Here is a 72,089-nt window from a genome sequence, read left to right on the forward strand (position 1 = left end):
GCAAAGGAAGAACACGTTTGCAAAAATCTTCAGCTCATTACCACCGGCACTTCCATCAAGTCAGGTAACTCTCAGATGTGGCGTGACAAAGCTGTTCAAGTATCAGTACATATCAACGGGTTTGCTTTTTAATCCTATTACTTTGTGGCAATAGGCCTGGACGTAAGTGCAGCACCCCTCGCCCTCGCGAGCCCGCCATTCCATCGCCTTGCCAGCGAGGGAAGCCGTCCACCGCCGGTCGCCGCACCGTGGGGCCCCTCGGGCACAGGGCTGCCCTGCTGCAAGCCGCAGTTAATCAGCAAGAGCCCCTCTCTGAACCCATCATTTCAAACCCTGGCTCCAGCAACCCACAGGGGCCTCTGTGCTGCCCAAAGAGTTTGGCTATAACAATGATATTGCCTCTGCACAAGCGCTCACGCTGTCGCACCTCTTGAGCTGGCAGTCCTGCAGTCTTTTTCTCAGAGGCTAAGTGATAAAAACAACCTCCTCAAGTTTACACGGCTAGCTGGTGACAGAGAAACAAATCAGTTTTTCGCAATTGCCAGCCCTGTTGCCTCCTGGCCTTTTTGCTGCTCTCCAGCTTACTCTCAAATTTCAGTGAGTCTCCCCACAGTGAACCTGCATGTTTGTGACTACTGGAAAGGGCAAGCAAGAGCAAGCCAGAGATAAGAGCAAGGCAAAACAGAGGGGTGTCTGTAGCACGTCCCCTGCCCACCTATATAACTGTTAGCACAGCAATGCGAACAATACCATGGCCTCAAGTTCTCCTGACCTGCAGAGTGGCTATGGAAGTCCAGAGGGCAGGACAGGGAACGGCCAGAAAGAGTTCAGCTGATAGTGCAGCAGAGGGACTGCAAATGCACCAGGCAAGATTGCCCTGATCACTTGCAACCCCCCCGGGACTCTGTTAGATCTCAAAGCGTGAATGGGTTCAATGAATGAGAGACCCATCTTCTTGTAAAAAGGATGGATAAAAGCGATTCCATCCACTTCTCAAAGAAATATGGAAAGCAGGCTTTACCTAAATACAAAAGTTTTGCCAGTGATTTAAGTCATAGCTCTACTCATAAACTCTTCATATGTGCACTTTTATAATGAACCAAGATTAGACTCTTTTCCCATTTAATCTTTTATACTTTATTTTGCAACATAAATTAAGCAAATTTTAATAACTAATACATATCAGCTATTCTTACACCACCATGAAAATGTGAATACATCCAGGCATATGGCTGCTGTTAATACAATACTTGCATATACCCTGCTATGATAGTATCTTCCTAGATTCACATCTTCTCTTCTTCTCCTATAGCTGTGCAGAGAAGATTGAGGTGATCTGTAAGCCAAATAAATGTGTTCCATTACAAAAGGTCATTAACACCCAGAGGATCGTTTTCCAAAATGTTTTTGGTTTTGGGTTTTCTTTTTTGTCTGACACCAAACTAGCACAATGGCATTACACTAAAATACTATTTTATATATATCACATATATTCATCGCCATAGTTTCTGTCTATCTTTCTGTCTATCTGTCTATAATATACATGCAGACTGTATTCCTGTATTATATATACAATAGCTCAACAGTATTTTTTGTATATAGCTACTTTTCATCCTAACTAAACACTGAGAAATGTGTCATAGTAACATACACCACCCTGCCTGTAATTTCAAAGCCAAGGGTCATGCCCCTGTCTCACTCTGGCCTTTGGCAACTCAGGTCCAATTAGCTTACTAGCACTAATAAAAGGTTCTCAGCCAAGTGCAGCATGCTTCAAAAACCACTCTATGTACCATGGGCACACTAATCAATTTCAATAACACAGGTTTAAAAGTTATTCCCTTCCAGGTGTGAATTTATCATCTTAGTGGGGTTCCATTTCTTAGTGGGGTTCCATTACAGACTTTGTCTTGGCCACTACATAAACAATATAAATAAAACTAGACTGAATCTCATAGGCTAAAAAGAATTTCTCGGGTCAATATTGTGCCTAAGAAATTTAGCACTTTTGTAACTTAGCATCTTTTCTACAGATGGTTATAATTACATATAGAGGGATGGTTTATTACATATGAGAGTTTAATATTAAAAAAAAATTAATAACAACTAGTCTCTGAATCTTTCATCTGTAAGAAATCTATTCCTTAGTGCCTTGCATGTATGCCTGTATTTAGATTTGCTGTGCTGTGAGGAATAAATTAGGTCTTTTCACTTTGGTTTATAGTTCCTTTTGACTTTACTATGCACTGCTTAATATTCAAGGGATTCTTCAATCATATATGCTACATGTCATATTGCTGCTGTGATATATGGTGTATCTTCAACCCAGCTGACACTAGTTGAACTGGCAACCTCTATCATTCAGACAGTCCCTTCATATGTCTCTACAGCTTGAACTAAGGAAACAAGCTTGTCAATGAACAGACTTATATTCAAAATACATCATACACACTGTCCAATAAATTAGGTAAGTGGATTTTGGATTTTTAGGGAATCTAAACTAGTAAGAGTGTGTGTTATATCACTTTCAAATTCGTTCACTTATTGCCATGCAACTACCAATACCAATGAGAACTGATGAAAGGCAATCCATTGCATCCTATGCAGTTTAGCCTCCAGTTCCTTGAGCTCCTGTCAAATTGTTTTCCCTTCTGATCCTCAAAAGAATCCTTTGGCAGTATGGTAGGTCTTGGGGAGCAGCCAGAAAATGGTAAAATTCTTCTATAAACACTCAGTGCTTCCTTGTCAATAATTCTAACCAAATTCAGAAACAGTAATACGTCTACAAAGAGTGCTATTATCCAGGCAGAAATGCACCCAAACTTTGGGAGGTAGGAGCATAGGGGTATTGGAAATAGATGACATAACCCTTCCTTAGCATGGCCTAATAAGGCATGCAACACATTGTGGCAGGTAGCCTCAATACAAACTTGAGAAGCATGCTTTTGTAGTGAGATAGGTAAAGAATAGGGCCTTGGGAATATCATTACCAGCAAAACTTTTCTGGCATAATGGAGGCCAACTGAACCTCAGGGAGCCTGGCAGATTCCCTTTTGCTCCAAAATAATAAAAGCTGAAAATGGGGAAGAAGAAGAGGAAAAATTAAGAGACATGTGAAATACACTGCTTTTAAGAACAACATATAAAGCTTGCTGGAGGTTAGAGGAATTCTCTGGTTGTGTGGTGGTGCTCACAGTTACCTGATTATAGGCAGTAAAATGTAAATCTTGGTGCCTGAAGCAATAGTTTACTGCCATTATCCTTGCACCCTATCCCAGGGCCTTTTATTTTTTTATCTTTATGCATCAGCTGACAAATATAGCACCCTTCTGCGGCTGAATACAGCCACACTGATCAGAATAACCCCATTTTCATAACCACTGTCCGACTTAGAAGGTAAGGAGAAATTCCACTGCAGAGTGACTGCTACAGGGCCTCCAGCTTCAACTTTATGCCAAAGAAAGTTTTAATTTAAAAGGTCTAAAACAGCCTGATTTTATACTTTATGTGCTTACATTTCCAGAAGTTTAGTACTCCCAGCATGATTTTGACCTAAAGGGGTGCAAGTCACCTAATCAGCAACATCATCTTCTAAAACCTTTTCTAAGGTGTTTTCTACATGTTGCCTGTAACCACCTGTGCCTAATCCCAGTGTTTCAGACCACAGCTCAAATAAGCGCGATCATCAGTTGTTTAACAGGAGGCAACTTCCATCCCCAAGGCACAGCATGCATTTTCTTCCCCAATTCTCTCTCTTGTCATTCCCTTGCCCAGTTCACCACCTCTGGTGGTTTTACAACTTTTCTGTGGTTTTGTTCAGTTAGACAAGAAAGAAAAGTGCTAAAAATGCTTTTTCATTGGCTTAACTCTTTAAGGGGTCAGAGTAGTGGGATGGATTCTTCTTGATACCAGCTTGAATGAATAAATGGACTGAAGTGCCCTCTTGTGTTTCTCTACCTAAAGCAAAGAGAGGTTTAAGAAAATATTCTTAAGAAAATATTTACTAGCATACCAGCTGTTAAAACATGAAAAAGCACAGAGACATTCAGAAAATATTTTCAGGACTCAGATTTCCATGCTATCACTATCACATTTCGCAGTGCAAAAAATATGCTAAAATATTTCCAGGCTTTGTTGATCATTTGTCCTCTATTGTACTGCCTCAGCACTGGTACATTTATATCTAAGTTACAGCATAAATCAAGAAAGCATCAGCAGAACAGAGTTACAAAAATAAACACTTATAAAACAGTCCAAAACATGACATTTTTGCTTTGGTCCATTTCCTGAAGTATTATTTTTGAAAACAGCAATAAAACAAGATTTTAAGTCCAAAAAAACCCCCTAACATTTAAGAAGTAGCAAATATTTAGTATTAAACTGTCATTCTTTTTTGTCAGCTAAATGGGATTACTCATGTGAGAAGGGATAGCCCCTGTGAATCAAGGCTGAGAGGTCAGGCCCTGAAATGTTTCTGTGGTTGGCTATGCTTTCACAGTAAAATATTTTAGCATATTATATGCTAATGCTAATGTTTAGAACCTGCTTTAGGACCCCTTGTTTGGGAGAAACAATGTGAATGATATCAACAAATTTATTTTTTATTTTTAAGGGAGGAAAATACTTTAAAAACAAAATTACTTTGGAAAAGTCAGTCATAGCTTGCATGTAAGAGTTTGCAAAGTAAACACTCAAAACTTCACATGCCTTTCACTAGGGATATTCCTGACAGATCCAGTTTGTCAAGAAGATAAAAATCAAAAGGTGTGTACAAAGCCATACAGTAAATTCGGACGACTGCAAAATGATCGGGCCCTTCTCACAGCACCCACCAACTGTCCTTGTCTGGCAGAGACATCAGGCAGTGTTCATTGCCTGGGCTGTTCCGCTCACAGCGCAGCGTCCCCGTTCAATTACTCCTGATTTGCTCTGTCCCCACATTTTTAACAGGCAGCTCCCTGCAGATCTCTGTTTTAATATTTAACAGCTGAACTGGAGCAGTTGTTTGGGGAAAGAAGTAGAGGTTTCAGTATCTGGGAAATTTTTGCCTGGAGACAAATGAGACTTTCCCATTGAAGTGGCTGGCTTATAGCTGCAGATTTAAATGTTCATTTTTAGCTTGCAGCTCTGGTCTATTGAGATGGATGTAGCACCTGACACCTTTCACTATAATTTTTTCAGTTCTCTAGAGGGTCAGAAAGATTGGTTTCAGCTCATGGCTTTTCTTTAGACTTCTATTTTCTTCACAGCTATAAAGGCTCACTCTTTGAAACGAAAGATAGAATTCTGTTCCAAGGGACCTATTTGATGGCCATCAAATTATAAGTTAAATGGGCCTCTAAGCATAAATATGAGCCTTGTCTACCTACACCACACAAGGGGACAGACTGGGCTGTTTTTGGATCTACCAAAATTCAGAGCTTGATATGTATGCAGAACTGAGCTGTCTGTGGAGTGTTGCTGTTTTATTTCCCATGGTTCTGGTATCATTTATCACAATTATGTTTTAGGCACAGCCTAAGGTAGACTCCTGTTTACCTGACCTGCTCTCCACAGATGCACACTGACTCAGGAACTATTTGGCCTGTCTTGAAGTGAGGCAATTTGTTTGGCCATTGTACCTCCCACAGGACTCTGAGCTCTGCAGCAATCTACATAGATGGTCTTCAAAATCCATAGACCCATCACTCTGCTGTGATGAGGTGTTTTTTGAAAGCTTAGATTGTCATAGTCTGTTCTTTTTCCCTTTCCTCCCCTAATACCACATCTATAAGCAAAGTTCTGGTAAACAAATACATGTTTCACAACCACCAGGTAGAAACTCAGGAACCTTGAAGCAGGGTTCATTGGTTATTGTCTCGTTGATTCCACTCTACAATCTCAGACAGGAGCTGCCAGTCACATCTGATTAAGCTGGCAAAACAGAGGAAAGGCTGAAACGTAGACTGAGATAGGTCCCCAGACCAGCCAAGGAGTTACAGCTGAAAATTGATTCTGTCTTGATGACAGAAATCCCTTTCTAAAAGGTAGAGTCTGAATTAACAGATGCAGCTATTTGCGTTTATTAATATTCAACACTACAGCCACAATTAATAGCAGAGAATGGTTGCCTCTGCTATTATATTATTATGCTATTATTTTTCAATTATTACTGTGTTATATATTTTATATTTCAATGTCTTCTCTGTTTTTGTTTTGTTAAATTTTGTTTGTTAAATTTTGTCTTCATTTGTTTCAGCTGCTGATGAATTGTGCATGCCCCCTAGATAAAAAGCTATATGGAGCTCCAGAAAGCATGAAAGAGCAATCCTCATCAGATAGCCAACTGGCATGACCTGATAACCTGCTTTCTTCACTCAAAATTAGAACTAAGATGTTATTTCTCTTTTCTTGCTATCCCTCACTGAAGACTCCATCCAAAGCATTCTGACTTCAGCAGGGCTCTTCCCAGCGGCTTGTTCTGGGCTGTCCACTGGGAACCCAACCCAAACACAGATGCAGATCACTGACTACTGCAAGTCCTTATAATAACTTTGAGGAAAGAAAATGTACCTCTGAACTAAGCATTGAAGTAACTGGCCAAAAGACCAGAACCGCCAGCCATGACAAACAGACAAGTATATTTACAAGGGAAGAGAGCACAGAAGTCATGTACAATCACTCCTTCAGGTGCAGAATGATAAATCTTTTATATCTCTGGTGTCCTCTTCTCTCCATAGACACAGCCACTGAAGTGAATCAGTAGGTATTACAACGATTCACAAAAAAATGCTCAGGTACAAAATATGGTTTGAGTTATAAAATTACCATCATTAAGTTGGGCACTCTCCTGAGTACAGCGAACGCAGACATATCTTGCAAGATTAAGCAGTAATTACATATGGTAATCTTAAAAGTATATAATTTTATCTTTTTTATAGTAAACTATTAGCGAATTTTATGATAGTGTAATTACACAGAATTTGCTAAATCTGAGTTCTTTTTATTTGAAGAAATTACTAGATATCTTGCATATCTACTTATTATAGATAGGAAAGTCAGACTATGATTTATTAAATGGACTTGCCTATCTGTTATTTTGTTGCTGCAATATCAGATGACAGGAGGTAAAAATAAGTCAGGATTTAGAGATCCTGAACAGAAAGAAGGATAGTAGGTTTATTTATTTTTCATAGAATACATTTTGCTATGGATGCAATACCAGCAGAAATCTTACAGGCCCCTGATTTAGTTGGCTATCTCTACTCAGGTACATTTTCAAACACATTTGCAGTCAGCAAAACTTTTAAGCACATGCTTAATTCTCACTGCCTTAAAAACCACAGTGAATCTTTATTTCAGCTCAGTGTCTCTGTGGGAATCTCACTGGAATACAGCACTTTTCGTGCCCTAGATAGATGTTAGAAGTTGCACTTCCAAAAGGATTATCCTTTCAACTGGATAAATTTTGTGTATGTTTGTACTACTCTGGCTATGTCAAATATTAGCCTTGTAAAGCTGACAGAACATCTGACTGTGTTCATGTATCTTTGTTTTTATTCTATACTAAAGCAGTAGCTATAGTCAAAGTTGTGGTTAAAAACAGTCTTGAACATTGTTCAATATCTTTATTGATGATCTGGATGAGGGAATCGAGTGCTCCCTCAGTAAGTTTGCAGATGACACCAAGTTGGGCGGGAGTGCGGATCTGCTGGAGGGTAGGAGGGCTCTGCAGAGGGATCTGGACAGACTGGATCGATGGGCAGAGGTCAGCTATGGTTGACGTTTAATAATGGTGCAGGGTCCTGCACTTTGGCCACAACAACCCCATGCAACGCTACAGGCTTGGGGAGGAGTGGCTGGAGAGCTGCCCAGCGGAAAGGGACCTGGGGGTGCTGGTTGGCAGCCGGCTGAACATGAGCCAGCAGTGTGCCCAGGTGGCCAAGAAGGCCAACAGCGTCCTGGCCTGTATCAGGAATAGTGTGGCCAGCAGGAGGAGGGAAGTGATCGTGCCCCTGTACTCACCACTGGTGAGGCAGCACCTCAAATCCTGTGTTCAGTTTTGGGCCCGTCACTACAAGAAGGATGTTGAGGTGCTGGAGCGTGTCCAGAGAAGGGCAATGAAGATGGTGAGGGGTCTGGAGCACAAGTCTTATGAGGAGTGGCTGAGGGAACTGGGGTTGTTTAGTCTGAAGAAGAGGAAGCTGAGAGGAGACCTTATCACTCTCTACAACTACCTGAAAGGGGGTTGTGGTGACGAGGGTGTTGGTCTCTTCTCCCAAGTAACTAGTGATAGGACGAGAGGAAATGGCCTCAAGTTGCGCCAGGGGAGGTTTAGATTGGGTATTAGGAAAAATTTCTTCACTGAGAGAGTGGTCAGACATTGGAACAGGCTGCCCAGGGAGGTGGTGGAGTCGCCATCTCTGGAAGTGTTCAAAAAACGTGTGGATGTGGCGCTTCAGGACATGGTTTAGGGGACATGGTGGCGCTGGATTAATGGTTGGACTTGATGATCTTGAAGGTCCTTTCCAACCTAGTGATTCTGTGATTCTGTGATTCTGTGATTTAGGGCATAAGAAAGGGTACAGTATTTATTTCCCTTTTGTCATGTTTGGATTTGAACATTGAGTTACAGGAGCACTATGTCAAATTAATCTAGTCAGCCATGTTATGAAACAGTAAGTGCAAAGTTTACTGAAGTTAGAGGGAAGTCAAGAATTCTGTTTGTTCCCAAGAGATGACATGTCTGCTTTGATAAAAATTTTCCATTTGATGATTCTCAATATAAATACCAGAGATAAGTGAATTTCAAGTGTTTGCCTTTCTTTTCCTGGCATTCTCATAAGCAAAATTAAACTGGTGTTAATGACTGTAGCCCCAAAGAAGTTGATGGTGCTAAATGGTGCTAAACAAATTGTTAACAGCTAAGGATCTAGCCATAGTGTATATCTTAGCATGAGCTCAGGCATTTCAGTCAAGAATCAGACCTGAGAAGACAAGTACTTCAGTAATTAATGGTAGGTGCTTCCTGTTGTATGTTTGGTTGGTTCATAAGTGTATTGGAGCCAAAACAGCAGAAGCTACAGAATGACGCTAAGTAACTTCGGCCAGAAGCCTAAAAATTGGGGCCAATCTACATATACCCTGGAGAAAGACATCAATCAACTGGCATAAGCCTCCCAAATTACTTACCATTTATCTTAGCCCTTGATAGGATTGCTCAAGGCATGTATTTTCTCATTTTGACTTTTATGCTTTCTCATTATGATTTTGTTTAATAGATTATAAGAATACAAAGAGTCAGATACAATATCCCAGGCAAGCACTTTTGTACCAAAGGAGTAAGCTAAATCTCCCTTTGTAGTGCCATTGATGAGACCAAAACATTCTTGTGGTCCTTTCCTAACCCCACACATTTCAATGTAAGAGCATCTAAACTCAGTCTAACCTAAGTCACCAGAACAACATACATAAGTAACTGCATCCACACTAGATGAAAAGAATGTGTCAATTTCATGAAGAATAGTTTCTAACGAAAAAAAAAAAAACATGTCTATGCTGCAGACACAGTGGGAAATGCTGTATGTCAAAAGGCTACTCAGGTAGCTGGGGTTCTCAGAGAAAGTATCTGTGACTTACAGACAAGGCTGCCTGGTCAGCTGCATGCCAAGCATCAGGCAGCTGCAAATAAAGGCCACCAAACTAGGGACAACACCTGGAATCTCCTCAAAATCCTAAAGCAGACAATGGCCAAGGCTATGGAAGCAATACAGCAGACTGGCACGTGTCCAAAAAAGTGAAACCCCAGAAAACCCTCATATTTTTATCAACCAAACCTTGTGATCTCAAGCAATTAAATTTGAGAAGACCTATTTTTTTTTAAGCCCTATTGACTGACATTAATTCTACTTCAATCTCTTAACCATTCCATCTTTTGACCACAAACCAATGCAAGATCGACCTAAAATTACTCAGGTCACTTCACTTACCTTTCTAAAAATATTGTCATGACTTTCATACTGTCCCTAGTCTCTTGGAACATACGCAGTTTTAAATGTATAAAAAATTGCAGGCATGGCCCAGACATGTCTACTACAAACACAAGAATTTTTCAGTCATGTTGGTACTCTCGTTGGAGTCAAACATGGCCGGACCTCCAACCTGTGCATCTCCTTACCTGAGGGTGTTTGTCCGCTCCAGCTTGAGGGCTGGAGATGGTCGATTTCATTAATCCCTACTGCTCTCATACAGCCCTTTTGGCCATTCTCTCCTGAAACTCTTGATACATATTAGGGTGCAGTTGGTCCTATGCTGAGAAATTTGCAATGGCTGCTTCTGCAAAATTCCTCAGGCTTGTCATTTGTCCCTGCGAAAAAGAGCCTGGATTTTGGGAAAGCAGCATGAGTCAATATACCCAGGGAAAGGAAGAGGATTTTCCCCTTAGGATGTGCTTGCAGATTAGGGGGAATGCAAGACCATTGAGTAAACTAAGCAAGTGTCTCTAAAATATAATTTGTCCTCACTCTGAATTAGACACTGCTTACATTATATTTCTCTTCTGAACGAATAGCTGAATCTTAACATTTTATAGCATTACTAGGCTGTTTGTTCATGGATTTACCCCTCTCCATACATTTTCCTTCTGACTGAAATAGTCCTAAATTTCTGACTTCTTATAAGTTAATTTTCCTTTCAGGACCTCTTCATTCTGAACACCATCTCATTGCTTTCAAAAGAGCCCTCTTCGTTATGAATACCTCACTGACCACACCTGTCAAAACCCTTCTTTCTCCAGAGCTGATAGTGATGATGGTAATAATAATAAAAAAAATGTCATGTATCAGAAAAGTGTATTGCGGAGGGGAGAATAGATTGGAATAGTAATTGGTCTCTGTAAAATAATTAGTACTTATAAAAAAATTCATGTCAGACTGGTAGAAGGCTTGAAAATCCCAATCACTAAATGAAAGTGACCGAAAGTAAGAGACATAGATATCCTCAGACGAGCAGAGCTGCTACGTTTCCTTATGCAGTGATTCCTCATGTAACAGACTTACCTCTAACTTTCAGGACAATCCAGCAAACTGAGCATGTTACTGACGTCTTCAGAGGGAGTTTTCACAAGTCAGACTCACTTTGTTATGTAACATGAAAGCAAAAATACACAAAGTCATGCTAGCATTCCCAGTGAAGACGTGCTAAAGAAATAAATTAATCCCAGCACCAAGGTCATAAGGCCCCGGTGTGATATGGCCCATTGCACCCTGTAAGGCCAGAGGAAGAATAGTGAGGAGCATCTCAGACACATTAAAGTCAGAGGTGAAACTCTCTGCTGAGGCCTGTAAGGCCCAGACTTCATGTTTATATTACAAATATCTTCTAACTACAAATAAAATGTAATTTTCATGGTAAATCACTGCTTGCTGCTTGCTCAGCATTTTCTCCTCCATGCTCCAGCATCTTAGTTAATGGCACCCCCATTGCAGAAAACAGCTGGTTTAATGGGCTTATTGTTATTTAGTTACCAATCTCTACTTAAAGACATTAACAGTATTGACTATTCTGCACTAAACATCTATTTAAAAATCATGACACAGGCAGCCTTTCAGACTGGGGACATTCTCTCTTAAGTGACCTGTACTGTGTTTTTTAACTTCTTTTTAGCTTATCTACTAGGCCACTATCTCCTTCACCCAGGTTGGAGATTCAAAAGCAAAAGCAGTGGAAGACAGTGGCCAGGTGTGCAGCAGGGATGGGTGCTGGAAGGGCAGAGGTTTTTTTGCGCTTGAATAAAATCTATTTTCACCTTCTATCCAGCTATGAGTGTAATCCTATACAGAGAGAGCTGCAAGGGAAGACGGTAGTGACTGGTTCTGTCTGCTTGTTTGATGGCTGTGATCCTGGCTGCGGGAGGTCTTATCCTTCTTTTATTAATACTCATTCCTGTGTTTTCAATCAGCAGGGGAATGTATGGACTACCAGGAGAATGAATTTCACATATCCAGGCTGTGCCAGGAAACAAGCTAAGGAGCAAAACTATTGAAGTTGATCAGGTTGGGTATTCAGATACACATTCCTATCTTGGCCAGTGAATTGCAGCAAGATTATTTGAGGGAAATTACATTTGCTGATAATGAATTGAGACAGTCCCTGAATTAGGAAATAGGAGACACCAGCATAGAATTTCACTTTAGGCAGAACTGTGAGTAAGAACAGAACCTCATTGTTTTCTGTACCTAAAAAGGAGCCCCAGAGTACTGCCAAATTTAGAGAGGACATCAGCATCCAAACTGAAGATCTGCCATGCAGAAGTGCATAGTCAGAGCCACGTTCACTGTTGATGTAAGTGGACACAGCTCTGTGCCTCAGGGAATTACTTCTCGTTTCATCAGCAAAGTAAAGCATTCTTCTCAGCATCATGGACAAATACTCAGCTCACAAGACCACCATTCCCTCCAGCACCCTTTGTGTGTGTGTCAATTGTCAGAGAATAATCAAAGATAAGAAATCAGGTATCTTTCCTCAAATTGGGAAGGTGTCACAGCTCAGTACACTGCAGGGCTCTGCCTCTTCTAATGGGTGTGTTGACCCAAATCCTTTGGCATCATCTCTTGGCTAACCCCCTCTGGTTGACAGGTCTAGCACTGGAACAGGCAAGCCCTGAGCTCCCTGGGTCTCATGGACTAGGTCAAGAGCAACTGAAAGCACTGCTCACCCTCACCACAGTACTCTCCACTTCTACACGAGAACTTCCCCCACACTAGCAGAAAAAAAACAGGTGAATTGGTGACTCCATCACCAGCTGAATTTGTGTTGGCCATTATGACTGAATTCTAGGCATATTGTGAACCTCATAGAAAGCTTCATAGATCAGCCTTAAGTCTGAGAGAGTCCTCAGTGTAGCTGCACAAAGACCCAAGTACATAGAGCATTATAGCATATGATAGATACTAGCAACAAGGGAGAGTTTCTATCACCTTCACTGCCCGGGGAAACCTACTGTGGAATGATTTCACAGCACTCTCCAAGGTGGGGAAACTGAGGCACAAGCCTGAACATGAAAGTATAACAAAATTTTCTGTCAATCCTCATGCAGAAGGCATTAGTTAAGGCAAGGATGACTAACAGGGAAGCTTACATATTCATTATCCAAGCTGAATGTATAGCATGATGAGGAAGCACTTCAGCCTCCAGAGCAGCTTTTTAGAAGAATGAAAAAATAATTGCAGGATACTTAAAAGGCATCTCAGCAAAGCAAGTGTCACGATCCCATGCATATTGCTCTATCAAAAAAACATTTTGCCTTGCTAAAAAGGCCCCAAACCTTGCTGAGTTCACCAACGAAGCAGTAAGTGGTTGAGAACCAGTGACTGAGAAGCACTGCAGCAACCCATTTCTGAGCATGAGAAGACAGGTGCTTGGTACACAAGGTATTTGATCATGGGACTACAGTCTTCATGTAGTCTGAAATACAGTCTCTTGTATTTGAGCTGTGAATATACTCATTAAGAAACTGATTGGAAACAGTTCTGTATTTGTCCTTCGAAAAAGCAATGTCTTAATGAAATCTTCCTTTGTGGAAGCAGTGCAACACTGACTGAGGTTGAGACACCTCATTGCAATTCAAAACAAAGACCAAAATATCCTCTTACCAGCTACCTTCACAGAGCAGTAACTGTGATAAGATCAAGTCCTGAAGCAGAGAAATAATGTAATGTTTATAAAGTGTCCTTTGCCTGTCAGTCTGGAATTAAAAAGACTTTTCCAATGTCAACTGAATGATAGCAAATAACACCAATTGTTAAGGGAAGCAATTTATAAACTAAGGATCTTTATGAAGGTATCTTTATAAACATCCAGGAAGAAATAGATCTCACAGAACACTTTTCTTAAGTGATACCCACTTGTTTTCACACAAAAGCATACACCACATTAAACATCTACATTTACATACAATCTCTGCAACTGTGTAGTCAAAGTCAGAAACTGGCAAATAATTTCTTGTTTCATGCTACTATCTGGCTGTAAGGTCCCACTCGTGACTCATGCATGTGGGAGCTTGGCTCTCAGAATTGTCCTGAAAAACAAACCCCACATTTCTGTGCAAAGTCCCAGACGGAGATGTTACAGGTCACACTTACTAAAGTTTCCTATTGTTTACCCCTCCATCACATACACACACGCTAGATGAACCTTCGCCTCTATGGAGAATGAAAAATCTCTGCTGTATGACATTTTACTGCTATAGTTGCCAGGTTCCCCAGAGCCCTTTCCCATGGCTGTCACTCCCTTGTGCTGCAGGCAGTGCTCCCAGACAGGGTGGCCTCCTGCAGCCACCCTTGGCCAGCCAGCACCCATGCAGCCACCCTGCCACCGCTGCTCCCACCCTGACACAGATGGGCAGGCAGGACTCCTTGGGAAGGAGCCTGCATGGGGCTGCATGGCTCTCTTGCCACTCCATCAGGATCACTTTAGTTAAACTTCCCAACCTAAAAGAACTACTCATCCATCTGTGGAGGAAATCCACTGCTGCACCCTGATTCAGAAGCAGGCATAGACTGTAACTGAGCTCTTCACTATTTAATGAGTTGGCATCAGCAGATCAAAAGCATAAGCAACACAGTGCTAAAAATCACTACCAGAAGAGACTCTTAAAACACCTATAGAAACAGCTTGGGGAGTAAAATCAATTCCTATTCTATTACACAATATATAAATATCTGGTTTTAATAAGATGTTGGGCTTTCAGACTGCTACAGGGGACTCCGCTCTCAAGGTCAGTGCAGATCACTAGTTCTCGGGCTCCCAGTAGGCTGCTTAGCGCATCTATCACTTATCTCGTTAAATTACAGCACAATAATGGACAGAATCCCACAAACCTGGCAACGTTACTTATAGTCAATGCCAGCCAGAAGAGATAAGGATTGAAATAAATCATACAAGAAAAAAGAAATGAGAAAGAAGAGATCACTGTATGCCTCTAGCAGTAGCTGGTTATAGAGTATCTAGCACATAATTGCATGTTACATTTTCATAATGTGGTTTCGTTGCCAAAGAGGTTACCCCCTTCCCATTGCATGCTGCTCATTCTCATCCATGCAGTATCAGTCACCATCCCTTTAAAAGCAATTGGCTCGGGGTGTGAGGAAAGGGCAGGTTGTGGCAGTGTGGCCAGAAACATCTTAAACCAGCTCTGCTGCTGAAAATTATAATAGAGAATTACCTCATTATTCTTTACAGAAAATGTGACTTAGCAGCCTTGACCTGAAGCAGATCCCTTCTGCACTTAATCATGTCATGGTGCTGATGGCATAGTCCTTAAATAAGACCCAGATGCTTCAGAGAAATGAGTGTGCATGTGTCAGAGAGGAAGAGACGACTACAACAACTTCTGTGCTAATTGTAGGGTAGACTTGTGATGCTCCTAAGTGAGACTAAGGAAATAAGCCACAAAAAAAGCACAGAGACAGGAAAAGCAGATAAAACACATGGGGAAATACAGAGTCAGCATGCTGGATCCCATGGAAATGTGAGCCACGAAAGATTGCAATAGGGACATTGCAATAGTTGAACTTGTCAAAAACTCCTGCACCCCTCTTCAAGCACACAGTTGATAAAACCAGGGGTATCGAGTCCTAGATGTTGAGAGACTGGCTTGGTAATGCTAGATGAAATAACAGCCTTCTGGTCAACTCCTTCAAAAACACTAGTTTTATAACTTCTATGTGTCTAGCCAGCTACAAGGTTTCTGGTCTGCGCCCAGAAAAGCAGTTTCCTCTTAAAGTCATTTTTTTTCCTGTTTAAGAAAATATACATACATCTGCTGAAATTTACAGACAGTAAGTCATAGTGTGGGAAAAGAGACATTGGTGATTCAGACTCTGCCTCACAGCCTTGCATGTATGACACATGTGAAGCGGTTGTCTGATCTCCCCAGCTCTGGATTCAGTTTTGGGCTTGTCTTTCCATAAAAACAGGAGCCGCTTGAGAGGGTCTAGAAAGAGGGTGAAGGTGGGGGAAGCATCCAGCAAGCTAGAAAGTATGACTTTTGGAGACAGATTAAAGAAGTTGGGGGGTGGTCATACTTAAAAAAGAAATTACAAAGGAGGAAGGGATGTCATAAAGGTCTTTAAAAACTCAGGAGACTTCTGCATAGAAAACTGAGTGCTTTGTTCAAGCCACAGAATCACAGAATCATGGAATCATTAGGGTTTGAAAAGACCTTTAAGATTATCAAGTCCAGCCACTAATGCAACACCACCATGCCCACTAAACCAAGTCCATCATACATAAAACTTAATCAGGCAAGCCATGCTGCTGCAGGAAAGGGACACACTACCAGGACTAACTAGAGAGTCCGGGGAAACTTCCATGCTGGGGAAGGTTAAGGAAACATTAAGTAAACCTTTGTCAGGACATAGTTATCAGTGGTCCCACCTCACAGCATGGCTGGGACCCTTCTGGGTCAATTATTCTGATATTTGACTATTATGAAGCAATTATTTAGTGACCTGATCACAGAACATTTTTTATCTTCTATGTGTTTCAAAAAAGAAAGTAAAAAATTCAGATATTCTTGCTCATATAGTTGCTGGCCAGCAGCACCCTGCAGGTCTCCTCTCCAAACATGAACAGTTGTATTGCTTAGTAGGAGATTCAAAGAAATTCAGATATCTGAGGAACTGCTTTAGATGGCTACAGGCCCATCTAGACAATAAAATTTAGAAATTGTCCTCTCGACTGCAGAGCCTGAACTCTAAACAGGTGTCGTGTCCCTTTTCCACCTATGTTTTCATTAGCAGTTTAAGAAACGGTAGCGTGGTCTTCTACAAGTTCTTTGGTTTTACAATTATTCATTGTCTCAGACACACAGTGGCTGCAAATTGAGTGTTCAGTATTAGAACAAGCTGCATGTCCTTCTGGAGATGTAATGAACATATGCCAAGAGCGGCCTCCGGCTGAGACAAGCAGAGCACAGTCCCTGCTTCCTCAGCAAGAGCAAGGCTCCGCTTCGTCTCACCTGGGGCAGCTGCTGCCCACAGACCATATTGTCCCCTCCACGTTCAGAGCACGTGGGGCTGGGGGAGCGTAGGCACTGCCGGAAGATTTGGCACTGCAAACAGGACTCTGCCTCTGTACTATGAATGTGGGAGGGATGCAGAAGGGAAGGAAGTTGGTATTTGTTCAAATTTTCTCTACTCTCAAGTGGAAAAAAAAAAAGGGGGGGGATTTCAAAAGCATGCTCAGCACTCAGCAGTCTTTCAGCAAGTGACAAGGTATGTATCCTTTTCAGATGGCTCATGCACTCACACAAGCAACCCCCGGATCACCTGCTGATCCCGCAGTCGAGAAAGCAGACCTATTGCACAGTGCAGCACTCCATTTTTGTTGCTCCTGCATATGGTGGAACAAAGCTGAGTGCTTCTGGCATTTCTAAAGAGCGCTGAGCTGTAGGCCTGAGTGTTCTTGGTAGATGCATTAACCAAATTTCAGTAGAAATCTGTTTTGCTGTCAACAGGCCTGCTTTTCAGCACTGCCAAGTGAACACATGCTTTTCCTCCATTGTACCTGTCTTAAGTGTCTGCCTGCTGGGTAGCCTTTGAAATCCCTCTTAGTTAAACGAACTGGGGTACAGGAGCGTTGTTCCTCACGTAAAAATGTATACCTTATGTGTATATCCTGCCTAATACATAACATATACCTAGTGTATACATCCTGCAATTTGTTCTTGCACTTCCAACCAATTTGCTTAGTACCCGTGCAGCAAAAGCAGACAGGGTGCAGGATTTGTAATCCTGCATCTCCTGTCACTATCTAGATGGCTCGCAGATGCCCGCACCAGTTCAGGGCCCAGTTCTGCCAGCGATGTGCGCCACAGATTCACCTGCCGCCCTTCTGCACGGGAGACACGAGTAGAGCAAAGATTTGGCAGCTCTTGGCCAACCCAGGGCGACTTCACCTTTGCTGTCTTCCGCTCCAGACGGGAACGGCCGGCAAAGCAATTTTACCTGCTGCTTGTCTGCCCTTGGAGGGGCCGCAGCACTCCCGGGACCTCCCCGGCACCCGGCAAAGGCAACCAGCGAGCGCGCAAGGGAGGCTCTGCAAACCACGGCATCCGTTGCCGTTCGTTAGCCCTGCCGCTGCTCTTCGGGCTCAGCCCCTGGGGTTGCCCCGGTTTTACTCCCGGGAGATGGAGGCACCAATTTAAACGCTGACAAAACACCTTGGCGAGACCCCTCCGGGTCCCCGCAACGAGACACGGCGGGTTGCTTTAGCAGCAGCGGCGCTGCCTCCGCGTCGGCGGCCCGGGAAGGCGGCGGCTGACCCAAAGGCCGCAGGAGCCGCCGCCGCCCCCGGCGCGGCCCCGCGGCGCGGCCCCGCCGCCGGCGGCTCGGTGCAGGGCTGCCCCCTGCCGGCAGCAGCGCGGCAGAGCGCGCCAGCGGCCAGGCGGGAAGGTCGGCCGGGCTGACGCTTTTGGGCAAGCCGGGCGGGAGAACGAGGCAAAGAAGTGTGGGATTTGGGGGGAGGGTTGTGGTGTGGGTTTTTTTGTTTGTTTGGTTTGTTTTTTTAAGAGTCGATAGATGGGGCTGCCTACGCTTGCTGCCACTCGGCTTTCCTGGTCTTTGGCTGGGTCTCCTCAATCACAATTGGGAAAAGCTGCCTCTGGATACGGCAGGATTTCATTCTGGGTATTCCTCTCCGAAAGCCTTTTTGGGCCACATTTATATATGCTTTGTTCACATGACTCCCTTCAAAGTCATTGGGAGGGTCACATTCCTAAAAAAAACTACCTACCATCTCAAATGGGTGTCCAGGCACAGTGAAGTTGAGGTTAAAGAAAATACCCTATGCTTTAAAGCAACAGAGTTTTTAGATGATTGGCACTGTGGGTGCTTGTGACTGGATACCCTTTGGAACAGACTATTCAGATATTGCTAGCCTTCAGTCTTCTAAGCATCTGTTTATTTTTTTCTCACTGACATTTAGAAGTGCTTTGAACTTACAGTAGCTAATTTACACTTGCTTGCATTGAAATAGACCCTAACAAAGGTCTTCCTCCATCCATACATCACAGATTAATACATCTATACCTCTACCACCTGCAGCAATTCAATAACTGACTTCAAACAGTGCTGTATATTGATTGCAGCTGCAGGTTTTAAATTTAAGCAGGCATCCTACTTTCAACTTTCCCTTTTCTTATCCCAGCCCCCTTGCCTACCATGGCACCCCAAGCAGAAATGCATGTTCCTTAGCCATTTACATGATCTAATCAGATTTTTCTTTATGACATTAAGATCTGTCATCAGATCAAATGAAAAGGAGATGAATCTAAGCCTCGGTTGCTTGTCAGCATACATCCACAGCCTTCTCCTGGATCTCCAGCTGGCCCCTGGCAGGCAGGGACATTGGGTGAGCTGCAATGGGGCAGCAGCCCCAGCCCAGCGGTGCCCCTCAGTTGCCAGCCAGCCATGCCAGGGCCAGGATGCTGGCATGGCCCCACCAGTACTCTTGCTGAAGTGATCTCTATGTGGTTTCACCTAATCTTCTCCTAAAAATTCACCCCAGGCATCTGCCTTGTAGACACTCTGCGAGGGCACCCAGTATAATCCGCATTGTGCAACATGTCTGGACAGCACTGCCCTCTACTAACCTTCAGACCGGTAGTAAAAATGGTAGTAAAAAACAAAGCAGGCGAAGGGTTGCAACTCTTAAAAACAGATAAATACAAGGCATTAACATACAGCTTCTACTTCTTGCTTTCCAGTATTTAATGAAAATGTAATGGCTTTGAAGAATAAGGGACTGAATACTTTGCTTCACTAGGAATTCTGTTTAAGAATGTACTGCCCTGTACCCACAGCAGTTCACAAGAGGTGTTGTCATTGCCAGCTGCATGGTTTAATGACAGCAACTTAACGGAACTAATCTCATTACTTAATTATATTGTCAGACCTGAAAGGCTGCAGACTGCACAGTGCCACAGAAACTTGGCTTTTCAGCTGAAGAAATACCTACTTCAAACTGAATCTGAGTGTTTAAGTAGAAGCAGAGATGATCATGCTAGTGGCCAAAGCTATGATCTCAGAGCTTGATTTTTGCTTGACTTTTGTCAAGTCCAGCCACCTGACATCACACTGTGTAAAAATGGTCATGCAATGAGAAGTAAACATGCAGGTGAGCGAGGAGGGAAACAGCAGAGATTTTTGTAACACACGGGATTCTAAGACTATTTTTTTGCAGGAAACCAGGTTTTCTTTTTAATGTGCTATAGGTCATGGGTTTTGTTAAGTAAAGATCTTCATCATTCCGTGACATCCATGTGGGCTGACACTCGCATCCCTCCAGCAGAAAGCTCATTTGGAGTTGAAGGAAACATGTTGTTTTTGGCTTCTGACAGGGTCTGTTCTGGAATTTATGAAGTTACTGAAATGCTGCGATGAGGTCTTGAAGCTAATGCAAGCAAGGTGTGTTAAATTACCTTCTCAAAGCTGGTTTTGTTGCATTTGCTTGGCTTTGTCTTTGACAATCTTGTTGCATGGAAGATGTTTTGCAAAAGCAAATGATCAGTTGATGTTTTGTGAGTAGAGTGCACTTTCTTAAATACAGGAGAGCTGAGCTTTCCTGGAGGGGATTAGCTATGTTTCAAAGTGAGAAAGATTATTTGACATTTTCCGATTGAGGGCCAACTCATATTTCCTCTTTCTTCTGTTGAATCCAACAACAGGTTTAATACTTAAATGTGGAAAACTTAGCACAAAATGTAAAGAATCTGAAGCTTGTTAACATTAACTGTGTCAAACGGTAACTACCCAAGGATCAAATCAGAGCTTGTTAATGAAGGTGCAGAATAGGATTTTCCGTCCTCTTCAACAAATTGTTTGATAACTTGCAATATTGTGGACTTACGACTTTGATAAGATAGAAATCCCCAGCTGTTAAACAAAACAACCTATCATTAATTATCTGTTAAATATTTCCACCACTATTTATGTCAACATATACAATATTTTGCAAGCATGTAGACTAAACCTACTATAAGAAGGGCAGAGAGATAAAAATGTTCTGGTCACTAACTCAATTATGGAAGAGAGAAGTAAAAATTCACAGGCTCTTATATGACAAGGTTATAACACTTCTTAAATTTTCTGTAAAATTTATGATCATATCCTTTTTTCTTTTCCAGTATCTTGACTTAAAGCTGTGTTCTTCTGATTTCTTACTTGTTTCAGCAAGCCTTGGAACAAAGCTCACTTCCTAACTTCAACCAATTTGGGGCTGAACATATTTTGGCTTATTCACACATGATGTAAACAGGTGTGAATGAAACCTAAGCTTGCTTTGTAAACTGGATAAATCCAGACCATAAAAATAGCTATACTGGGTTAAAGAACAGGGTTAAAAAAACCTGTCTGCACTGAAAAGGAGAAATAATTACATCTGTATCAGACACCTACCTTCTTAGCGATGTCTCAGTTCAGGAGGATGCAGCCCATAGGATACTGTGGTCACCTCTTAGACTTTTGTCTTTTTTTTAGTAAAATTTAATACTGTTCTGAAGTGAGAAAAAGTTGTGCTTTTTTTTTTTTCCACAGTAGAACTTACTTTTCCTTTTGGTTTCATCAGCAAATGATGGAACCATATGGGAAAAAGAAAGTTTAGTATCATTTAAAAAAAGTGTAAGAAATTCAAATTTTGCTAAATTGTCAACAGGAACAAAAGTCAACTAGTGACTAAGAAATCTTTTTCATATCAGTAAAGAACATTCTTCTTAAATCAGAGTTCACCCTAATGACAGCTTAAGAACTTCCAGCAGATTTCTCAACAATCTGTGTAAAAGTTGTCAAAGCCAAACCTAAATTTCTCATTACAAACACATTGCAAATGACAGCAATATTGGTCTCAACAATGAAACACAGTATCATCGTAAGTTAAAAAGTTAAAGTTAAAATCACAGCTTTTCACTTAATTTCCAACAAGTTGGTCTCTGCAGACCTCCTTGTTGAATTCTGTTTCAAAAGGCTGAGTATTGCTTGGCATTACAGCTGTGGAAAATAATAAGAGTATGTTTCCTCTGGTCCTTTGCTTCTCAAAGCCTTTTGATTGTCACTCTCTAGCATTCATTTGCATTGTATGTGCCATATCAAAGGGAACGGCAGCCACTGGAGCAGTGACTTCCCGTCAGGTTTGCATTTCAAAGGAGAAGCTCCATTTCCCAGATTCACTTCAAAGCAGCCAGACCTTGTGCCTTTGCATTTCGTACATGTTCTGTGGAGGACAGCCCAATGCCACCAGCATCACTGGAAAATACATTAAAGCCTGGGTTGGTCCCATGTCAAAGAGCGCTTCACTCAGTCTTAAATCTTGTGCCTCTCCCTTGAGAAGTAAATGGGTATTTGTGAGACTGCAGATTGTATAAAGCAAAGCACAGACTGACTATACATGAGCTGAAGAAAGCAGGCTCAGCCTGTCTCCCCGGAAAATACTGCCAATGGCTGCTGTGAAACCACATAGCCCATCTCTCCTAACTATCTTAGTTTCTACTTATCTGCCCATATGCTTTGATTATGTGTTCTTAAAAAGATTTCAACATTTCTTCCTTGCTCCCCTGCCATGTGTTGTTCCAGTCTCACCAACACATGCAGCTGGCCTTATAGGGATGAACCTGGAGCTTAAAGGTCCTGTGAGGAAAGATCTCCCCAAAGGTGACTGGGGTGTGAATCAAGAGGAGGCACAATGCTGCAGGAGGATCTTGAGCTGAGAGTTGGTGCTAATGCTGGTTGCTGATGCTCTCTCTTTGAAAAGAAAATGAGCATGATTAATGGTTGGACCAGAACTACAAAATCACAATTAAGAGACTAGTATTTTTTAAGTAATATGGACTACACTTTTAAAATAGTAGTGATAGAACTTCTTTAAAGTTAAACCAAAATCAAGCTCATAAACAAGGTTTGAATCTTCCCTTTTTTTAATCACTGTAAACAATAAAACACTAAAACAGGCAGAATGTCAGTACTGTAAACAAGTGAATATCAGTATTTTCTCCTTACCAAACATAATAAATTTACAAGTGATTATATGGTCTCCAAGTGTTGTCCCAAATACGGGTTCCTCACACACCTTCAATACAAGGGCACGTTCTTTGCACTGCTTCTCTAAAAAAAACCCTTTCTGCTTACATTAACACTAGAAATACAGCAACTAGCTAGATAGGAGAACCTGAAGGGAAGGAAAAACTAGATAAAGGAGGAGACACTAGAAAGTCAATGCAAGCGAAGCCTACACACACGCTCAGGTCTGCTCACTCAGCTCCAAAACCAGCACCTGGAACCCAACAAAAAACAATGGCAGGGTGTTGAGAAAAGACCCCCCCAAGCCCATGTGTCCTGTTGTACTGGCTGCTGTCACGGCGAAGATAAACTAATGTTTAGGTACTCTTGAATGCATTTACACCGCAAATCTGCATACTGTATGTTACTGCCCTTTGATTACAGCAGTAACGCACCACTCTGGGCGCTGTGACTAGCAGGTGCTGGATGGTGCATGGGGAACCGCATGGGGCTCAGAGTGATGACAGCCTGCCTCCGTGGAGCCTGACAAAATAGAAGCTGCGTAAAGTTGAAAAAAAAAATTAAAAAAAAAAATCTGTGAACTACCAAGTGAATTATGGTATTTAGAGAAGAAATAGGATTTGCAGACATCCTTTCCTCGCTAGTGTCTAGAAAATGCTTTTTTCATAATTTTTTATGTCTGGAAGAAACAAAGTGCTCTGAAATAGAATTAAAATAGTACAAACGTGGTACTATACATGATTTTTTCTCATAACAAGTCCCAATCTTATCCTTCTTCATCTATATTTTTCTGTCTCAATAGTTCTCTAAAATGGACTCTATTGTCATTTAAAAAAAAAAACAACACACCATTTTGTGGTAGGTTTACTTCATGTAAGAGTTTTCCCCTTTTTTTAATGTTAATAAAACCAGCATGAATGAATTCACACCTGCATAAATACCCCAAAGTATCAGGTGGTGCCTGATACATAGCATCTTCTAAATAACGGAAGAAGTGACAAATCCAGGTGAAGTCCGGAACGACTGTGCAAAACCAGCTGCCTTTGCCAGTTAGGTCCCAGTCGGTCAGCAGAGAAGGCTACTACCCCACAGGCAGATGCTGTGGGAGTCCAAACCCTGCGTGGGTGTCCTGTGAATATGGCCACGGAGTATTTCTGCTAGGGCAGAGATGCAGGAATCAGGCTTGAAAGGTGCCCCCCAACATCATGCCCAACTCCAGAGTCTTCTTATAAGTCCCAAGAAAGAGCAAGGAGGGAGGTGACAAGTGTCTGTGGTATCTCCAGGTTCAGTGAGGAAAAGCTGAGGAAAAAGCAGCCCATCAGCTCTGCTGGGGTGCAATGCCACACCTTCACGTCTTCTTCTGGCTGAGTGTTCATGTGTAAAAGAGATGCACCACCAGCACCGCCCCAGGTCCTTCTGCCTCACAGTAAAGAGGCAGTACCTTCATCCCGTACATCCCCAGGGGCGTCGTTTCACACCCACCTTGTATAGTCTAAATACCTGGATGCAGTGAGCACCCTTGGCTCAGCAATATGCAAAATCCTGAGGAAGATGGTCCTAAGAACAATTATCGGTGTTATCTGAATGAGTCTCAGTGTTTTCTGACTCTCCTAACAATTTCACGAGTAGTCAAGTAACTTTCCAGAAAAAAAAGAGATATGGACGTACGCATATACCCACATCTATAGATAGGTAGGTTCAGTGATGAATGAAATGGAAGTGCTGCTTGTTTTCCATAGCCAGATCCCTGCAATTTTCTTATGAACTGACTTCTCAAGTGAATTCTTAATTTTTAATCTTCATTCATTGCTTAACTTGGTTTTGAAGGAGTATTCATGAGATTATTTCTTAAAGGAAATTTTTCACTCTACTGGTTTAGTTATGGTGTTTTTAAGTATGATGAGTCATTTAAACAGTATTAATATAAATTCTACTCTTAGAAGTTATACCACAGCTCTCTCTTTAAGAAAGCACGGATAGATATTCAGACAATTTTTTTGTCAGAAACGGACACCTTTTAAATCAACTGACACAGACAGAGGTCAAATATAATCTTTCTACTTAAGCTCAGGCAGAAACAATGTCATTTGCACATTATGCCATATAGGAAGAAACTGGGAGGAAAGCACTGAGCTTCCCCCTGTTTTATCCCACCAGGTCGCAGTGGGCTACGAACTCCAGAAACAGACAAAATTTCTGGACACCGTGCCAAGTTGTGCTGTGGGTTGTACACGTTTAGCAGCACTGGCGGGAAGCTCCTCTGCCTTCCTGGCTCCCTGCCCTGCTCAACCGCCCATGCTGAATGGTCACTCATGGACCTCAAGGAAGAAAATCATAATTTTTCCTTTCCTCTGAAGCTATTTCTTTTTTCTTTTTTTTTTCCCAATAAATTTTTCTTTCTACCCGGGGCACTTTCTCTCCATCTCCTTCTGATAGGTTTAAGGATAGCTCTGGTTGTCTTTTTCCCCTTTCCTACATCAGCTATGGTGCATGGAGGAGCAGAGGATACTGCTGCTGTAGTTGTTTCCAGGTCTGAGAAAAGAGCAGGAAATCCAGTAACTGCACCAAAGCTGAGCTGATATGGGTGTGATGGAGCAAGAGAGAGGGATAATTTAATAAGCAGGCAGAAAAAGATAAATCCTTGAGAGAAACATTTTTTGACAGCGCCTCAGCCTCCCATTTCCCCCCTACAAATGTCTTACACGAGATAGGAGGCAGGAGGAATAAAAGGGTTAAAGAACAAGGACTAAGCCTGTCAAACCAGGCAGGCTAGCTAAAACAAATGGATCCTTTCATGCTAAGTTGGATTTGCCCAGTGCAATGTTTATAGCTGGGCAATAAATACACAAAAAGCCTCATTATTTTGCCAAGGAGCTAGAAATATCCTTCAGGCCAAGTCAAAGCTGCTTCTTTCTAATTTGAGACTCCAGGAAAAACTGAAGTTCTCTCTCACACAGATGCACGGTTTGTTTTTCTGAACCTCAGAATAAGCTTTCAGAAAGTTGTTACTGAATAGGAGCTGAGCCAAAGACCACGTACCACTCAGTCTTCCCCTGATGGCAAGCATCTCAGGAAGTGCCAGTCAGCTCTGCATTCATTTGCTGACTTGGTGCCAAGAATATTCCTCAGCCCGAGCCCTTTCCAAGTGCCTCCTCAGCCACCCTCCTGCCTCTGCAGTGTAGGTTTTACTTGGCTTCAAGCAATAAACAAACCTGTCATTTACACTTTTGAATGACATACTTGAGGATGGCAGTCAAATCAGAAAGTTGAGAAAATTCAGAATACTGCACTTGGTTTCAATACTCCTGCTTTCCCAGGAGTGTCGCCTTTCTCTCCTGAAGTACGCGCGTACCTACGTACATCAGTACGACAATATTGACCGTGTGGCTGCCTTAACCACACGAGCACAGCTCACAGGGAGCGCAGCCTCCAGGTGCACGCACAGCAGGTCTGAAGGCAGCAACCACCCGAAGCTGCAACTTAAAATATCCTGAAAGCAGCAGCATCCACAAACGTCAACGCCACATTTTCAAGGAGATGCGGATTTAAGCAGTGGCACCAATTTTCAGAATTGCAGAACAAGGTAGGTCCATCCAAGCTAACTTAGGTCTCTGGACTGGGCTGCTCAGGTTGGAGAGCTCAGCACCACCTGCTTCCTCCATTAAGGAATGGCTCGGTTCCCTTGGAAATGCCCAAGAGCCAAGTTCCTTCTGGACACTCATTTTCCTCCCCTGCCTGGGGAGGGAGCCTCAGGCAGACAAGTTCCCAACATCAGCATCGTAAGTAAAAGCCTGATATGGGACTTAGTCCAAACTAGACTCTTTAGTCCTCCTAAAATTAGAGGTACGGGTATATGGGCAGACTTGAGAACCAAAAGCAGTGCTTTCTCCCCGCAAGTCACCTGTTGTCATCTATTGCAAGAAATACTATTTCAGCTGGGGCACGTCAGAGCTGGGATGTAATAATGTGAATGACCAAGCTACTGTATTTTTAGCTTTTATTTTAGAAAAAAAAAAAAAAAGACATCACATTTGTATTTCAGAATATTTTTTAAACAAGGCCTTTTCGTTAAAGCTTTAGATATCTAAAAAGTGTCTACATGATTCACACCTGCATGGAGCTTTGCAAATCACACAGTAGTCACCAAACAGCTATATTGCACAAAGATCCACACAATACCACACCATTCTTAGCTTAGTCTACATTGTAAAGTGCTGTTTCATAGGAAGAAACTTGTTCTGGAAAAATAAGTATCTGGATAGGCAAGTACTGTTGAACTGTATTTCTGAAAGGTGACACTTCCATTACAGTGGAAAAAATCTGACAGTGTGTTGCCAGTGCCTCTGACAGTGTGTTTTTTTGTTTAATAAGCTGGAGTAAGCACCATAGAGTACTGTAATGAATGCATCCTAAGTATTCAAGTAACACCAAAAGCCAAACCGATTTTTAAACTCAGAATGAGATAAATACAGACATATCAAAAGGTAGATAAATGTTTTAAGTAGCATCAGTCTCTGTCCAGTAGAATAAGTAATTGCATAGCAGAGCACATCTTCTATGAATGTAAGCTAAAGCTATAGCAGAAAAAACACCCCTAATTTTTTAATTTCTTACTTTTATATTCTCAAACCAGTAAAAGTAAATCTTTTTTTTTTTTTAAAGTAAATGAGTCTGAGGGACTGTCTTCATATCTAAGCTAGAGTGTTCAGTTTATGAATATTCCCATAAAGTAACGAAAGGCCAAAGCCTGGTGATATTGGTATAGATACTTATAAAGAATCCAAATGTGGAACTGTGGAGTGCTAACTGTGACATAAAATCTGCAATTTTGACCAGTTTCCGAAACAGAGGAATCGAAAATGATACATTTGTCTGAGGAAGGAGATTCGGTCTGGGAACAACAAACCAGAAAGTTCAACTCTATAATCTATAGCTTTAAGCCAATACTAGGTTTGGTAGATGAACAGACAAATGGTGATTATACAATGGGAGAAGTCACAGCTACTGATAAGAGAATCCTGTCTCCTGGGTCCGTTTGCCTACTGGGCTCACACACACAAGAACACAAGTCATCTCCTCACCAGAGTGTACTAACATGTAGAAGTTTTCGGTGCTTGACTAAGCTAATCATGGTTTAATAAATAACTGGGGGGGGGGGGAAAAATGTAAGGAACAATAAATTTTAACAGCAGAAAGACTTTTAGCAGGGCCTGTTGTGATAGGACAAGGGGTAATGGTTTTAAACTAAAAGAGGGCAGATTTAGACTAGCTATAAGGAATAATTTTTTTATGATGCAGGTGGTGAGACACTGCCGCAGGTTGCCCAAAGAGACTGTAGATGTCCCATTCCTGGAAGCTTTCAAGGCCAGGTAGGACAGGGTTCTGAGCAACATGGTCTAGCTGAAGATGTCCCTGCTCAGTGCAGGGGGGTTGGACTAGATGACCTTCCCAAACTGTTCTAAGATTGTATGATTCTATGACTAAGTGCCTAGGTAAGTGAGCCGATGAAACTCAACATTAACAAATGCAAATTAACACAGAAAGGGGGGGAACTCTGTATATGCACAGCTTGTTTACAACTAACCGTCAGGACTGTGTGGAAAACATCGCAGAAGAAACTTTGTAAACGTCAGCTTAATATTCAGTATCGACCCAACAGGCAAACACAGTTTTAGGACTATGGAAAGAAGGAAAACCCAGAATTTCGTCATCTTTCATAGCAACAGAGTGTCTGTATGGAGGGTTTCTTCAGTCAGCCTCAGAAGGTGAGAGGAGAAAGAGGGGCAGCAGGATGCTCACCAGTACAGAATGGCTTCCATCCAGCAAGAGGAAACATGAAGGGCAGGCATAATAGGAAAGAAAGGCTATGATAACCATCTATTACAAAAAGAAATGACCTAAAGGATAACTAGCAAGGGACAATTTCTCCTGCAGGAGAAAGTTCCAGAAGATAGCCACTGCTTCACACCTGCTGCCTGGGACATCAAAGTGCTTCTCACACAAGCACACAATGAAGCTGCGGAACATACTTCTACACAGCCTTACTAAGGCAGAAACACCTGTGGGTGACACCCAGACAAGAGGTTGCCCTTGCTGGGCCTTTCTAGCCCTCAAAGGGCTGTGGTGCTCACCTTGGTGCAGATGACATTTCTGCCAATTACCATTTCTGCCAATTTCTTCTGACAGTGGCCACCAGAGAGAGGCTTAGGAGATAGGACACTGGGAGGAGTGGACTACAGGTCAGATCAGTATGACAGTTCAAACAGCAAAGCACACAAAGGTTTTGCATTATGACCTACATTCAATTCAGTGTATTGTGATTTTTACATCCATTTTATAGCTCTAAAGCTGTATACATGTACTTAGTAAGCATACTTCACACACATTCATCAAGATGCAATACTATCCCCAAATTAGAAAGCATATCCCCAAATTAGAAAGCACCAAGTACGTATTAGAAACATCCTTCACTTTATATCCTTATTTTTCCACAACACAAATTAACAGTGCAAGTACCCAAATGTTTTTTTATGTAGATTTCTATAAACAGATGCAGTCCACCTATGTGCCCAGTAAGATCACGTAACAGATCTTCCTGGAAGGTATGTCAAACATATGGAAGACAGGGAGATGATCAGAGACAGGCAAACTGACAGGAAAACATCTAGTGTCCTTCTGGGATGGAGTGACTGCATCAGTGGACAAGGGAAGAGCTACAGCTGTCATACATCTGGACTTCTGTAAGGCCTTTGATACTATCCCTCACAACGTTCTTACCTCTAAATTTGAGAGATATGGTTTCAATAGATGGACTGTTCAGTGGAGATGGAATTGGCTGGATGGCCATGTCCAAAGAGTTACAGTCAATTGCTCAATGTCCAAGTGGAAATCAGTAATGAGTGGTACCCCTCAAGGGTCTGTACTGGCACCAATATTATTTAATATCTTCGTTAACAACACAGTTGGATTGAGTGCTCGCTCAGTGTGTTTGCACATGACACCAAGCTGAGCAGTTCATTCACTAAGAGGCATCCAGAGGGACCTTGACAGGCTTGCAGAGTGGGCCCACGTGAACCTCATGAGGTTCGTCAAGGCCAAGCACAAGGTCCTGCACATGGCTCCAGGCAGTCCCCAGTATCAATACAGTCAATACAGACTGGAGGATGGAGAGCAGCTCTGCAGAGAAGGACATGGGGATCCTTGTGGATGAAAAATTGGACACAAACCAGCAATGTATGCTTTCAGCCCAGAAAGCCAATTGTATCCTGGGCTGCTGGGTGGCCAGCTGGGCAAGGGAGGTGATTCTTCCACTTTAGTCTCCTGAGACCCCACCAGGAGTACTGCGTCCAGCTCTGGGGCCCTCGGCACAGAGTGGGTCCAGAGGAGAGCCACAAAATGGCCAGAGTGCTAAACATCTCTCCTGTAAAGAAAGGCTGGGAGAGTTGGGGATCCTCAGTCTGGAGAAGGCTTCAGGGAGACTTTGTCATAGCCTTTCAATATATAAAGAAGGCTTAAAAGAAAGCTAGAGAGAGCCTTTTTACCAAGGCCTGTCTCTACAGAACAAGGGGCAACAGTTTTAAACTAAAACAAGGTAGACTTAGACTAGATATAAGAAAGAGATTTCTAACGATGAGGGTGGTGAAACACTGGAACATGTCGACTGAACCCAACCCACAGGGAAGTCTGCTGCCTCCCTGGCTTCCAGGGGAGAGATCTCACCAGGAAACTTCCTGGTCTGGCTCGGCCCACTGATTACCACCCACTGTTGGTCATACAGGTTGGCAACGATGAGGTTGCGCTAAGAAGCCCAAAGGCAGTCAAAAAGGACTTCAGAGCGCTGGAGCAACTGATCGATGGAACGGGAGCACACGTAGTGTTTTCGTCAATCCCTTCAGTGACAGGAAAGAACATTGAAAGGAACAGGAAAGCACATCTGATCAACACATGGCTCAGGGGCTGGTGCCGTCAGCAGAAATTTGGGGGTTTTGACCATGGGGTAGCTTACACAGCACCAGGCCTCCTGGTAGCAGATGGAGCGCAACTGACTCCAAGGGGCGAAAGGATTCTTGCTCACAAGCTGGCAGGCCTCATCGAGAGAGCTTTAAACTAGATTGGAAGAGGGAAGGGGATAAAACCAGGCTCACTAGAGATGAGCCTAGGGGTGGCATGCCAGAGTTGGGGGTGAAATCGAGAGCCCAGCCCAGGTGCATCTACACCAATGCACGCAGCATGGGCACCAAACAGGAGGAACTGGAAGCCATTGTGCAGCGGGACAGCTATGACGTAGTTGCCACCACAGAAACATGGTGGGATGCTTCTCATGACTGGAGTGCTGCAATCAATGAATAGGCATGGAAGGAGAGGTGGTGGGGTGGCTCTGTATGTTAGGTAGAGTTTTGATTGCATAGAAATCGATGACTGTGAAGACCAAGTCGAGTGCTTATGGGTAAGGATGAGGAGGAAGGCCAACGAGGCAGATATCCTGCTGGGAGTCTGTTACAGACCACCCAACCAGGACGAAGAGGCAGATGAAACATTCTACAAGCAACTAGCAGAAGTCTTGCGATCGCTAGCCCTTGTTCTTGTAGGGGACTTCAATCTACCGGACATCTGCTGGAAGTACAACACAGCAGCGAGGAAAAAGTCTAGGAGGTTCCTGAAGTGTGTGGAAGATAACTTCCTGACACAGCCAGTAAGGGAGCCTCCCAGGGGAGGTGCCTTGCTTGACCTGCTGTTTACAAACAGAGAAGGACTGGTGGGAGATGTGGTGGTCGGAGGCCATCTGGGGCTTAGCAACCATGACATGATAGAATTCTCAATTGTGAGCAAAGTAAGGAGAGGGGTCAGCAAAACTGCTACCATGGACTTCCGAAGAGCAGACTTTGGCCTGTTCAGGTCACTGGTTGAGAGAATCCCTTGAGAGACAGTCCTGAAGGATCAAAGGGTCCAGGAAGGCTGGACAGTCTTCAAGAAGGAAATCTTAAAGGCGCAGGAGCAGGCGGTCCCCATGTGCTGTAAGAAGAGCTGGCGGGGAAGGCAACTGGCCTGGCTGAACAGGGAGGTTTTGCTGGGACTCAGGGAAAAGAGGAGAGTTTATCACCGCTGGAAGAAGGGGCAGGCAATTCACGAAGAGTACAAGGATCTCGTTAGGTCAAGCAGAGACAAAATTAGAAAGGCAGAAGCCCAGCTAGAGCTCAGTCTGGCCTCACTCGTAAAGGACAACAGAAAATGCTTCTACAAATATATTAACACCAAAAAGAGCGGCAAGGAGAATCTCCATCCCTTACTAGGTATGGCGGGGAACATTGTCTCCAAGGATAAGGACAAGGCTGAGGTACTTAATGCCTTCTTTGCCTCAGTCTTTAATAGCCAGACCAGGCATCTGCAGGGTATTCAGCCCCCTGAGCTGGAAGACAGGGATGGAGAGCACAATAACCCGCCCATAATCCAGGAGGAAGCAGTTAAGGACATGTTAAGCCACCTGGACACCCACAAGTACTGGATCCACCCAAGAGTATTGAGGGAGTTGTCAACGAAGCTTGCCAAGCTCCACGCCATCACTTATCAGCAGTCCTGGTTAACAGGGGAGGTCCCAGGGTGACTGGAGGCTTGCCAATATGACGCCCATCTACAAGAAAGGCCGGAAGGAGGATCCCGGTAACTACAGGCATGACCTCCGTACCGGGGAAGATCATGGAGCAGTTCGTCTTGAGAGTGCTCACAGGGCATGTGCAGGACAACCAAGGGATCAGGCCCAGCCAGCACGGGTTCATGAAAGGCAGGTCCTGCTTGACCAACCTGATCTCCTTCTATGACCAGGTGACCCGCCTAGTGGATGAGGGAAAGGCTGTGGATGTTGTCTACCTGGACTTTAGTAAAGCCTTTGACAGCATCTCCCACAGCATTCTCCTGGAGAAACTGGTGGCTCGTGGCTTAGACATGTTTACTCTTCACTGGGTAAAGAACTGGCTGGACAGCTGAGCCCAGAGAGTTGTGGTGAATGGCGTTAAATCCGGCTGGCGGCCGGTCACAAGCGGTGTTCCCCAGGGCTCGGTTCTGCGGCCAATCTTGTTCAATATCTTTATCGATGATCTGGGTGAGGGGATCCAGTGCTCCCTCAGTAAGTTTGCAGATGACACCAAGTCGCGTGGGAGTGTTGATCTGCTGGAAGGTAGGAGGGCTCTGCAGAGAGATCTGGACAGGCTGGATCGATGGGCAGAGGTCAACTGTATGAGGTTTATTAAGGCCAAGTGCCGCATCCTGCCCTTGGGTCACAACAACCCCATGCAATACTACAGGCTTGGGGAGGAGTGGCTGGAGAGCAGCCCGGCGGAAAGGGACCTGGGGGTGCTGGTTCACAGCCGGCTGAACATGAGCTGGCAGTGTGCCCAGGTGGCCAAGAAGGCCAACAGTGTCCTGGCCCGTAGCAGAAATAGTGTGGCCAGCAGGAGTAGGGAAGTGATCGTGCCCCTTTACTCACCACTGGTGAGGCAGCACCTCAAATCCTGTGTTCAGTTTTGGGCCCCTCACTACAAGAAGGACAGTGAGGTGCTGGAGCATGTCCAAGGAAGGGCAAGGGTGCTGGTGAGGGGGCTGGAGCACAAGTCTTATGGGGAGCGGCTGAGGGAACTGGGGTTGTTCAGTCTGGAGAAGAGGAGGCTGAGGGGAGACCTTATCGCTCTCTACAACTACCTGAAAGGGGGTTGTGGCGATGTGGGTGTTGGTCTCTTCTCCCAAGTAACTAGTGATAGGACGAGAGGAAATGGCCTCAAGTTGCGCCAGGGGAGGTTTAGACTGGATATTAGAAAAAATTTCTTTACCGAGAGTAGTCAAGCATTGGAACAGGCTGCCCAGGGAGGTGGTGGAGTCACCATCTCTGGATGTGGTGCTTCAGGACATAGTTTAGGAGGCATGGTGGTATTGGGTTAACGGTTGGACTTGAGGATCTTGAAGGTCCTTTCCAACCTTAGTGATTCTGTGATGTTGCCCAGAGAAGCTGTGGATGTCCCGGCCCTGCAAGTGTTCAAGGTCAGGTTGGACAAGGCTTTGAGCAACCTGATCTGGTGAAGGATGTGCCTGTCCATGGCAGAAAGGTTAGACTAGAAAGTCCCTTTCAACACAAACCATTGTGTGATTCCATGATTCAATGAAAAACTATTATGTGATAAAAGTTTTTAACATCAGAGGAACAGAAATTTGAGGGGAGACATCCTTAAGGCAGAAATTGGGTCTCAAAACTTAATCAGTGCATTTTTAACATTCTTACTCAATAAACAAGCTGCTACTAGATAAAAAATTAACTTCTAGAAACAAGTATGAAAAGAAATACCTGATTTTTTTTTAGAAATTCACATACTATTACTCATGTCAATAACTCATTTGCTTTTGCCTAAATACCAGGTACTATTAATCACACATGCAAACATTTATGAAGTCTGATGTTTAAGGTCAAATTGCACTTTACATAATTTATATAGCCTACAGTAAAAGCCTGAAAGGCTAAGAAACTTACCATTGTGCCACTAGCTATACAACACCAGGTGTCAGAGTTTCAGCTTACAGTCACATTGAAGGTATATGACATGCAATCTCGTTTACCCTCCTCTTTCAAATACAATCTAAATGTTCAGCTGCAGTTCTGATTTCTCCCTGCTTTATATTGTACTTTTGCAAATGTTATTTCATGCTGAAGGGCCTAACCCCTGGTGCACAGGCATTAATCGGAAAGCATCAGACCCCTCAGAGGCATTCAGGCAGATATCTTAAAAGGAAAATGGCAATCACATGCTGTCAGCCTTGATTTCATTAAATGCAAAACTGACAATGTAAGGATTTAAGTTACATAAGGGCAGATTTCTACCCCTGAAGAGTAATTTTGGTTGCTAGTCAAACTTCCTCCCTGCTTCCCCCTGGGAATAAAGTCTGTGGAGAACAGCATTGCACAGATCTCAAGAAAGACAGGACAGTGCCTGGAAGAACATTTCCCACTGGTGTGGGAAGTGTCTGGACCATTTGTTTAAAAAAAAATCATGGCCCAGAGGCTTGTGAGCAACACATAGGTAGAATGTAATTAATCAGGACTGAAACTAAGGCAGAATTCTTCTGCTCTCATTTTACATATTAGAAGAGAAATAGGAAGAGATTACTGCACTAGATGTTGTCTTGGTACTCCCCATCCGTTGCTGTGATGGCTTCCTCAAGATGAATTGCCGCGCTACCCATTAAGGCAAATGCTGGGTACATTATGCCAGAGCAGTCCACGTTGCACTCATAAAGGCATTTCATACAACCAGCATCGTAAAACCCCACCTTTCCTTTGTCCCAGTCAAGGCAGATGCCCATGCACGACGGCAGGGGAAAGATTCTGCTCGCCAGATCCTTGGGGGCAGCAGGTGTCGTGGGGATAAAGAACTTCTTCATACCTAAAGTGACCAGTGTGAAAGGCTGTGATGAGTCAAAGGAGGTGTCTTCACTCCCGCTGTCATGACCACTGTCTTGATCGTATCTAGAAGAGAAAACACAATCATTTGCTTTTGTCAAACTCTAAAGGGGGATCAGCGATGTGAGCTGGAGAAAACTATTTTACAAGATAGGTAAAACCGCATGATCACCCGCAAAAAAATATACCTAAGCCAGGAGGGAAAATGCATTTAATAGGTGGAGAACACTCACCTGGGCCACCTCAATTACTAACAGCTAAACGCTAATGAGGATGAGAACACAGAAGGCTTTATTGAGAAGCGGATATATCTCAATGTACTCATGCTAGGCAATCATTAATGAACCTACCTACAGGTACAGTAAATTAGATAACTTGAGAAGTAATTTAGCAAATATGACTAATTGTTACAGATGAGATATGTTTAACTTTATTTACATAATGTTAAACGACACCAGGAAATACATTTCACATTACTGTTGTCCTGTGAGTTTTCCATGACACTGCTGTATTACATCATCTTTAAAATTCACAACAAAAGAAGTAGTGGTTTAAGTTTTGGTTTTTTATTTGGTTGGTTGTTTTTTTTAAATGCTCTGCCTGGAGGCTGACCCTGCCTGAAGCCCTGTTTCCGAGTTGGTTACTGGGGAAAGTCTGTAGCCAGATTTGTTCAGCCTATGTGCTTTTCTCCCTACTTCTGGCCCCAGATAAAGACAAACCAGAGAAGCACACATTCTTCTGTGCAGACAATTCCTAGCTAGGTTTGTGGTTTTGGCGTGTTTGAGTGGACATCAGATGTGTGTCAGCTAAAGTTTTCCAGATATTTGTCTGGATAAGGAAAAAGAAATCGGGAAATAAGTATCCAATTTCTCAGTTTGCAAAAAGGCTCCATCTGACTTTCATCCACTCGAGACGTTGGTATTTTTACACTTTTCAGTATGTTATACAGGAGGAAGCCAATACACTTGTTAGATTCCAGAAAAAGTTAAGAGCCCCTAGGAGATATCCTCCCAGCCTTCAGTTCCTAGATACATCCAGGCTTACTACAACTGGAACCAAGAGCTGGAAATCTTTTTACTGGTTAGTCCACTGTACTTTGGCTTGTGCTCAGTAGCACTCCAGTATCAATTGCAAGCATAAAGTCTGGGATAAGCCAGGGACTTGGAATCCACCATGACACAAGCTACAGCGAAGATACAGAGATATGCACAGTGAACGTTGTACCTCTGAATGGCTGCCAAACCTAGTATGCAAAGGGAATTAAGGCAGAGTCTTACTACTGACAATTAAGCATTGCTTCAGTCTTGCAACTGATGCTTTTTTTTTTTTTTACCTTCTTGTTTTAACTGACATAGCTTGACATCTATAGGAACCTGATTCCTTTTCCAGAAAGAGAGAAAGAAACTAGGACTCTGGGTAATTAGAACATGTTTCTGGTAATAGCAGGGGATGAACAGGACAGTGTGCTTACACCATATCCTTTAAGCCACTTTCCGCTTGTTAGGTTCACCTTGTGTACTAACTGAGACCAGACTTACTCTTATTTTCAAAAAAGCCATTTCCTTATATAAAACATGTATTAAGCAAGAGTCTGCAATTTACCTTGGGCTGATCACATCATGGGTATTATGGAAGAATTTCTGTATCTTGTTGCTAGAAACAACTCCCACTTTCACTAGGTATGAATAGTCTTCCACACGAAAAGCCCAGAAATGCTTCCCTTTGGCAATCCCAGTGTCACCAATAATGTAATCCAGGGTTGTGTAGCATCCAATCTGCATGCGCTCAGATCCCAGCAGTAGAGGAAATCCAGCCCTACTTTCCACAGAGGTCCTTCTTGGGTTCAGCAAGAGATGTTCACTGTTGTACCCACATTTGTCATCAAAAAGAAAACTCAAAACTGAAAAACAGTATCCAAAAAAATTTCTTCTTAGTCAAGTATTTGGCCTTCTGTGCTTACAAACTACATTTTAAGTCACACTGGCATTAGAATTTCTCACTCTTAAAGGCTACCAGGAATGTCATGCAAGCTAACACAGTCTCAGTATGCTACCTACTTAACCTGTTTGTTAACAGTACTTCTAGACATTTATGCAACCAGTAACAGTATAATAGAAGTCTGGGAGCTGCTGGAAACCACCTACAGCTCTTAACACTAACAGACAGATTCAGCACCTTGTGGACATAAGAAAACCCAATACCTGGAGCTGGAGGCATACGCAAAATAACTTCTCGGCTCCAAGGGCTACAGATTGACCCTTTATATGCTCGAACTCTAAAGGCATAGCTGCTGTCGATATCAAGATCGGATATTACTTTGCTCTTGCTGCAAGCTTCGATCTCCTGCCATATCACACTCTCCTCTTCTCTATTAAGCTTATGATACTCAAGAATATAGGTATCAGCTGAGTCTGTCTTCCCAGGACTCTCCCAACTGATCAGAGCTTTGTTGTACATTCTGCTCTGCTCTTCATTGATTTCTGGTATTTCTAGACCTGGAATGCCAGAGATTCATGAGAAAAAAAAATTAGATATACTTTATTTTAGAATTAACCACACAAGCCCTTTGTTGAGTGTCTATAGCAGAGTGTGTGGGTGGGGCAGGGCAAAATCTAACTCACTCAGTTAAGTGCAGATGAGGATGGTTCTGCTCATGCACTTAAGGAAATCCCTTACTTTTTTTATTTACTTTGAAAGTTGCATTATTTACTTTTGCCAGCAGCTAAAAAACACATATAAAAACCTATTATTTTCCTTAATGCAAGAAAAAGCTTCTAGGAAGACCTAGTATTACTTAACTACAATATTTTGGAAGCTAATGTAAACTGGTACTGAATGCAATTGTACCTTAGCTTCTTTATCAAAGCTGAAGCTAGCATTGCTGCCAGGTAATGCCTTGTGGATCATGGAAACAGAAGGGACAATGCAACTCACAAGACTGAGTTCTGCAGCTGAAGCCCTGCGTGAGTTTTGCCTCTTTCCACAGAAGCCCTTAAAGCCTTAAAGCCATAACTCAAGACATGATGCTCTCACAATTTACCATTGAATTGGAAAGACAAGTCACCAAGAATCTCTTCTTGCTTGGTTATGTCCACCACAAAGTCTTCAAAAGTAGTTTCAGCTGCTGGCGTGAAGCTCTTCAGAGATTCGGTAGCTTTTTGGATTCTGAAAGCACAGAAGCAGAGGGAAGGCAAAAGAGAGAAGAGGGAAGTCACATGTGTGTGTTCCTTAAAGTAAAATTCTAGTTTTGCTTTAAAAAAAGTTCTGTTCTCATGTACTTACTGATGTCTTCCAGGAATTTCTGTCTCTCTAGACAGAATTTAAAAGCAACATTTCAAGGCCTTTTGTACATCAGCGTAAAGATAACGAACAGGTTATCAGTTCAGTTGGCAGAGCATTTTAACAATTTGGAGCATTATGTTCAAAGAACAAAATAGGTGTGAAGCGCTAATGGAGAGCATCTATTAAGATCAAAGAGTTTAAAGCCAGAAGAGACCTGTTAGATTAACTTGCAAATACCCACTACAGTCTCTGAGCAAAGGAATGTGTCAGTGAGCTGAAAGGGTTACCCTTCCACTGCAGTCCTACCCAACAGAGCCCTTCCCGTGGGCTGTTTCTTAACACACACTGTCATGTAGTAATTTCTACTGAATGGTACTAGGACCATCTCTGAGCCTCCAAAATACAAGGTACTGCATTCAGTCCTTTGCTAGGAGGTGTCAAAAGAATGTGAATGACCAGACATCCTGAAACAGTACCGGTACCTCAAACAGAACATAATTAAGATACCTGGCATGAAGTTGCTTTGCTGTTTGAACAAAACAAGATGGATCAGTTTCCTTAAGCACTTCTTGAGCGTATCCTACAAGGCCATTATTTTCCAGGAGCCCTTGATATTCTTCTGCTTGTGCTTGCAATTTTTCCAGCCTTACATTCTTAGAAGCTTCAATTGTCCTGAGAGCTGCAGTTTTCTTCTCTTCCAGGACATGAGATAATTTCTCAAAACTCCGAGATGCTTCTTCTTTAGCTCTTTCACTGTTGCACTAGGAGAAAACAAAAGACATTTTAGACAGATTCCACAGTGCTGTGGCTGTGTGCAGAAACATACTTAAGCTTGTTCAAGATACCATAGCAGTCTAGTCATCTGCTTGACAGACAAGACTAATGAGCTTTGTTACGCTCTTGAGCACTGAAAATGCAATCAGCACTGCACCCAAGCTAGTAAGCATTTACTACCTTAACACAGAGAATGAAGAGCAAGGAAGTATTCTTCTGATACTGACTTGAGTTATGCACAGCATTTTTCTAAAGAGCTCATGGAAAAGCACTGTAAAAGTAGGTCAGCCTCTGAAGTCTTCATGCCCAAGAGCTAGGTGCTCTTCCACTTTCCCTGATCACCCTAAACTGGGGGTCCAGCCCAGTTTCTCATGTATGCTCTCAGGAGCATAGTGCCACCTCTGACTAGTGCCCTGGATAAAAGCAACTACAAAGCACAGAGACAATCCATACTGAGATACAGGCAGGGCCAGGAGCTCCTGCAATTTCTGCCATTGCCTCTTCCAGTTTGTATGTAAGCTCCCAGCTCTGACTCTTCTGCAGAGAGATTTTGCCCTTAATTCTGACTGCACTGCAACAACCTCAAGGTAAGCAGACAGAGTCAATTGTGCAGCACCATTAATACACAAGCACGCTAAGTCTAACCCACCTCTCTTTGATTAAGGTATGAAATAAGCTTTATTTCAATTAAATTTACAGCAGCACCCAAAACTTAACTTCCCTCTGTATGTTGCCCAAATTTCCCACACTGTCAGGATTAGGTCTTACCGTGTGTGACACAGGACTAACCCAAACTGTTCAAAAATTGTTTCACTGGCTAAGTGAAAAAACCCAAAGTATTTGAAACACTTCACTGAAAACAGTTTGAGTCCCTGCTGTGTCCCTGCAAGGGCCATTCCAAGACAGCTCGCAAGTCACTCTTACCTCTGTTTCTTTCAGCAGCAGATCCAGCTGTGTGATGTAAGCTTTCACCTGGCTCTCCTTACTGATGATGTACTCGACAGCTTTTGAAAGCTTATCCTGTTAAAATAAAACACCAATTGGGCAGAAAAAGGGTATCCCACCCGAACTGACAACCAGCACCGGCAGGTCATCCAGCTAGCGCTCAGTTTATCTGGTTACAAGGACAACAGCCAGCCACCAGTTAGGACCAGCAGCTCTGCACAGAACTGCTCGGTGACCCGCCGTGGCCGTGCAGGGACACCGGGCCACTGCTGTGAGCAGGACTGAGGGCACAGCCTCTAAGGACGAGAGGTAACAGCCTCAGCTGGCTCATCCTTCCCCAGCCACAGGAGACACCCTCTCGTAGGCTAGGAAGATGAGGTTTCAGGACGTTACTAAACTTACAGAAAAGCCTCGTCAGTTATTAACTCATTTGTAGTACAACCGGCTAGAAAAAAATGAGTGGTTCAAAGCACTAATTTATGAGTGTCTCTGCACTTCCTTAGTTGCAAGAGTTAAAAGCTGTACAGGAAAAGCCTTGCAAACAGGCAAGGAGGCCAAAGAGCAGGAGGCAGGCCAGTCTGGTCTCTTTGTGTTTTTTTTTTTTCCTGTGAGCAAGAGAGTAAGAAAAGGAAGAAGAGGAGGTAGCAGCAATCATTCTTTAATAACAAAGCAGCGTTTGCAAGTCCTCCCTGTTGCACTGTGCTTGGGGAATTAACAGCTACGCAACTTCAGAAACATACAAGGTCCCAACAGATACTTCAGATGCAAAATTTTCAGGAGTGCTTCTAAAGTAGCAGCTAACCGAAGCCACAAGGACGCTTAATCTGAACATCCAGGAGTAAAAGCTGGATTGTAAAGCATGAACTGCTTAAACCTTCTGCATTGGTCAGTACTGCTGTACAGTTGGCTAAAATAAGGTGGGAGCACTTTTAAGGGGTTATGTTTCAAGCCTCATGGAAACTACAGTTTAGTTTCTCAGACATGCGCTATGTCACACTAATATATACATTAACAGATGTTGCACAACACCATGCCTCATGATGAGGAGTTCAGTGTCCTCTAAACACAGGTCCTGGCTTCCTGCCAGAGGGAGTTTGCAGTTACACCAGAAGCTCAGTACTCTTCGCCATCTTAAGGCCAGGTCCAACAACATTGACTTTTACCTTAAGGGTTTTGTAGGCAGTGCTCATGGTTGTTACTCTATGGTTTGCATGACATCCACCCAGTTTACAAAGATGACAAACAGGCCTTCTGCAGATTTCACAGTACATGTTTACCCTCTCCATTTCATGTTCTGGACACATCAAAATCTGAAAAGAAAAAGAGAGCAAAGAGAATGCAAGTTTGCTTCCAAAAACTGAGGTGCTCAACAAACCACAAAAACACTCAATCATTCCACAGTAGCATCCGATTCTGTATTTCTTGTATTCAGTTTCTTGTCAATCTTTTATATTTGTCCATGCCAGCGACAGCCAGCAGAGGAACACACACAGTTTCACGATGTTTACAGGGAGTAAACCTGTAGCAACATCTGTGTACACATCACATAGCCTCCATACTGCAATCAGCCGTAGCCTCCATATTGCAATCAACCATGTCACTCCTGTTCAGAGCTGTAAATGCAATACGTAACACACCCCCCCTGTTAAATTTAATGTTAAAATCATGCCGGCATCTCAGCTCTCTCTCAAAATGGCTATGAATCGTTTCTTAAAGCAAGAGTTGACATAATTCTGTAATGATTTAAGTCGAAGCTAGACTTGGATCAGCCACACAGCCATTGCTCTTGGAGCAACAAATGAAATGCAGCCGCCACCACCAGTCACAGTCATTTTAAAGACAAAAGGCTCCAGTGTTTCAATATTTCTATCTGACTCCAATTACAAGTTGTTCACGCTGAGCGCTAATTCCAGAATCAGCTTAAACAGCATTGTGAAAAAACTGATGTCTGTTAAAAATCATCTTTCAAAAACTGAACACGTTGAAATAACTGCTCAAAGAGGAAAAAAAAAAGTGCTGCTCAACTCCAAGCTCAAGCAACAGGTAAAACTGTCTAAAAGGGGGGCTGGAGGGAGGGTGTTAAAAAAAAAAAAATCCTTTGCCTCATTCCAGAGCACTGAAAGACACTTGGGTCCATCTACTCCATGTTACCAAAGAAGAGCTCTTGAGAAAGCTTTTCATTTCATGTCAAGGAGAAGAACAAGACAGCAATGCCAATAGTCAAGCTTTAAAAGTATCATCTTTTAACTCACCAAAAAAAAAGGACACAAAAATAGAAAACTGTGAGTAGCATAAATATGGACACACTAAGCTAAAACTGCAGACCATCTCCGAAACTAATTCTCAAGCCCCAAATGTTATCTTAGGCTATGGTGAAAAGGCCAAAGACACCAGTTTCACTAGCGCCTTGGCACGTAAGACTGTCATTAAGCAGAATATGCAATAAACTACGGCGTTGTCAGTGACCACTGGATTTAAAAAAAAAGAGAGAAAGGAAACTTTCAGGAAAATCAGCTATGCAGACAGACATCTCGAAAAACTGCAGTCATGCTGTTAGCCTGCGGAAGTAATTTTTCCACAGCAGTGCACAGTCACACCTAACAGAAACCACATATTTTCATTCACCTCCTCCTATAAGCAAGAATTACAGCCTGAAAGCTATAGAGACAGAAGAGGTCAGCAGATTACCTTCTCTAGTTCTCTCAAAATTCAAGAACAACGAACCCAGTATGTGCTTCTCCCATCCCCACCACACACGCTACAAAGTGCTCTCTGGGTGTAAATTAAAGTGATGACTTGGGAACATTGTTTAGGAGACCAGCAAATACTCCATGCATTCAGTTCAGGTCTTAACAATGTAGTGCAATGAAAAATGCACTTTTCTTTCTTCATATTAAAAGCTCAAACAGTCCTGAAAAAAGTCTCCGTACGGGCACAGTAAAGATCAGTTTCCTGTTGTTAGGAAGTTTTTCCACAAAGTACATGTATCTATAGTCGATTTAACTATACTATGTTTTTCTAGGGGTTTTTTTTTTAGATTTTTTTAAACAGTACATGTGTCTTCACATATAATTTAAAAAAGCTAAAACCCACACACGTGCACAGACTAGATGCATCAAGGTCAGAATGATCTAAACGACTTCTCCCCCTTTTGCTCTGCTTTAACAGAATTCACCTACTAACTTTTAAACCCAAATTCAGTCTGTATGTAGTATAACAACGTATGGTACATTTAAGAGTACACAAGGATCACAAGATGCCTTTGGGATTTTTTAAGTAGCAACGTTGCAGCAGTGAGGGTTTAGATACCATAGAAGCAAAGTTTTTAAAGAGCTGTACAGCTGTAAAATGCTGTACAGCTGTAATTTTACAGATTTCCAGATCAAGAGCTGGAAGACAGCATGCAAACTTCAACCTTACTCGTTTATCCAATAAAGTGACATTTCACAAAGACAGCTGTGTGCTAGTGCATTTTAAAGCGCATCAAGCACTTGCTTGCTCTTAACTGGAAAGAATGTGTTAGACTCAAGAAAAACTGCACTAAGTGGCCTTCTGTATGTTGACTATCTGCCAGCTCGCTAACTTTGAGGCTCAAATTTTTCCAGCCTCAGAAGGAAGGAACACCACCAGTCAAGAGCTTAATACACATTGCACATTAAGTAGAATTGATTAATAAAAATTAATCAGGACTCCTTGAACATCAGCATTTTGGATATCTGTGGGACCTGAGGTCACCGGCCACAGGCACGCAGCAAGTGCTGGGACATTAAGACCTACTGTGGTCCTTTGTTAGAGAGACGGCAGCTGTGATTAATTCCTCCTATCATGTAACTTAAATCCAGTAAGGCACTGCAGTGTTCTGCACCATGCTTAGCAGAAGAAACAAAGGTGACAGCACTTTGCAATCACTGGTCTGTCGGAATGCCGCAGCAGCAGCATGTGAAGTAGAATTGCCATTACATTTTTCTCTTCAGCTAGAGTTAAAAAAAAATAATAGGGTGTAATAACAACAGAGACCTGAACTCTGCCTTTTGCTATTGGTAGATGCAAGGCAGAAGGAGGCAAAGCAGATACTTGGTGATGGATCAAGTTCAGGCAGAAAACATCCAAAGGGAAAATGCTGTAAGGGGGCAGGGGGGAGGTCAGTTGTATTGGGTGTTTTAAGTTTACCACACACAGGCATCCTCCTTGATCCGACTTTTAGAGAAAAGCACTGCCATTCTAGATGTTCAAGATCATTAAGTCTTACCAAAAAATGAAAAAAAAGACCCAAATCACAAAACACACAATCCATTCCCCAAAGTAAAAAATCCTTATTTTTAGGGTCCCCTTCAAATATGTTCTCAATGTCCTCTTCAATGACAACCACTTCAGCATCAACAAAGAACAAAGGTTTAGGGTTCACTCAATAAATAATGGCAATAAGTCAATAAAGCATGGTCCTAAAAAAATAAATAAATGGTCCTAAAAAGCAACTACCGTTGCACAGACATGTCTGAAGCTAAATGAGAACACTGCAACTCAAATTCTGTAAGATATGGTATACTTACCTTGGGTCTGAAGTTGGTAGTTGGTGCTACATATTCATGCTGAGCTTTCACAGTTCCCCAGGGATGATGTATTTTAAAACATTCATTGCAATAGCTTGCACTGCAGTCCATGCAGCTCTTTGTGGACTCTTGAGGTGGAAGTTTGCAGAAATCACACATAATAGCAATGGCTGCCCTGGCTGCCTGTCTGTATCTTTCCACAATGGTTTCCAAAGTAAAGTTGCGAAATAAGCCATTGATGCCACGTTCTCCGAGATCGATATCCCGCTGGCAACCCGGACAAGGAAATATGCTTGATCTAGGAGTCAGTGAATTGCGTTTTCTCCCTGTGTAGACACGAAATCCTGATTTAGGAGAAGCATAAACAGAAGGGGGTTATGTTTTAAAGGCAGAAGCACAGGAATTTATAAACTGATTCCAAACTATCATAGCACATTGCCCAAACCAGTACAATACCAATTCGTATGCAGTCTGCCAAGCCAAAGAGAACACATTTGCCCTGACAAGACAGTGTAATGTCCGAGTCCAGGGGCCATTACAAACTACTACTCTAAAACTTAACTCTACATTAAGATGAATTTAGCTGTTCCAATCCTACCTCTTCATCTAGGTGTGGATGCACTCAAGTTGCAGCCCTTTGAAACACTAAACACAAAACCTTCCAGAAACCCACTGGTTTTAGGCTAACTGGCTGCCCATATAGAGAGCAACAGCTTTGTAGCATACTGAAGCGAAAGATGCTTACTCCCAGAGTGAGACTAGTTATTCCCTGATAAATATAGCCGACTTCAAGCTCTTGGAAATTTGCTTTCGCAGAGTCAAACGTCTCTGGCTCATCCCAAGTGGCATCATAAACAAAAAAAAAAAGAGGAAAACAAGAGAGCTAGATACTATCAGTATGAAACCTCAGCCAAATAATTTTGTCGAAATACGCAGAGGCTGACTTGGCCCTTGCTGAATGGCTTGATAAAGGAGGGCTCCTAAGGAAGCCCTGCACACCAAAGGGCATGTATGTATAGTTACGTCTGAGAGACCCCGCTACCCTGAACTGGGGAACCACAGATCTGCACGGTTACACTGGGTATGTCTACCTCCTTTCGCTTCAAAAAGGGACAGCAGAGAAGCTGCACTCCTACCAAACTGCTACGCACAAATTTCCCCTCCTCTCCAAAATAAAGTGATCGACGGCTCAAGTAAAGCGTCAAGCCTAAGGAGCCTTTGGAGCCTGTTCAAGGGGTTGGCTCACACAGACCCAAAAGCTACTTACAGGGTAACGTTCCTGAGGCTATCAAACAGGGAGTGCATCCCCATGCCTCACCCCTGAACCCACAGGGCACAACTATCAAAAAGCATTATGTACTTCTGAAGCAGTCTGAGCCAGTGTTTAGGCTTAACATGTATCCTCTCAGCTTCCCCTGACAAAGAAACAAAAAAACATCCTCGGTAGCTGGAGCGCGGTTTTAAGACCCCTTTGAGAGGACTGCATGTTGGTATAACTAAAAAATTTGTAAATGGAGGCGTGACTTAAAGCTGAGTTCTTAGCGTTGAAATGGGTTCTTCTTCAGAAAGGGAAATTCGTTCCCATCTGTATTTAGTCAGCATCTTCCCATCAGAAATCTTGATGCTTCATTTCTTTTTGAAGTGTCCTCTGATGCTATCCAAAAGACACTTGCCTTGTGCCACTCTCCGTGGCTGCTTCACAAACCTCCCTTCCTATCATGCCCTTTCCAACCTCTTCAAAAACAAAACAAAACAAAAAAAAACACCCCCATAAGAAAACAGTTCCTTTAAAAATCCTTGAAATGTGCCCCATGATACTTATGCATGACCGTCAGCTAAGAAGCCACAACCAGAGCGTAAGGTGTACAAGCTGCCAGTCTCACACTCAGCTGATCTCATGCCTTTCTGTAGGTTCTGAGCAGAAAAACTACACTGTATTTACAGAACAGTATGGGTGACACAAGGCACCGGTATACAACTCTCTGGCTAAGGGAAGCAGAGATTTTTTTCTCCTAATTTTTTTTTTTTTTTTTCAGTACTTACTTGAAGTAAATTAATTACTCAAACTGCACGTCCTGCAGCACCTGTAACTTGGCATACGCAGCAACGCACACATGCAACGCACAGCAACAGCAGCGAAACACATTATTTCCATTATTTCCAATGTATGCTCCAAGCTAGCACTGCACACAGGAACACAGAGAGATCTTCTACACAGACTTCTACAGCGGCCTGAGCAAAAAGATGATTTTGCATGCAGTGCCATGCAGTCAACAGCTACAGAAAGGGATGTGGAGTACTCACATTTGCTACAACTAAGAAAATAATGACGCAGTGTCGTATGTACAGGGACTGCCTACAAGCGGTACACTACAGCGGAGAGCAAGCAATGACAAAGCGAGAGAACAAGAAAAAACAACATGGTGCAGTGGTCAAGTTTAAAAAGACAATCTGAAATTCGTATCCGGTAGCATGCTTTTGAAGTCTGGCCCAAGCGGCTCAGACATGGAAGGGGTGTTTGTTTAATCTAAAGGTGAGCTCAGCTACATCCCAATGGAGGCCTTTCATTCTGCCCATGGTGGACCGAAACGAGACCGCCATCAAGAGCCATGCTCTGCGAAGACTGGTGACACTCTGCTTACGGAAAGCACCCCAGTACCAAGGAGGTCCTGCCTACCTTCAGATGTCTCATCCCTTTTCATTGACAGCACTCCAAGAGCCTAGGGTTGGTTTTTTTTTCCCCCCTGTTTTAAACCCTGGAAGTTTACTGGTTAAGCTTCGTGGCGTGCTCTGACACGTCAATACTTAAAAGTATGGAAACATTATCTTTTTGCCTAGAGAGCATTAAAACACTAACACGCAGTAAGAATTAGTCTGCTTTCTACTTACAGGATTTCTAGACCCATATTTTAACATGAAAGCACTGATGAAGTGATAAATTTCTTGGAGCACTATCCTTCCTATCTGTCTTGTCTCCAGTTTGCTAAAAAATGGAATTCTACTTATGTAAAAAAAAAAAAAACACACAAAAAAAGCAGCAAAAACCATGGATTTTGTAGTCGTATTAGATGTGCAGCTCAGAAACCTAGGTCCTCCCCATATTCTCTTTTACACTCTGCCAATCTGGTTTACAACAAACTAGTATGTATTATGTGAAATGTTAGGAATCATCACAAGAAATTTTCCACTGCGGTTTATAAACAGACCACTCCACTTGCAATTAATAACTCCATCAATAACTAAAAAATTAGCACAACATGTGCCCATGCTCAGACACCAAACTCACAAGTATTAGGATACAGATTCCAAAGACTCAAGTCAAAGAGCAATCTTAAGCATGTCTTTTAAAGACAATGTTTAAACATCCTCTTCCCAAGGAGGGGTACCAACACTTAAAATGTTGAAAAGCCCAATCTGCAGCTGATGGTTTGCAAAGGGATAAGACATCTTAAGGATAAAATTGTGTTTTCCAAGTAAACAGTATCACCAGAATTCTATGGTTATGGAAGACATGGAAGTTAAATGTGTGAGAGTTTAAAAAAATACAGATTTTAAAAGTCAACTGGATTCTCATAAAAGTTTTTTAAAAATATAAATGTATATTGCCACTCCCCCCCAAACTCAGTTAATGCTTTGGGACAGATTTTTATGAAGAAAGAAAACAAAACATGAGAGAAGTCAGTAGCTGCAAAATATAATTTTCAAATACTTTAATCTTCCCCAAATCAAGGGCTCTTTCCACAAAAAGAACAAACAAGGACAGCTTTCCAAGAGCTCTGATGGTGTTCCACGCTTATCTATGTTTTATGGCACTTTCAGCGTTCAGCTGAGGCAATTTAAACTTCCCCTTCCAATTAGCTGCTTTGTCCTCCACTGAGTGTGAAATTCAGACTTGTGTTTAGCTCAGTTCATGCCTTTCTTGAAGGACACAATACTTCTATGGGTTGCTCATGTGCCTGCTAATATTATGGTAACACAGAGCATTGGGATTTTTTTTTCCGTTTTTGATAGAGCATCACATCAAAAAAAGAAATATTTATGTTAACAAGCCCACACAGTGGCTGAGATGCTCAGAGTAGCTCAGTTTTGGAAATTAGATGTACTTAAAACAAAGAGACACTGTCTATCCTTCAACCAGACTGTGTTACTAAGCACGCCAAACATTACAAGTGTGTCAATTTAAAATACTTAGTTTTCCTCATACATTCATGTGCTGTGCTAAATTTCCAGATCCAAAACTACCTATTCAGATTAACATGGTGCAAATTTTAATCTGCTTCTTTATCAAATTAAGCCATCTCAGACACAATGAAGAACCAGTATTACCTTCCATTTAAAAGCGATGGCCAATGATGGCCTCTAAATGTTACAAAGATCAATCTAATAATTACAGTTCACTACCAGCAAGACAGCAGTTTTACTGAAATGTGAGCATGTAAACTCTTGAAAATTAAAAAGCATGGGGCAGGGGGGGGGTGACTATTGGGTTTTTGTTTTAAAGGGAAGAGAGAGCGTGTGGTTTTGCCCCCATCAATGTATGTTCCATCACACATACCCACAAGAAAAAAAATATAATCCAACCCTTAACTGAATTCCAGTCCAGTTGACCTTTAAGTCAGTGTTAAACAGAATGAAAAGCTTTCCTTACAGAAGTCCTTTGCTGTACCTTTGCTCACTGCAAAAGCCATTTTGTGGACTTGACCACTGACAAAAAGCTATATGCTAACCAACAATATTTAACTCGAGATCTAAATGCTGGACTATCTCTAGCCAATACAAGAACTGAAGCATTTCTACCTCTCCACCCAAAAGACCTCCTCTGTGAGGCTGCAAACAATGAACAGAAAACTGTTTAGAAATCAAAAAAAATGAGATATACCATTGGTTTACAATGGTTCAAATGAAAAGCATCAACCGTGTCCTCTCCTGTGGCTGGTAAACTACTGCCGGGCTGAAAGGCAAGAATAAATCAACTGTAGTATTTAAGCAGAGCAGAAAAAGGGGGAAAAGAAGAGATTGGGGGGAGGGGAAAGGACGCAAGGAGAGATACTTCAAACATTCAGCTTCTGCATCCTCCATCAATGCTGCACAAGTGTCAACATAACCTCATTACATGCTTTACTCTAATCACATCAACATTGTAATTACATTAACATTACAGAAAATGGATTAGCAATAAGAAATATCCTCTATTTTCATTTATATGCAACATAATTTTTGTTAATAAAGAATAATTTTATGTACAACATGAAGAGTGGGGTTGTTTTAAACCAACACATTAGATTTTAAGAAGCACAATTACTCCATTTCAACTGAAAAATAAAGAGTCCCACCCGTTCTGGCCTTTTTACATTAAGATAAATTGTATTTGTAAATGCAAGCTGCGAGCGCACAACATATACAGAACCTGGACCAGTTCCTTCTGGCATCTCAAGAAGTTAAATGTCAAAATCATTTTAAATAGATGATACTCCTCACAGAGATAGCAGGGATTCCTTAAGTGAAAAAAAGAAAGATAAAAAACTCACAGCGGGAGGAAAGTGTCATATACATTTTCAAATATAACAATAAAGTCTTGACACGGACATGCCCTGCACAAGCCTACCAGAAATTCTAGTGTTTTTTTTCCTATACATGCGAGGCCCCACTTTGGCTGTTTTCTTGTATGTTTTCTCTCAAAGACAGTATAACCTGATTGTCCAAGTGTATTCTTTAAAGTTCCCATTTCCATATGCTTTTCATTTTGTAAATTTGAACTGTCTGAGATGGTAATTTTCCTGTGATGTGCATCTGCCCAATGTTCTTTGGGGGGGAAGCCCATTATTTCCAAGTCTCAACCCTCTCTTGCTACTCATCAAACAGGTATGAAGTCTTTAGGAAAGCATTCATCTCCCTCTACTAGCAACTCAGATGAGGAGATAACACACGTACCTTCCCATCGGTTTGCTGGGATAGTGGCGGACTACTGTGGATTTAAAGATTACAACCCCTGCAACAACTTGCGTGCGTGTATCTCGGGGGGGGCAAGAGTACCCAGCATGGGTCTCTCCTGCCCTGTTAAGGGCATAACAAAGTAGTAACGCTAAACCTTGCCAGAAACGCAGCCAACAACGATGGCAGCACTGCGAACTGAACCCTGGAAATCTAGCAGGAACGAAATGTCAGGTTCCCAAGGGAGCTATGCCTCCTCCAAGCACAGGGCGGGCTCTGCCACGGCACCGCGTGCAGGTCGTGTTGTGCTACATCAGGAGAGCAAGCTGGAGGGCAGCTTTGGATGGGAGATAAAGGATTATCTCCCCACTTCTGCCGCTGAAGGCAGCGTGGAGAGGCTGCTCACCACGCACAGCCTGTCCGATACTCCCACACTTCGCAAGCCACAGTTTTTGCAAGGTGGTCAGGTCGCCCACAGTGCACCCACTAACTCCCTCCAGGCACCCAACCTGGCGCTCCAATGTCCACGTGAAAAGATAAAGCTGAGAACAGCTGCAGCGGAAACCGGTGACCACTTCAGCCCACGCGCACAATGTCATGCCATGCCAGAACGCTAGGCTTACTGAGGAAAAAAGGGAACAGACTCTGATTTGGGAGAAGGCCGTCACCAGTGGGCTCCCTTCACTCAAACTTCATGTAACACTGCAGTTAGAGAGGGCTTAGAAAGCAGCTGAAGTGTATGTAGAGCTAAACAGTGACTGTGGGGCTTGTGCACAAAATGTCCAGAAAACAGGACTCTAATGAAAATAACTAACCATTTGGCTTGGGCATCCCCTCAAGTCATGTAAGCCTCAACCCACCAAGCTACAGCACACACTGCATTCAATTCTCAAACTGATTTGAAAGAGTACCAGTACTAACAATTCAGGAGCTGTTTAAGAGCAGCAGGTGAAATAAAACATTGGGACTTTGAAGACCGGGGAGGATGAACGTAACACATCAAATGCAAGATACAGCTTTAGCACTCGTCTTGTGGGTGACTATTCCAGAGCACCACGGAGTGTGGTTTTAAAGTGGGTAATTATGTCAGAAGGAAGCCTAAAAGCCAAGATGAGGTTTCTTTCAAGAAGCATAGCATGCACAAAGTACTTTCGATGCATCTGTGTAAAAGTGGATCAACTCATCCATGGATTACACAGAGAGCTGTAAGAATTTTTCTAGTGTGATATCACAAAGACCATGAGGAGTCCCACAGCTAAGTGGTCCTTATACAGCTTCGAGCAGACCACTCAAAGCGACTGTTAGCACAGTCTTCTTACAGTCATCTGTCCTCCAATGCTGCAACCATGCAATGATCATCATCTATAGAAAATGATTTATTGTAAATGTAATGCAGTGCATAGGACAAAACTACCATTTGCAACGTCTGCAGAGGCTCAGAAGGAAGTTGGAACTACTGAATTTAGGCTGGCTGAAACCTGAGAGAACCACCCCAACAGTACTACTGACAGGCAATAAAATTGCTGAAAATCTGCATCTCGACGCTATTGAACATGATGCTGTTGCATCTCAACGTAACTGAAATGTAGGAATAAACAAACACAATGGTTACAAAGCTTTACAAGATGCCACACAGAGATATTATACATGAACTAAAGTGTATTGTCCTTAAAAATATTCCCATTGTTCTTGCCACAGAATGAACAAGACTTGCACTATCCCCAAGTCATCTCTTTAACCATGTCAGAAGTACTGGGAAGACATTTTACCAATGTAGATACCATTCAGCTCAAGTCAGTCTAACAGATAAAATTAGGAAAATGCACAAAAATTTTGATACATACCTGATCTACTAATCCTGTCAATTCTGTCCATGCTAGAAGAAGAGATTTTAATCCGAGGGCTACTCTGATTAGAGGATTCAGAGCCTCCATCAGCCAGGGAGTCTTCAAATGCAAAGAGTATTTCTTTCACACATTTGTGACAGACATTGTGCTGGCAAGGAAGGATCAGTGGATGGGTAAATAGTTCGTTGCATGCTGGGCAGATGAGCTCTCTTTCAATGCCCTTAATGGCAACCTTCGTGACAGAAAGGAGGAGAAACAAGAGTAAGCACAGAGAACACAAGCCAACGTGAAGACTTAACAGCACAGCTGTACACCTGTGTGCCACCGAACCCCAGATCTGCAGACTCGTCATGGCACACAGCTTCAGCTCGTTTGAAGCACTCCTCTGGTTAACGCTGCAAACAAATCTCGATTAACATTTATGAAAGCACTGACAACATGCATTCCCACTGAAATGAACACTGCCACTAGGCAAACCCAGTTCATCTTCAGGTCATGTCTGCATTGCAGGGGAGGAGAGGAGAGGAGGGGAGTCGTCTTAATTCGACTCAAAAGACCTGGTGGAAGGAAAGCAACCGTACTCCTTAACAATAGGGATCCACACGTTTAACTGCGCTTGCTCGCTCTCTTTTTCAAGAAGCGGGGCAGAGGGGAGAAAAAATAAACGAAGTGTCAGACTGGTTAAACAAGAGGCTTTGCTGCCGTGTAGTTCACACCTACGGGCTGAAACTGCCTTGACTTCATTAGGCTAATAGTTCCAGTCAGGAGCTGGATTTACCTACCTATTTATGTCTTTATGTACCGCACGACGCGCAGCCCGCGGGCCAGCGCAGCCCTGCGGCGGCCGAATGGCCGCACCGCCGCCTGGCACCGTCCCCTCTGTGCGGAGAGCCAAGGGCAAGCGAAGCCCCAGCGGAGCATCAAGTGGCGGCGGTAGCCGCCGGCCGCGCAACGCCCGCTCGGCCCCGCTGGCTCCTCGCCGCTCAGCCCACCGCGGCACCCGACCGGTCTGATTCGCCTGCCTCTCCGCCAGCGCTGCCCCCGCCCGAGGGTCACGGTACGAGCGCTGCCCGCCGCCCCGGCACGGCGGGGCTGCCGCTCGCAGCCGGACAGGGACGAGGCAAACAGTCTCCCCCCCCGCCCCCCCGCAAATCCACCACCCCCCGTAGCACAAGGCGCCGCAGCGGAGCGGACGGCAAGCCCCGACCCGGCGGCCGCGACCCCCGGCTCCCCCGCCCCGCCGCGCTCACCGGGCTCTCCAGCTGATCTCCCTCCATCCCAGCGGCGATGGCTGCTGCCAGCCCGGCGAGGCGCCGTGAGGCCGGGCAGAAAGCAGCCCGCCGAGGGGCGGAGGAGTGGCGTCCGTCGGGCGGTGCCAACGGCAACGCCCAGCGCACAATGGCGAGCGGGCGCGGCACCGGGCACCGGCGGCGCGGCGTGGCGGCGGCCACGCCCGCGGGGGGCAGCGCGGCGCCGGCAGGGGGCAGCACGGCGCCGGGCCCGCCGGGGTTGCCCGGCCACCGCCCCCGGGGCGGGGCCGCCGCCCCCCCTGGCCAGTCCGCCCCCTCCTCCGATGCCGAGGGGGAATTGGCTCCTATTTTTTATTATTTTGCGGGTTTTCTTCTTTCGACAAACGGCACCGGAAATGCCGCCCATGCCAGCGGCGGGGAGCGCTCAGCGCCGTCCCGCTCAGAACCCTGCCGTTAATAGTCTGCCGTGGCAACAGATGTGGCACGGCTGTGTGTCCGTCCCGGGGGAGGGACGCCGCGACAGGCTGGGCGTGGGAAAGCGGGCTGGACCGGGGGGTTTCAAGGGCGTAGTAGGCACGCACCAGGCGGTGTTCGTGGCGGCTAGGGCGAAGAAAAGAGGGGGGTAAGCGGTTACGCTTGTTCGCACCACCTGCCCTCCCCTTACGGCACGTTTTCTCGTGGAAAAGGTGCAGCAAATACTCATTTCACCACCAGCCGGAACAAACAAAATCACTTGAAAATCTCCAGCTGCTTCACGTTTCGGCAAGAGTGCAGAGGCAACCGCTGCGGATGTAATGCTGCTTGCAGGTGATGTAGCATTAGGCTAAGGGGGAAAAACCACTAGTTAGGAAACTCAGAGTGAAAGCATGCAGTGTCCTTACGTTACACAACAGAAGGAGGTTTAGTTAATTAAAACAGGTGGAGCCTGGACTACGTGAATAATGAAATGGTGTCAGTTCGACAAACGCTAAATTTGACCTGCTTTCCTATTTAAAAGACTAACATCAGGATAAGTCCCTTTTTCCCCTCAGAATTACCCTTCATATAAGTCAATAAAACAAACATACTTGAAATGTCTTACTTGGGTTTTGGTCATTATTTACATCTGAGCTTCAGTGGCCTGGACATGAAATTTGAATGAACAATTACACTCAGAAATCATGAAGACAGAGGTGTTGTTTTTTTATGTCCATTGCTACAACAAAGAACTTTCTAGAGAACACATGTAAAGATGTTATTTCATGTGTTACTTTGGAAACCACCCTCATAAACGTGCAGAGTACTGTGCTTGAAATGATTCTGATGACATTAATGCACAGCATGTATATTCAAACTGAAACATGTCACTTAACCGAGCGCAGAGAGGGGAGGGGAGAACGGGTTGGCAAGGACATGAGTTGTCAGCCTTCCAACTATGTTTTGAATAATGATTTGCAAGCACCTGAATAACTATATTATCCCTTAACCACCTCGAAGCCACCGAGGCGAAGGGCTACGGAGCGAAGGATCGCGCCGGGGGAGCCTTCCCGAGGCGGCCAAACCGCGAAGGCGGCAGCACAGGGAGCGAGAGAGTGCCCCAGCTTCCCCCCCCGACCCCCGGCCGGCGGAGCGGGCTCCTGACGAGCGGCAGCTCTGACGCAGCGTGGGCGGGGCTCAGGGCGGCGGCGACCAAAACCCCTCGCCTACAAGAGCAGCCCCCAGGAGCGCGAGCGACCCGGAGCGCGGCGAACAGGGCGGGCAAACAGGGCGTAGCGCGTCAGTTTGCGCGGGCAGGGCGTGCAGGGAAGGCGTGCGGGTGGGGTACAGTACAAGTGGCCATCGTCCTCCTAGAGGAGGTGCAGCCATGGTCGCCACTCGGCTGAAAACCGGGGCCAGAAAGACTGTGGCGACACAGATGGAGCTCCCGCTCAGGCACGTGGCTGTCCAAGTATCCGGCTGCAGAGAGTGCCTGAGCCTGTCGGTTGTCCCAGAGACCGATGGGGACGCTACCTGCGTGCGGTGCGACCAGGTCAGCGACCTGCTCAGCCTGGTGGCAGAGCTGAAAGAGGAAGTGGAGAGGCTGAGGAGCATTAGGGAGTGTGAGAGGGAGAGAGATTGGTGGAGCCACTCCCTGGCGGCCCTGAGGCAGGGGCAGCTGGTGGAGGCTCCACAAGCAGCAGGAGATCCCCTGTCCTCTTGCTGCCGGGCAGAAGGAGAGGACCTAAGAGATGAGGGGAAATGGAAGCAGGTCCCTCCTCGGAGAGGTCGGCGAATTCCCTCCCGGCCTCCCTCACCGTCCCAGCTGCCCTTACACAACAGGTATGGGGCTCTGGAACATGAGGGACAGGAACATGAGGACCCTGATGAAGGTCCATCCGAGGGGGTGCCTAGGGTGTGTCAACCAGCCCCACGCATCAAGACGTCCTTAGTTAAGAAAAAGAGGAGGGTGATTGTTGTAGGTGACTCCCTCCTAAGGGGTACAGAGGGCCCAATATGTCAACCAGACCCAACTCACAGGCAAGTCTGCTGCCTCCCTGGGGCCTGGGTGAAAGACATCACCAGAAAACTCCCTGGTCTGGTTCGGCCCACTGATTACTACCCGCTGTTGGTCATGCAGGTTGGCAACGATGAGGTTGCACTAAGAAGCCCCAAGGCAGTCAAAAAGGACTTGAGAGCACTGGGGCGACTGGTCAATGGAGCGGGAGCACAGGTAGTGTTTTCGTCAATCCCTTCAGTGACGGGGAAGAACGCTGAAAGGAACAGGAAAGCACACCTGATCAACACATGGCTCAGGGGCTGGTGCCGTCGTCAGAATTTTGGGTTTTTTGACCACGGGGCGGTTTACACGGCACCAGGTCTCCTCGCAAATGATGGAGTGCAACTGACGCCGAGGGGAAAAAGGATTCTTGCTCATGAGCTGGCAGGCCTCATTGAGAGGGCTTTAAACTAGAATTGGAGGGGGGAGGGGATAAAACCGGGCTCACTAGAGTTGAACCTAGGGGTAGGTTCAATGTGCCAGAGTTGAAATCTATAGCCCGGCTCAGGTGCATCTACACCAATGCACGCAGCATGGGCACCAAACAGGAGGAGCTGGAAACCATTGTGCAGCGGGACAGCTATGACGTAGTTGCCATCACAGAAACATGGTGGGATGCTTCTCATGACTGGAGTGCTGCAATGGATGGCTATAAGCTCTTCCGAAGGGATAGAATGGGAAGGAGAGGCGGTGGGGTGGCTCTGTATGTTAGGGAGTGTTTTGATTGCATAGAAATCGAAGATTGTGAAGACCAAGTAGAGTGCTTGTGGGTAAGGATGAGGGGGAAGGCCAATGAGGCAGACATCCTGCTGGGAGTCTGTTACAGGCCACCCAACCAGGATGAAGAGACGGATGAGACATTCTATAAGCGACTGGCGGAGGTCTCGCATTCGCTGGCCCTTGTTCTTGTGGGGGACTTCAACCTACCGGACATCTGCTGGAAGTATAACACGGCAGAGAGGAAACAGTCTAGGAGGTTCCTGGAGTGTGTGGAGGATAACTTCCTGATGCAGCTGGTGAGTGAGCCCACCAGGGGAGGTGCCTTGCTGGACCTGCTGTTTACAAACAGAGAAGGACTGGTGAGAGATGTGGTGGTCGGAGGCCATCTTGGGCTTAGCGACCATGACATGATAGAATTCTCAGTTGTGAGTGAAGTAAGGAGAGGACTCAGCAAAACTGCTATCATGGACTTCCGGAGGGCAGACTTTGGCCTGTTCAGGTCACTGGTTGAGAGAGTCCCTTGGGAGACAGTCCTGAAGGACAAAGGGGTCCAGGAAGGCTGGACAGTCTTCAAGAAGGAAATCTTAAAGGCGCAGGAGCAGGCGGTCCCCATGTGCTGTAAGAAGAGCTGGCGCGGAAGGCGACCGGCCTGGCTGAACAGGGAGATTTTGCTGGGACTCAGGGAAAAGAGGAGAGTTTATCACCTCTGGAAGAAGGGGAAGGCAACTCATGAAGAGTACAAGGATCTCGTTAGGTCAAGCAGGGACAAAATTAGAAAGGCAAAAGCCCAGCTAGAGCTCAGTCTGGCCACAGTCATAAAGGATAATAAAAAATGTTTTTACAAATATATTAACAACAAAAAGAGAGGCAAGGAGAATCTCCATCCCCTACTGGATATGGCGGGGAACATTGTCTCCAAGGACGAGGACAAGGCTGAGGTACTTAATGCCTTCTTCGCCTCAGTCTTTAATAGCCACTCCAGGTATCCACAGGATATTCAGCCCCCTGAGCTGGAAGACGGGGATGGAGAGCACAATGTACTCCTCATAATCCAGGAGGAAGCAGTCAAGGACATGCTAAGCCACCTGGACACCCACAAGTCTATGGGGCCTGATGGGATCCACCCAAGAGTACTGAGAGAGCTGGCGGAGGAGCTTGCCAAGCCACTCTCCATCGTTTATCAGCAGTCCTGGTTAACAGGGGAGGTCCCAGAAGACTGGAGGCTTGCCAATGTGACACCCGTCTACAAGAAAGGCCGGAAGGAGGATCCTGGGAACTACAGGCCTGTCAGCCTGACCTCTGTTCCAGGGAAGATTATGGAGCGGTTGGTTTTGAGAGTGCTCACAGGGCATCTGCAGAACAGCCAAAGGATCAGGCCCAGCCAGCATGGGTTCATGAAAGGCAGGTCCTGCTTGACCAACCTGATCTCCTTCTATGACCAGGTGACCCGCCTAGTGGATGAGGGAAAGGCTGTGGACGTTGTCTACCTGGACTTTAGTAAAGCCTTTGACAGCATCTCCCACAGCATTCTCCTGGAGAAACTGGCGGCTCGAGGCTTAGACGGGTTTACTCTTCGCTGGGTGAGGAACTGGCTGGATGGCCGAGCCCAGAGAGTTGTGGTGAATGGCGTTAAATCCGGCTGGCGGCCGGTCACGAGTGGTGTTCCCCAGGGCTCGGTTCTGGGACCAGTCTTGTCCAATATCTTTATAGATGATCTGGATGAGGGAATTGAGTGCTCCCTCAGTAAGTTTGCAGATGACACCAAGCTGGGTGGGAGTGTTGATCTGCTGGAGGGTAGGAGGGCTCTGCAGAGGGATCTGGACAGGCTGGATCGATGGGCAGAGGCCAACTGTATGAGGTTTAATAAGGCCAAGTGCAGGGTCCTGCACTTTGGCCACAACAACCCCATGCAATGCTACAGGCTTGGGGAGGAGTGGCTGGAGAGCAGCCCGGCGGAAAGGGACCTGGGGGTGCTGGTTGACAGCCGGCTGAATATGAGCCGGCAGTGTGCCCAGGTGGCCAAGAAGGCCAACAGCGTCCTGGCCTGTATGAGGAATAGTGTGGCCAGCAGGAGCAGGGAAGTGATTGTGCCCCTGTACTCGGCACTGGTGAGGCCGCACCTTGAATACTGTGTTCAGTTTTGGGCCCCTCACTACAAGAAGGATGTTGAGGTGCTGGAGCGTGTCCAGAGAAGGGCAACGAAGCTGGTGAGGGGTCTGGAGCACATGTCTTATGAGGAGCGGCTGAGGGAACTGGGGTTGTTTAGTCTGGAGAAGAGGAGGCTGAGGGGAGACCTTATCGCTCTCTACAACTACCTGAAAGGGGGTTGTGGCGATGAGGGTGTTGGTCTCTTCTCCCAAGTAACTAGTGATAGGACAAGAGGAAATGGCCTCAAGTTGCGCCAGGGGAGGTTTAGATTGGATATTAGGAAAAATTTCTTCACTGAGAGGGTGGTCAGGCATTGGAACAGGCGACTCCACCACCATCCCTGGAAGTGTTCAAAAAACGTGTGGATGTGGCACTTCAGGACATGGTTTAGGGGACATGGTGGTTTTGGATTAATGGTTGGACTTGGTGATCTTAAAGGTCCTTTCCAACCTAGTGATTCTGTGATTCTGTGATACTACCCCCAAATTTCCTGGTGTCACGGGCAGGCTTTAAAGGATGTAAGTCTAACAAGCCTTTGTCTGCATGACCACACCACCCACCGCTGGATGTGGTGGATTTGGGCCCAAATAAACTATCAGCCGCAGACCAGAACAAAGCCCCTTTGGCTCTGCTGCCGCCTTTGAAACAGTATGAAGAAATTTTGTCTTTGGCGGCACAGCAAGGCAAACTGTTCCGCACGTCATGCCAGAGGTGTAGGTGCCAGCAGAGGTGGGGGTTGCTAGCACAGACAAGCCTGGAGCACGCACTTTCCTCCTCTCCTCCCACAGCCTTCAGATGGACCAGAGTGCCAAGTACTGTTACCGCCAGGACTTGAGAGTGGCTCTTTCTTCAATCCCTTAATAGATCATTAAGGTATTAGGTCGGTTGTGTGCCTGTTTGCTCTGGCTTCAGGGTACTTTAGAGCAGGATTTTAATTACCACCTCCTCCTCCACCACATTAAGATGTTACATGGTTGAAAAGGTCCTCGAAGACCTCCAAAGGACAAAACTCCCCCTCCTGCACTCAGCTGCCCCATCAGACACAAATATTTCTCTACATCATCTAAAAACTCTTTGACATTAATACTACAAGAGGAGCAGATGCCTTCCAATGAAGAAAACATATCTATTCACATAAAAGAATTCTGAACAGAGTAAGGGCGAATAATTGTTGGGGTGTTCATGTGTTTGACTACTGCAAAAGGAAACTTGCAGACAATGAACAAGAGAGAGGGAAAAAAAGAAGCCTGAAACCGTTTCTGGAATATCAAAACTGTCATTTTTGAGACAGTTGAGTGTCCATCCTTCCCGTGATTTGAACTGGGATTTCAGAGTCCTGAAAGAAGGTCATACAATCTCCTTCTGCCTCAGTGCCTCTGCTACAAAAGGCGGTTAATTGTTAATCTCTCTCATAGGGGTGTTTTGGAGTGCTTAGATGCCACTGTGACATTTGTGACAGGTGCCTCAGAGGCCCAGACTATCTCACAGAGTACTGTGGTGAGCCTCAACAGATGTTGTGGATATATGGATTACACAAGGACTGTCTTATTGCGGCTAAAAGCGTTACAAGCATCTTCTGTTCCAGGTACAACATGCAAGTTGTGTGTGTGAATCAGAGGGGAATAATTAGTACAGGTCATTAAAAGAGATAACAGGTTTTTGAAGTGACATTCCCCCAGGGAAAAGCGATGTATAATGATTTGACCTGTTTGAGAGGCCTGACAGAGGCTGCATGCTAAGTGGAAAAGCAGCATGAGCACTGAAAGTGTTCACGTGCCCAGGGTCTAAGAGATGATGCATTGTACCTCTGGGGACACCACGCAGCGAGAGGTGAGCACACGAGTGTGAAGTATTGTTATTACGTCCTGCTTCTCTAATCATTCTTTTTTCAGTGAAAGTCAGATGCTTAGCAGTTAATTCAGGGCATGTTAATGCTCTCAGGCTTTGTTGCAAAAGCTTTATTGATGTGGGAGAACGGGAAAGGGAAAACTGGAGTTCTGGGACCTCTAAGCAGTAATACCCTGCCCCTAAGCAAATACAGTTTCCCATGCAGAAGAGTCCCTTTGCTGGCATGATTTATGTCACCTGAGAAAGCAGCTTAATTATCCCAGCAGAATACCTCCAAGCTGCTGGATAACATCAATAAATTACAAAGGGGCTGTAATCTAAAACCCGGAGGTAAAAAAATGCGAAAGGAAAATGTGGGGAGCGAGAGGTCTCAGAGCTGGCCCCTGGAGAGTCTTCAGCACTGATGGCCACTGTGGAAAGTCTGAGAAGGTCACACAGCTGCTACTGCTCCTCTTTTCTTCAGGTACATCAATTGCGTCTAAGGATGGGAGTTGGCAATGTGATGCTCTCCATATAAACAACAGCACTGTTTGTCATAAACATGCATAGTTCACACTACTGTGCTAACTCGGCTGTCTACCCAACCATATGCTCTTGCACAGGGCATCTGATGCAAGCTACAGCACAGGCTGTTCAGCTGTCAGAGCAGGGGCAGACGTAGCACCCGCTTAGAGGGAAATCACAGGCAAAAGGAATTACTTGCCTGAAACCCTTCACAGTTTTGTCTATTGAGTAAAACGGACAGGAACAAGACTTGTCCATCTGAATTTTCCTTTGGAACCCCAGGTACGGTTACTCCCGGGGCAAAGACAAGCAGAAAATCACCCAGGAAGCTCCTCTCTCATGCGCTCTAAAGGTTCACCCACGACTTTTAGAAGGAGGTATGGGAGAGAGGGATATGGGAGGAAGGGTTGGCACAAAATGGTGTGTGAAGGTAGCCTCTGGAGGTGAGCTGGAAGGTCTTCAGGACATGTTTGGAACGAACTAATCTTTCAAATAACACCAGTGTTTGCCACACTTGTTTTTAAGTTTAGAAATACTGTGACTACTTCTTTTTTCTTTTTAAACCCACAACAGCAGAGTCTTTGAGGGGAGGGCAGAAGCGTTCCCTGGTTTTTGTATGTATCAGCAGCTCACAAATACAGGAAGTTGGGTTGCCCCCTCCTTTTTCTAGGAAATGCACAATGCTAGTTCCCCTCAAAATATTTGCAAACTCTGAGTCATTTCCTGGGGGCCGCACTTTTCACTCCAGCGTTGCCCACAGCCAGTCCAGCTGTGGATAAGCAGAACAAGCCCAAAAAACCCGCCAGATGCCTGACTGCGCCGGGCTGAGTGACACTTGGCATTTTGTTTTTTAACTTTTTCATCCAGCAGCCTCAGAAGCATGTGGCGAATATTAGGCGAGCCTCCAAAGTACATCGGCTCTAAAGATGAGTCAAGTTCTCCTCCCGTCCACCCCCAAAAAAATTAATTTAAGGAGGGGGCGGACTCCCCCCTCAAGGCGCATCCCCCGCGGGACGCCGGTCCCCGCGCGGGTGGGCCCGCGGCTGCGCCGTCCCTACCTTGCACCACTTCAGCAGGTCAGAGGTGTAGCCAAAGAGGTTGCCCCCTGCGGGCACCGCCATGGCCCCACGCGGGGCAGCCGTGCCGCGGGAGGCCGCCACCCCGCCGCTCCCCCCGCCCACGCAGCGCGAAGCTGGGCTCCCGCGGTGCTCTCTGCGGGGGGAGCCGTCGTGGTGCGGGAGATGCTCTCCTCGCCTCCGCTGCTACCCCAGCCCCGTGGAGGACGCTTACGGGACCGAGGATTGCCCGTGGAAACCTCACACTCGGCAGCAGCGTGGGTGGACCATCAGGACACGTCAAGGTGCCCAGAAACACCATCTCTGCTTAGATGGCACAGCCGCGAGAGCTGTGTTACAGCTGGCGAGGTTATACCGACCCACGATCTCGCCAAATCTGAGCGTTACTGTATAAATTACTCCCGGTCTTCACTGAGCCCGTGGTGCAGGGCTGATGCTGCAGCCAGGTCTGCCCAGGGCAGCACCCAAGGTGGGCATGCCTCTTTTCCAAGGGACTTGAAAGCACAGCTTGAAATGGGATGCATATGCTGAGGTGCAGCATGATGCATTTGTCCCCAGGCTCTACCCGGTTTTCTTAAATTCCAAGTTTTTGTTTAGATGAAAAATTGTGCCTAAACACAGCTGCGGAGAAGAGCACCTGCTAATGTAATGTACAGAATTGCGTGTATGACCTGCCTCGTGTCTCTGCACTTGGCTGGTGGCATGTCTGTGGGGTAACTCAAATGGGAAGAAAACATCCTATCATCTCTTTTTCTGCGTCCCAGACCTGATGCCACCACTCGAGTTGTGTTGGATGCAACATGCCTGTATAAAACTGTGGCAGAAAAACTGGTCCCACCAACTCAAGCACGCTGCGCTGCTTGAGGAAGGCAACCCTCAGGGCCTGGTGAAGTGTTCACACCAGGCAAGAGGGCCAGGAGAGGCACTGCAAAACTCCACCCACACACGGTGGGCATGGAGGCCCCGCGGGATGGCTGGGGAATGGTGTTTGAGACATTGCAGACATCGCACGCCTGCTCCGTGCCTGTCTCCACCCCACGCCACTGCAATAACTTGCTTCTGCTGGAGGCATCAAAGGTCACTTCGGCCAGTGGCTTCCTCCTCTGGTCTCAAACTCCCCGAAACCCAAAGGTCCCAGCCACTCCCAAGACCTGGGGGGAGGGACAGGTGAATGGCCAGCCTGCTCTCCCACCAGCTCTCCCTCCCAAACTGAGAGGTGGAAGGGGACAAGCCACCCTTACGCTGTAGCTATCAGGTAGCCCACGGAGCACATCACCCCTGTGTGGTCAAAACATACCAAAGGGTGTTTTATAACAGTATCATGTGTCCCCTCTGAGGCTGTGTTTCCTAATTGTACTGATACAGTAGTAATGTTATCCCAGATTCTCTCTATAGGTTACTCACGAAACAATATACCCTTTCTTTCTCAGGAAATGGGACTTACGAATAGCTACCAGACCTTCCTGTTACCAGATACTGTACAATTATATGTATCACATGACTCGTTAATCAAATAGCTTGTTATTGGGATACAGACAGGCTTTCAGCATTCCACGTATTGCTTTTGTGCAAACAGCCCAGGAATAAACAATGGGCAGCGGCACAGGGGACAGTCAGCTGTCATCACCCATGCAGCGGAGCGGTACTCGATACATAATTCAACTCAATGCGAGATACGTTGCTTCTCTGATCCAATTCCAGCTCACCAAATGGCACTTAGGTAGGAAATTTTCGCTGCTGTAATTTCTTTGGCTCGGCGTTGAGTGCTGCCAGAGAGCAGGGCTGGCCGAGGCCGGGATGAGGGGCTGCGTGGAGTGCCTCGCTTCCGCCAAGCTGCTCGAGTCCAGCAGCCATCTGCAGGACACCATGCTGGTGGTGGCCTCAGCAGCAGCGGCGCTCCCACCTCAAGGAAGGTTGTACCACAATATCGGCATGGATCTCCAAACGGCAACCAGCACCAAGCAGCAAACATACCTTTGACCTCACTGCTCAGCAATGGCAGGCTGTGTGAAAAACCAAGGAATTTACAACCCTTTCTGCTCTGCAGTGCAAGAAGACTACATGCAGCCCTTTGCTGGAACCCTTTCGGCTGGAGGCATGTCTGCACCTGAATCTCACTATAGCTTTGTTATGTTCATGTTAAATGACCCCCAATAACCATCTCCCAAAGCCTGTGAGACAAGGGTCTCCCCTGGTGCACACACCGTGTGCCTGCTCTGAATCGGTGCTTTTGTCTTGTGTTCTTCGGCCATGAATCACACTGGTATTTTGAACTATGTGCTCTGAATTTCTGACTGCTGTCTCATGAGTTTTTTGCCACATCAGTGTGATTATTTTTTTTCTTTTTTTTTTTTCCCCCCCTTTCTGCTACGCGCTGTAGGTTATGGCCAGACTAGGCTGAAATTCAAGGACTTGGGACAGAAAGGTTGATTCCTGGTTCACCTCACTTCTCTTCCTCATGTCCTGCTTCCATAAATTGATCAACACCCCTGTCACAGCTGAGCTGTGCTGTCCTCCAGAGCAGGAGAGTGCTGTGGTTCTCATTAGAGTGCTCTGTAAATGTAAGGAGATGTAAATGTAGCTCCAGTCATGAAGCCAGCCAGGGCAAGAAGGGTACGGGAGAAGACGGAAGAAGCTGATGGTTCTTTCATGCTCTTTTCTTGGCGCGGCTTTGTTTCAGCGTTAGCTCTGTTCGCGCTCCAGGTTTGGGTGGCTGCCAGTGATAGACAAGCAGGAGGATGCCGCAAACCGCCTCTGCATTGATTTCACAGCTTCGGCAACGACACCCTCCCCAGCAGCTCTTGCTGGGGTGATCCTGGCCGCTGTATGACAGCACGCTCCGCCGTCAACCCTGCCGAAGAGTGTATTTCTGCTGCGTCCTGCCAGCCTGGGCAGAACCTTGTGGATGATTCAGTGTCATTAACATGAGCTGTCTCCATAGATCCAGACTAGCTAGGAACCTGGGACTCTTCTCCGCAGCACATAGTGTTTCCTGTGGCCATTCCGAGGGCTCCCGTTTGCCTCCCCTCGGACGGGAGGCAGTTTGCGCGAGCCCTTACCTTGCGGGGCTGCAGGCTGACAGGGGAATGTGCACTTGGAAGGCTGGAGACAGATGGAGAAGCTTCGCATTGCAGCTGGTGGCCCAGGGACTTTCACCCCCCTTGGTAACCAACGGCTGTGTTTTACACAACCTTTACTGAAGTAGGCTGTATGTCAGAAATAACTGGGAGCTCCTCACCATTTCCACATAAATCACGGATACGCAATTGCTTTTCACACTTTTCCTCCCTTTGTTTCACCTCTCAGGTCGGTTCCTTTCTTTGGAACCAGAATGTCTGACAATTAATTTAAACTTTCGGTTGTCATGACATTATCAATCTCAGAGCACATCATGTTACATTAAAATGAATCAGTAGAAGGATTTTATTTGCTTTCTGTCACTTCAACTTGAAGTGGGTCTCCAAAAAAAGCAAGGATCCCAGGCCAGATTATCGACTGATGTAAACTAATTTGTATAATTTTATACCAGTGGAAAAACTGGCCCTGTATTGCGATGCTGAAATGTCATGCGACACAGGGCTCTGTATTGGCATGTTGGTATAGAAATTAAAATATAAAGGAAATGTGTGTTTCCTAACCTGTGAATCATGTTGATTCTCACAGGACAGCAATGACAGCTCTAGATTTTCTGGTTGATCTTCTCTGTCTTAGTTTCCACGTCTGAACTAAATCTGAGCAGTGAAGCCTGCTCAGATGCTCTTTTCTTTCTGCTCCCCTTGGATGGCAGGGAATCCACTCAAGCACACACCCTTGGCAGCCGTCTGCTGTCCTGTGGGGGGGTCTTCTCCCACTCTGTACCTGTACAACACGCTTGAACATGTTGGCCAACATCACCTGAGGAAATCTACTTAAAGAGCGTTTGAAACCAGCTGCAGGTGGTGATAGGGCAAGGGCTAACACAAATAATTCAGTGTGGACGAGGGAAGGAGAGCTGCCATTTTATGCATGGGGGACATGGCTCTGTGTAGATGTACTTCCATCTCAGAGGACTCCGATGTCACGGGTAATTGCAATACCAGAGCAATGGAGGTGCAAGAAAGATGATGTTAAAGGTGGTGGAAAACTGTGCCGGTATTCAGTATGAATTCCTTCAGTGTTAAATTGTACATTTGAACAAACATCTGAAATTATGAAAAAAAACCCACCACTTAAACACATATCCAAGTGTGCATGCCTCTGGTAAGGATTGTAACCTGCTTTTATTCTCTTAGCAGTGTTCGGAGGACTGCATCCAGCTCGATCAATACTAAAGAGAACTTGTGTAAATAGTTTATGAATTTTATATAAACTGCTTCCTTCCACAGGGATTGATGTAGATGGGAACTGACACCAGCAGGAAAAAAACATATGTCCATGAAACAGACAAGACCTTCTGATGGCTGGAAAGATTTTACAAGCAGGAGCAATGAGACCAGACTGTATTTTAAAGCTCACAGTACCCGCATGCAGACCTAAACCTCTCCCTGCAATAAACCCCATCCCCTCTAGTTCTTTTAGGCACCACAGGGGGATTATTATTATTTTTTTTCTCATTCCCACCTGTGCTGCTCTGGGGAAGAAAAAGGAGCACAACTGTCTAGAGTCTCTTGGTGAGTGGTCAGGGAACTGTCTGCTTCTGCATCTTTTCCACATTCAGCTGCGGTCCCACCAAGGCCACCTCAAGCAGACAAACTCCTGCACCTTCTCCCTGACAGCTGTGTTAATAAATCCCACTCAGGGTTTAGATATAGCCTGTGATTCCCTGGGATCCCCAGATCTCTCTCTCTGTAATGCATCTGCCAATTCACTTCTTCACTTGCTGTTAGAAAATTTGATTTTTGCCTCCTCAATGTCTCTAGCCTTCCTTAGTGATTGAATTTTTACTTCCCGTCACCACTGGCTGAAAGAGGGTTTTATTTGTTTTTTGTATACTTTGGTCTAACAGATACTGGCAAAAACAAAAAGGTGACTAAACCCGTAACACTAAATGTGGCAAACAAACAGCAATCGAGACGAGATACTGAGGCAGTTCTGCTGCTGCTCTCTGGCTAGGTTGACATCATCCATTGCTAACGGCCAGAGGAAAGAGTCTCACCTTTCGCCTGTACCTCTCATTTCCCTTACTTCTGGCTGTAGGGTCCTCCGGGAAAGGCAAATGTAATAAAATTTAAAAAATAATTTCAAATCCACAACATTTTGGAGCCAGGCCTTTTCTTCTACTGTGTCTACCTCAAGGCTTTTTGTCTTGCTGCATTTAAAGACCTCCATCCAAATACCATAAACATATTCATTCAGTATTTGTGAGGCACAAAGACACAAAATAGAGAGTGAAAACTGCATCTGTACTACGTGAAAAAATTATCTTTATGTATGATTTCCTCCTAGCCTATCCCATGTGACCCTAGCACAATATCACATGCTCCTGGGGACAAGCTCATTTGAGAAATATAGGTTAAATATGTAGACTACTATTAATATTTGATGTATTGAGTATGTTATTAGATATTTATAAGGAATCAGCTAAAGTATGTAATGATGCTTACCATGAATATATAATGTAATTGCCATTTTTTGCTCCGACTACAGTTAATCAAGTTTGACAATATAAAGAGAATTTGTTTTAACAAATATTAATTGAGCAAAACACAGCAGTCTTGAGTCTATTAATTTACTGATTCTATTAATTTACTTATTCTATTAATTTACTTAAAAGACTGCATCTAATGAAGAAATCAGAGACATGCAAATCGGGGAGAGAGAAGGGAAGGATGAGCGCTGCTGAGATCTGCGTGCGACCGTGGCGATGTTTTATGCAGAAGGGGCAGGGCTGTAACAGCAAAGGCTCTGAAGAAGGGGGCACAGGCACAAAAGCTTTTCAGACTCAGCTGGCCTTCAGCCCCTCTGCAAAGCTTGCCCAGTTTATGCCTTCGAGGTTTAAATGCGCCAGCTGGGCTCCTGCACTTTCCTTTCAGCTTAACTACACCAGGATTAGGTTCCAGTGAACTTTCCTTTTTTCAAAATGGCATGGCCTGTGTTCCTGCAATGAAATTCTTCCCCTGCTTTTACCCATGGGTTAATGCAGCCTTTAAGCCCCGCTGGAAGTGGATTAAGCTCCCTGCGGGCTGATGTTGCGCAGGACGAGGCCGGTGCAGGCTCCGTTGTGCTCTGGGTGAGCAGGGCAAGTGCTGACCCTCGCGGCGTCGCACGGAAGCAGAAGGAGCCTGCCCCTTTACCCGTGTGTCCTCCGGGCGCCGGAGCCTCTCCAGACCCTCAACACCAATAACAGGCTTTTAACACCAGTATCCAGCTGGGATCGGCGCTGAGGCAGGCGTCGCGCGGCTGGAGTAGCAGCGCAGCGGGAGCACCGTCACAGCCTGGGCGAGCAGCACTGTGGCCATGGGCGTTCCTGCGTCTCCTTCCCCCTCTGAAGGTTGCCAAAGGGGATGGTGACCCCTTAGAGAACCACTGCCTTAAACAAAGCCGGCTTATGTATATCGAGGGATGTGCAGCGCAGAGTAAAAGGCCAACAATGTCACTCAGGGGAGTTCATCTGAAGTCACAACAAAGCATACCATTCCGCCGAGGGTGAAGCAAAACGCCGAGGCTGAAGCACAGAGACGCTCCTTGCTCCCTGGCCCTGTTGTGTGGAGCACGGAGAGGATCTGGGGCAGCAACTCGTCCTGGATGTGATGTGGATGCCAAGGCTGGCCAGCACTCCTTGGGGCCAAGACCCCCAAATCATGGCTCTGGCTGGTTCCCCGTGTGTGCTGCAGCGCAGGACAAGCTGAGCAGCACAAGGCGCAGAGCCAGCCGCAGGGTGTAGCGTTCAGAGAGCTGCAGCCCCAAGTGCTTGGCTGTTGCTCTGGAAGATCCCATTCCGGTCTCATTCACGCTGCAGGGCAGAGTGAGGCAGGACAAACCTTGCTGGTTTGCTTCTACCTCAATGGTGACAGGCAGAAGCACGGTCCGGGACGATGGGCGTCCGGGCCCCGCCACGGGCAGCACGTACGCGCTGTTCTGGAGTTTCCAGAAAAGGAAATCTTCCCCGTTTTTCTGTGCAAGTTTCTTTTCATCCCTTTGACTTCTACTGGCCTCTCAACAACTTCAGCGTTTCTCCTCGGCATACTTAAAATGGCCTCCCTGAGGCACCAGCCTAACCAAGGGGAAGAGATTTCCCTCTGATTCCGCTACAGCGCAGTAACTTCACGCACGCAGGCGCGCTTTGCCCTGCTGTGAAGGAGAGGAAAGTCAAACGCACGTTGGTCTGCCAAGGGTGGCTCCTCCCAGCATCCTCCCCAAATAACTTGCCAGCCAAGGATTTCAAACTGGTTAAAGATGAGACAAACCCTTCTCTTACTAGCTAGGAATACTTCATTATTTATTACCTTTTTACTGTTTTCTTGTAGAGCCGGGATGGGGGAAATATACTATGTTGGCAAAAGGACATTTTAGCCTGGTTTGATTTTAATTATTTATTTTTTTTACCATTAGTTTAAAGCAATCGAGAATAATCTCCCCCTCACTGACACTAGTGGATGAGCAGAAGCATGTAGGCCACAGCTGTCTCAGCCCACAAGACAAAGAGCCTCCAAAGTGACCGAATCTTCCTTTGCCAACGTTTTCACAGTACAGACCTTCACTGGAGTGACTGACATCGCAGCATTTATTTCTGAGAAAAAACAAAACAAAACAAAACAAAAAACAAAACAAAACAATCCCCAAACAAACAAACAAACAAAATTTCCTTTACGTTCCTTTTTCCTCCAAACATGTCTAGCGTCAAAGCGCACCAGAAGGCTCAGCTTGTTCTGTCGGCAAGAGTCGTCTGTGTGTGGCTGGCGCAGGCTGGGCAGCCAGCACGGGGTTGGGAGGGGGATCCAGTCCAGCCTGGCTGTCAGATCAACAGCTGCTGCAGGCTTTAATTCCCTTTTATAGGAGGGAGATCGTGGGAACTGCTGCTCTTGATAGCCTGCAGAGCCTTCAGCTTAAAAAACTGCCCTCCGTGGGGACCAGATGCTACGTAACATCTCGAATGCCGGTCCGCGTGTTTGCTCAGGTTTCTGCCGCGGCCAAAAGCAGCGCGCTTGGCTTTCCCTCAAGCCGGGACCGGTGAAGCCTCCCTGTTCTGTGGCTCCTGGTCCAAGACGTGGAGAAGTGAGAAAGCCTGCAACGGTGCCGGGGGGTCAGAGGTGGCTGGTAAGGGAGGTGCACAGCGAGGGCCGCCCAGGAGCAGGAGGAGAGATGTGGCAGGAGCCTACCCGATGCTGTGCCCGGGGCCCCGCGGGGCAGGGAGCAGGCTCCGGGCCCAGTGCGCAGGGCCACGGAGCACAGCAGCACGCCGGCAGCCACTGCAGGGCTGGGGAGCAGCTCTCCCACCGACAGCTGCCCTTCCCAGCTCGTCCTCAAAGCCGGGAACACCCCTCAGCAGGGAGGGGTGCGCGTCTCAGGCAGAGCGGAGAGCGGGTGCCCCTGCTCTTCCCTTGTGTCTGCTTGTAATAAAAACTAGGATAAGCTTGGGGTGAGAGAGGGGAAGGGGACAGGAGCGGGCTTATGGCCAGGGAAGCTCCCCTTGTTAAGGCAGTTCGCACCTTTCCTTTCGACGCCCGCCGTCGCACTCCTCGCTCTTACCAGCAGCTCCTCGTTCCGCAGAAGGATGTTGCTGGAAGCTGGAGGCTGTTTTCACGGGAAACAAACGCGAGAGCACGGAGCCGTCAGAAAAGTTTGGTGGCAGTCGCATGGTCTGCGTAGGAAGCTGTCTATAGCAACTGGGAAGCCACAGAGGGCACGGGTAACCACCACGCTACGGGACGCGCTCTGTCTGGCCATATACAGGGAGTTATATATAAAGCCATATGCAAAAATAGAACAGCCCTGTGGCCGTGTTGGAAAGCTTCATCCAGACACAACTCTAGCAGAATCCTGTCCATGGCCCCACCAGAGAGCTGCGTATTTCAGAGGCTATTGCAGAAGGATGCCGGGCAGCCAGCACCGCCCGAGGACAGCTGATCTGTAAAGTATGAGCATACAGACCAGAGTGCAAATACGCCCAATCCCTCTAAGATTTCCCCTAAAGTATCTTTGTGCTATTTATATAAACATTGCCTCCCATTCCCATCTATGTACCTTGCAGATCACCACCACGTAAAACAGTCCCACCAGCAAAACTCCTT

General features: G+C 45.1%; 1 protein-coding gene across 2 annotated transcripts; it reads right to left on the reverse strand.

Annotated features, from left to right (window-relative positions):
* Positions 1–35,201: 35,201 nt before the first annotated feature.
* Positions 35,202–54,096, reverse strand: TRIM36 (tripartite motif containing 36; the record flags this gene model as incomplete). 2 transcript variants are annotated; one of them, XM_082013658.1, is made up of 10 exons in its annotated part: positions 35,202–35,556; positions 37,093–37,390; positions 37,692–37,985; positions 38,531–38,655; positions 39,280–39,533; positions 40,471–40,566; positions 41,655–41,801; positions 45,042–45,367; positions 52,817–53,051; positions 54,070–54,096. In XM_082013658.1, the coding sequence occupies 10 exons, from the start codon at positions 54,094–54,096 to the stop codon at positions 35,202–35,204; spliced, it is 2,157 nt and encodes a 718-aa protein (XP_081869784.1). The 2 variants fall into 2 exon arrangements, with proteins under 2 accessions (XP_081869784.1, XP_081869783.1); XM_082013657.1 differs by having other exon boundaries at positions 45,042–45,385.
* Positions 54,097–72,089: the final 17,993 nt, after the last annotated feature.

This window comes from Phaethon aethereus (genome assembly GCF_964289735.1).
Source record: "Phaethon aethereus genome assembly, chromosome: Z".
Taxonomy (NCBI): Eukaryota; Metazoa; Chordata; class Aves; order Phaethontiformes; family Phaethontidae; genus Phaethon; species Phaethon aethereus.